Below are 72,089 nucleotides of genomic sequence, written 5' to 3'. Positions count from 1 at the left end.
CTCTTTCCTAGCTTATTGGTGATCCATAGGGTATCTGCTGAATGGTGTTATACAGGTTAGAGGCCTAACCAAATTTGAATCTGCTAAGCACTTCGTTCTGCCATACCTTGATTAGGGAGGGGTGGGGGAGAACTCCCTGAGTTGTGAGGGACCGTTCAATAAACCGTGACAAGGTGGAGGCTCGTTGCTGACTTTAGTGCCTTTAGAATGCCACTTGGAAGATGTGGAGACGTCCAGTGAAGAAGGAGGTGTGACCCAAAGGTCTATGGAGGTTTAAGTGACTATGGATCCTAATGCATACACTTTTCACCAATACAAGTGCAATTGTGCATGGTATTATCAGTGGGGCAAATAATGTCTCAATGAAAACAATGATTCTTTCATTGCATTTTTGCACCCTGCCATTGTTTGCCCGAGTGCATGAAATACTACAGCATTGCTTGTCCTGCTGGTTAATGTATTATCCCAAACAGTTTGAACCGGGGAAACATTACCCTGGTGCAAAAATGCAAATATAAAATATTCTTGACACTAGGGAAATTGTTGCACTAGTGATAAAAGCATGCACAACTAAACTTGTACCAGTGCATTTTTTCTGCAATGAGACCCCTAAAATGGTTGTTACTGGTTCACATTGTAATGGACAGAGTTAAGCACATGCTTACTTTGCAGACATGGATCCTATGTAACACTTACTTGATTGATACAGAGCTGATCCCTGGTGATGCTGGACCTGCTTAGTTGTGAACCATGTAATGCTGGTGATTACTGTTTTGGAGCTCCTGATAGGGGAAAACTTGCTGCATGGCAAGTTTGACCATGACACCTCATGTGCCAGCCGGCTGCAAATCCACCACATTTGATATCAACAAAGGCAGTTTAAGGCTACTTACTAACTGGCACCACTACAAGGTGACTTGGGGAGTTCTTCAGGCAAAGTTAGAAATACTGGCTTTTATGTTTTGCTGAGACAGTCCTGCAATCGCCTGGATCCCAACACTTTGGGACACTCTCAATCTATCCAGGGTGATCAGAATATTTGATCAGCTGGAGTATTCTGTCTAGGTTGATTCTGGGGACCTGTGAAAGGGGCAGAACAGAAATATCTTTAGGCAAAGCACATAAAAATATAAAAGCATTCTGGGGAGTCTCTGGCCAACTTATCAGGCCAAGGGGTGATTTTCCCCCACTGATAGATTTCATGGAAAGAAAAAAAACAATATTTTCTATATTGTTTTTCTGTGTTTAGCTACACATAGTGTATCCTAATCATCGAAGAGGTTTGAGAGTTCTGATCACCAACAGTGTCAGGACAACAGATGCACTACCACATTCAAAGGAAACATTTAAAAGTTTTTCCAGTTTAGTAGCAATTCTCCATGCTACCAAGGTCCAGGCTTTTTGACTGTTCATATATTTCAAATGTTTGAGCCCTGGTGGTCATGTTTTATCTGGGTCATCTGCTTCTTTTCCAAAGTCAAATGCTTGTGATTCGTGAAACAATCAAAAGGTGGTCACAGCAGTGCTACAATCCACTTTGTGTAGACCTTTGTAACCTAGAATTGGACTCTTTCAAAAGACTTCATTTCCAAGTGGATTGGTATCAATTTTGTTTTTCGGGTGTCCGTTGCATGTTCCAGTTGTAGGAAATGAGATGTTGCAGTTGAAGGTCCACTTCAACAATATCTTGAGGCAGGTTAGAATATTTACTGCCAGCAGGACCATGCAGAGCCAGATCGTTGCTTTTTTGACAGAGGTTGATCAAAATATGGGTCCAGTAATGGGGATGATTCCAGAAACTCAGGGTGTGATTTTGGCTGAATGGGGGTGGTACCCAATCCAGATACAACCCAGCACAATGGTACTCCTCTTCCATGATGCCAAAATGGTTAACAGCCTTTTCTGTGCTAGCGTTTTGGACCTCTGAAAAAAAACAAAGGTCATTCCTTGTTGGCAATTGCTCGAGTTACTTGGCAGGAAGAGGAGGTGATCCATATAACCTCCAGCAGTACGCAGAGAGGAGCAGAGCTGTGTGGAAGTGCTGTCTGGGCAGTCTGGGCTGCTGGGTAATCTGGTTAGTCCACCCGTAACACTGCTTGTCAGTGTGACCTCCCGTAACTTGACTGCAATTTATGCATGTTCTACTGAAAGAAAAAATAAATACCGGGGCTGAATACCATGAACAAAATACACCAATCAGGGGCTGAAAAGATACAAGTATCTTTTATTACTGTACAGTTTACAAAGCAAAACAGATAGCTGTCTGCCTCCCAACACCTCGCAGTGTGTACCAGCCGACACAGTGAGGAGAGAGAGTGCTGGACATATTTGTACAATTTCTACAATATTGTCCAGTCTCTCTTCAGGTTAATATTTCATGGGCTAGAGTTTGTGCCTAGTTCACATGACAGAGTTTATAATATTATGCAAAGGATTATACAGGTATACATTTCCATGAAAATACAATGGGGGTTGTAGGTTCTCAGATCCGCGGTAAGCCCTAATTCAAGAGTCACTTCAATACAGTTCAGCTTAGGCATACAATCGACGTTTACTCTTCATTTCATTTCGTGTTTATACAAGGATGAGGCTTGTGAGCGCAGACAACACTTGAATGGCAGTTCGTATGAAGCACAAGGTTTCTTTGCATAGCTTAAACAGTCAGCTCTCTGACAACTTAAACATTAACAGAACTCAAAGGTTGTTCAGCTCAACTGTAAGACGAAAACACAGTCTACCATTTTATAACATGGAACAAGAGTTAAAATCAAAATGGCGGATGAGTCTCAAAATGGCGGCAAAGTTAACCCAAAAATCTGAACCTTGCAAAGTGGTTTTCCATACCACGTGAATGGGTTTAGGCCAATATTCATAATAAGGAGGCACTATATGATTGCAGTTTAACACTACCAAGTGCTGCTACCCAGATTCCTCCTCACTTAGACTATGAACATATTACAGATGAACAAATGATTGCAGCTGTGAATCTACCTCTGCCTCCCTCACCCAATGCAAGTTCTCTTATCTTCTTGGGATCAGATGCACCTCGAGTGGACCGAGCGCTCTGTAGGGAAGGCATGCTATTGAGTCTGAATGTCACTGAAAACCGAACATGAAGGGTCTCAGCACAGAAAATGTCTACATATTTCCCTGTTACAGGACAGGTGGTGTCCCGTGTGCCGATGAGAGATGGCGTCTGCTCTGTAAATCACAAAACAACATAGAATGTGGTTGATTTGGATGGGATTACCATTTCACAGAATGAGGAATTGGATGGATTTCGCTTTGATGACACTCCTCTGGGATTTGATTCCCGTTATGTGCCAGAATTTGACTCCTTCATGTCGCCGGTCGTCCTTCCATCCCCAAGTGTACCTTTTAGACTACATACTGTGGATCCTTTACTCTCTAACAATGATCTGGAAATGACTGCCGTACATTCTCTCATAGAGATAAACCAAGTATTGTGCATATTGATGTCCCTCTATGAGGGTTTGAAAGCTGAAACTAAGGCTAAATCGGTACTTCTTGAATCCCTACTGTTCAAATTCGAAAACATCAAGCTGCATACGTCAGTCAAGGAGTTCCTGTTCAATTGCAGACTAACAAAGCATCGGAGACCTCGAGAGGCGCATAGCATCGCTAATCATGAATCAAGTACTAGTCGTTGTGATACAGGAATTTTATCGAGATCGGAGGACGTGTTGCCACAACATGCTGCCCAGGTGACAGAAGAACCCCCTATTTTGAACGTTGCTTTGGAGGTGATCAAGGCTCGGATTCCTGAAGTTTTGATTGCTTTAACCGCATTTTGTGTGGGAAATCTACCTGGCTCTGCTACTGTGGGGGAAGGGAGTCAGTTATTGTGCAGAATTTTCCGGCTAAAGAAGGTGGCTCGATTCAATCCTTCAAGCAGGGTTGTAGGAAGAAACGTCAGATGAAGAATGGGGGAAAAAAGCCAAGGAATTGTTTAGGGCTAAAATGGAATAACTGTTAATCTTTTCAGTTTCTGAAAACTTTGTTTAATCAGCCTACTGTTAAAACTGCTTTGCTGAAATCCGATGAAAAAGATTTGAACACTGTGCCTCTCAGGGCCAGCAATAAGAATATCTTGGAAACTGTGAGTGGAACTGGACTGTCGTTATCATCTGTATCCCATATTATTAACATACATCAGGGGGCCGGCATTAAGGGAGTTGATGATCCCATACTTGTGGGTCAGATGACGGTTCATCTCCCACAGGGAGCCATTGTGAAGAATGTACCGCAGCCCTCTTCAATAGTGATGGGCAGCCAGTTAAGATCGGCTCTCGCCCTGGTTGGGGGACATGGTTGGATTGACCCCGTAAGAAATCTTTCTTCTGTACTGGTGACTGGTGTTTTGTCAACCTCTTGTTTACCGGGTACCGGGTGCCAGCACACGGTATCCTCAAGTCATGTTCAGGGCCTGGTGTCCCTTGGCTGGAACAATGGTGGGGGGTGTGACTGTAACTGTGCCCAGGGTGGTGCTGCGAGTAGTGTTAAGATGGATTTCTGAACTCTGTCCTGGAGGGGCAGAAGTTCAGAAGGCCAGCCTAGTTTCTTGGAACAGGGTAGCCTCTGGATAAGCCAGACCAATCAAAGTAGCGATCGCGGCGGTCAAGACTAGGTCTCAAGAGGGGTGAGGGTGACTGAAAGCCTGCAATGAGCACACAAAGCAAGGACACTTACAAATTACTCCACGTAGGTGTTATATTAAAAATATTGACACATTTATTGCAATGCCTTTGTAACATTGACCGTAGCGAGAAATCACAATAAAACTCAAGTAAACCAACACATCACAATCAAATACAATATATACAATTACCAACGAGTCTAACAAGTTAGACGCACGAAATCTGTAGGCCACCTAGATGGGGAGGAAAATAGGCAGTGCGAATAATAGTTAGACCCAGTCCGCCTTCAGAGGCACCTAACTAGAAGGAAGTCTGAGCCGCACGAAGAGTGTAGCCTTGTGCTCAAAAGTACCTTCACACGCGGGTGCCAACGGTCAAAGGGGGGTCTCCTCGAGGGAATCAGGCAGTTCAGTTTGGTGCACAAATGAAGATGAACAGAGCTCCGCGACTCAAGCGCAGCCTCCACTGTGGGCAGAAGCAGAGCGCGAGTACGGAAAGGCATGCTGTTTGACACAGCAGGGAAAAGCTATGGGCTACTGCAGGAGGGCCACCAGTTCCTAGCGATGCTACTCACCGGTCCAAGATGCAGGCAGACCCAGGCTTCTCCGCGTCAGTTTCAGTGCTGGCAGGTTCAGATAGGAGCAGGGGACGTATTGGCGTCGTGTAGATTCCGCAGCAGCAGAAGTTAGAGTTGAGGATGTCCCAAACGTAGTGAACCCGCACAGTTTGTTACCACAGCAGGGCAACAGAGCGGCCGTGTGTATTTCAGCCCAATGTACACTGCTCACTTCAGACCTTGGAATGCCAAGTGTATGAATCGTGTGAGAGTAGCAAGGACTCGTAATACAACACAACCTGACGGCGGTTACAGAGCAAGACTCCTGGGTAGGCTGGTCAGTCTGCTGGATGGCCCAGAGACACTTCCAAAGGCTTACATGCAGGAGATGGTGAAGATGCCGAGAATAGTTGTTCCCACTATTCCAAGGAGTCGAAGTACCAGTACAGGCCTTCTCGTTTGATCAGAGGTAGAAAGGATTTCACAAAGCGACAGCAGTGCAGAGGAGCAGTCCTTCAGCGGGTCACCAGAGATTCCTCGGTTCAGCCTCGTGGTTGCAGGATACTTGGCTCCTTTATTCCTTCGTTCGTGAGAACTCAGGAGATCGACATGGTAGTGGTGTTTCCAGCCTCCTCTTATCCACAGTTCCCTTCGCGCCAAAACAGAGGGGACCCAATAAGAGATCTGCTCACAAAACACTCACATCATACGTGGACCTATCATGGACCATGGTGGTCACAGGCATTCACGACACACTAGACTCTCTGGCAACCAGGATGTGTATTGGGACCAGACATCCCAACCCACATCCTGGAGGCACACACAAGGCCTGTAGAAGCCCGCGAAAGCATCTGTGTTTCGCGGGAAAGTACATGCCCAAATAAGGAAGGCCCCGGGTCGGCTCGACCTGGGGAAGTTGAAGGGGGCAAGACGGTCAGCAGACATGACAAAGAGCCTCGTGGTGTGGCCATTTTGGAAGCCAGGCCACCATTTTGGGCTAAGCGCGAGAAACACACTTAAACGCCAAAAGGAGCTCAAAAACACAAAGAAACGATCGCTGTCACCAGTCCCGTCCGTGATTCACTTGCACCGTTCATTAACAATCCAAAGAGAGTGTCTAGGGCCTGTAGAAGACTAGAGACCCAAGAGAGCAGTAACTTAGCTTACAGTGCCCTCTTGTGTCATGTTGCGCGAAAGCTGCAACATGATAAAAGAACTACGGAAAACAATGTTTCCCGGTTCTGAATGTCTTAAGGGCATGGCAGTTTCCCCTGTAAGAATGGAGCGAAAGCCCAGAGGAGTGCGGCAGAAGGCTGCACTTTGCTGGCAAAGTCTAGATCACGGTGAAAACAACAGCAAAAAGTTTAGGGGTTGCCACATGGAAGGAAAATTACCCACAATTAAGAAATCTTTCCTAACACTCGCCCCTCCCAGACTATGGACAGGGGGAACTAATCCACCCCTGGATGAGTCTTTGTTCAGCTCGGTTAAACATTCTGGACAACCCATCAGCATTGCTATGTTGGACACCTGGCCTATGCTCAATAGTGAAGTCGAAGCCTTATAGACTTATGGACCACCTAAGCAACTTTGGATTCTCTCCCTTCATGTTCATTAGCCACTTTAAGGGCTTATGGTCAGTTTGCACAGTGAAGTGGGTCCCATAGAGGTAGGGCCTCAGCTTCTGTAGGTCCCACACAACAGAGAAACATTCTTTCTCCACTGTGGACCATCTGAGCTCTCTGTCCTTAAGCTGGCGACTAATAAAACCAATAGGATTTTCCTTACCCTTCTCATCTACTTGTGATAGTACAGCTCCTAGCCCAGTGTTAGAGGCGTCCGTCTGCACAATAAAAGGTCTTTGATAATCAGGGGCCCTGATCACAGGGGCCTGGTACAAGCAGTCTTTTAAGCTGTTGAAGGCCTTCTCACACTTGTCGGTCCAAGTAACCTTCTTGGGTTTCTTCGGAGTGGTGAGGGCAGTCAGAGGGGCAGCTATTGTGCCATAGTCTGCCATGAAGTTGCGGTAATACCCTGTGAGTCCTAAGAAGGCTCTCACTTGGGTCTGTGTAGTGGGGGTAGGCCAGATTTGTACTGCTTGTACTTTACTGGGAAGAGGCTGTATCCTCCCTCCACCTACTTCATGTCCAAGGTAAACCACTGAGCCTTGTCCAATCTGGCATTTGCTACCCTTTATGGTCAAGTGTGCTTTCTGAAGAGCCTGGAGCACAATCCCGAGGTGTTTCACATGGTCTTCCCAGGTGGCACTGAAAACTGCTATATCATCCAGATATGCAAAACACAATTCGTCCAACCCATTCAACACATGATTCACAAGCCTCTGGAAAGTGGCAGGTGCATTCTTCAACCCGAACGGCATTATCCTGAATTGGTAAAGACCGTCTGGAGTAGAAAACGCTGTCTTCTCCTTGGCATGTTCTGCTAAAGCTATTTGCCAATAGCCAGCAGTGAGGTCAAATGTGCTGAGGTACTTGGAGGCACCCGCAGTATCCACCAGCTCATCTGTTCAAGGAAAGAGGTGTGCATCTGTCTTGCTGACAGCATTCAGAGCCCTGTAATCCATGCAGAACCTCAATTCAGAAGTGCCTGCCTTTGGAACCAAAACCACAGGGCTGGACCAAGGACTACTAGAGGGTTCAATCACCCCAAGGTCTAACATCTTGTTGACCTCGGTCTTAATGTAAGACCATATTTGGTCTGACATCCTGTATCCCCTACTTTTGATAGGTACACTGTCTCCTGTGTCTATGTTATGTTTGCACCAAGGTGTCAAACCAGGCGACTGTGAAAACAGGGCGGAAAACTGCCGAAGCAAACGTTTCACCTCAGCTTGCTGATTAGAAGTCAGGTGAGGGGCCACTCCGACACCCTCAAAGGAGCTATCTGAAGGACCGCTTTGGAACAGGTCGGGGAGAGGTTCAGACTCCTCTTCCTCAACATCTGAAGCCAGTAGCAGTGCTGCGCCTTCAGCATATTTACGTGTAACACTTTTGGAGCCTATCCAGGCCTTCCAAGCTCCACTAAATAGTTAACCTCACCCAGGGGCTCCACCACTGTGTAAGGGCCTGACCATTTGTCCTGTACAGCTCGAGGCTTTATGGGATTCATGATCAGGACTTGCTGACCAGGTGTAAAGTTGATGAGGGAAGCTTTCTGGTCGTACCAATGTTTCACCAGCGCTTGTCCTGCCTTCAATTTATCACTAGCCAAGCCCATCAGAAGTACCATCCGTTTTCTGAGGGCCCAGCACATAATCTACTATGTTGGTAGCAACAGGGGGAGTGGGCATCTCCCATCCCTCTTTGACTATGGCTAAGGGTCCCCGTACAGGATGACCAAACAGAAGTTCGAAGGGGCTGAAGCCAACACCCTCCTGTGGTACCTCTCGGTAGGCAAACAGTAAGCATGGTAAAAGAAGAACCCATTTTCTTCTCTGAGGTTCTTCCAGAGCCCCAATCATGCTCTTTAACGTTCTGTTGAATCGTTCCACCAGACTGTTGGTCTGGGGGTGGTATGCAGAAGAGAACTTGTAGGTGACCCCACATTCTTTCCACATAGCCTGCATATACTTTGACATAAAGTTGCTGCCTCTGTCAGATACAACTTCTTTAGGGAAGCCAACCCTAGTGAAGATGCCAAGTAACGCTTTTGCAACCGACTTGGCAGTTACAGTTTTCAATGGGATGGCCTCAGGATATCTGGTAGCATAGTCGACTAGCACTAAGATAAACCTATTGCCTGAGGATGTCTGCGGGTCAAGGGGACCAACGATGTCGATCCCTACCCTTTCGAATGGTATTCCCACAACTGGGAGTGGTACCAATGGAGCTTGGATTGTTGAGCCACTCTTACCAGATAACTGGCAGGAGGCACAACTCCTGCAGTGACTTTCTACTTGCACCCCCATCTCGGGGCAGTAGAAGTGCATGGATAACCTTTGCTTGGTCCTCTTAATACCAAGGTGACCAGCAAGGGGCACTTCATGCGCCAGCTGCAGGAGGAAGGGTCTTACAGCAAGGGGAACCACCAACCTCCTAGGGTCTACTTCGGTAGACTCTGTGGGCTCACTATACAGGAGTCTACCTTCCCAATAAATCCGATGCGTCCCAGGAGGTTCACCCTCAAGCTGGGAGCAGGCCTGTCTCCTTAGGCCTTCCAGAGATGGGCACTCACGTTGGTCTTTTAGTTCAGGAAGATCATTGGGGTCAAATACTTCAGGCACCGCCACCTCCTCGTCAGGCCCAGGCGATTGACCAACTTCCTCCACCGCAGTGGTAGGCGAGTTCAGGGGAATGTTCTCTTTCCCTCGTCTTGACTTTCTTACTCCTTTCGCCTTGGGTTTCCCCTTCGGCTGGGGCGGCGTATTGGTCTTGGCCAATGCTGCCTGTGTTTGAGACCGTGTGCAGGGTCTGTCGGCAGTGTCTCCTACGAGCCCTAAAGCTCTTAGATCATTGCCTAACAAGACCTTTCCTGGGACGTTTCCATGAATTCTCACTGGAATCCTGACTGCTGTACCATTTAAAATAAGATTTACAGGTATTACTGGAAACATGCGAGGTGGGCTGTCAGCCAACTTAGTGGGCATCAGAGTAGCTCTGGCAACTTCCTCTGAGTCTACCAAGGTAGAATCCACTTCAGTTCGACTGCACCCACTTTCCCTAAGAGCTGGAGTATCTACTCCATTGATCAGCACACTGTCTTCAAAGTAGTGCTTGGTATTATTTGGAATCCTAGCATAAGCCTCTGCGGCTTTAGGCTCCCAGGAACCCAGGGAAACTAAAACTACCTCACCTTCTATCCCGCTGGGGAAGGAGTCTGAGGAGAAGGATGCTCCTGTAATCTCTTCTTCCTCGTAGGAGGAGAAGGCCAGATTAGCGGAGTGGACCCCCAAAGGTTTAACCTTACACCGGGGATCCACCTTCACGTGGTCAGTTGCTCCACAAGCAAAACAAGATCCATTGGGTCTGTTTAGATAGGGAGGCTTATTGTAACCAGAGTTCTGTTTCGGAGGTTGACCTCCACTGCCCTGTGAGTTCTCGTGTGTCTTATCCTTATTTTACTTTTTGTGGCCCTTTTGAGAAGAAGGTTTATCAGATTCTCCACCCTCCTTATCTTTGGACTTTTTCCCTTCCTCCTGCTTACCAGGATGAGTTTTGTCCTTATGGGACACTCAATGTGACACCCATAAATCTGCGGCAATGGCAAGCTTCTTAGGATCTATCTCCTTCGAATCGGCCAAATGCTGCTTAAGCTCCGGGGAAGAAGATGCAAAAATATGTTCCAGCATGACAAGACTTATCATGCCTTCAAAGGTAGAAACCTTATAACCTTCGACCCAGCCAGTCAAGTTTTTTAAGGATTCGGTTACATAAGATACCCAAGTACCACCTTCTTTTTTCTTATACTCTCGGAATCGTTTTAAATAGTGGGCAGGAGTCTTTCCAAACTTTAAAATGAGAGTTTGCTTTAACATTGCGAAATCCGCTCGCTCAGCATTCAACATTTCCATAATGACACTGCAGCCAGAATGGGGCAGTCTGCTCAGTAACCAGGCAATCTTATCAGCGTTGTCAACTTGTTGAACTTCACATGCATACTCAAACGTATTCAGCCAGTCCATAATGTCATTCTTTTCCTCATACACACTGAGCAGATCTTTCGGAAATCGTGGATGACAGGAGGCCCCAGACCCATGTCCAGGACCCTTGGATCCATTTGCAACTTGAAGCTTGGCCAGTTCCAACTGGTGATCCCTGTCTTTCTGTTTGTCTGCCTGTTCGATTTTTAGTTTGGCCATACTGAAATCAAGCTCCTTCTGCCTAAACAGCAGCTCTTGCTTCTTAAATTCAAGCATGGCCTCCCCATCAACACTGGCAGAGGAAACATTAGACATCTCATCCTCCCTGTCCTCGTGGTTGCGGGGGACCAGTGCAGCGGCAGAACCGTCGGTTCTACCAGTGAGAGCAGCCCCACCTCCTTCCGCACTGTCCTCAGAAGTTATAGCGTCAAGCTGCGTTCTTGCCACGCCACGATTCTTTGGATCAATTCCAATTTGGTGCCTTGCAAGGAGACACCTCTCTCCGCACACATCTTTTTCAATGATTCGGATTTAGAAGCATTTAAAGTTAACAAGGTATTTGTTTCCATACTGTTAGATAGGACTATGGCCTTTTAAAAGTTATACTACGACAATTCACTACGTGTCCTGGTAGGAAACACTTGAAATGCCTTCGCTCGTGCGCAACACTGGATACCTTCAGTCGTATCCCACCGCTGTACACCAATTTGTTAAGATGGATTTCTGAACTCTGTCCTGGAGGGGCAGAGGTTCAGAAGGCCAGCCTAGTTTCTTGGAACAGGGTAACCTCTGGACAAGCCAGACCAATCAAGGTAGCGATTGCGGCGGTCAAGACTAGGTCTCAAGAGGGGTGAGGGTGACTGAAAGCCTGCAATGAGCACTCAAAGCAAGGACACTTACAAATTACTCCAAGCAGGTGTTATATTAAAAATATAGACACATTTATTACAAGGCCTTTGTAACATTGACCATAGCGAGAAATCACAATAAAACTCAAGTAAACTAACACATCACAATCGAATACAATATATATACAATTACCAACGAGTCTAACGAGTTAGACGCACGAAATGTGTAGACCACCTAGATGGGTAGGAAAACAGGCAGTGTGAATAATAGTTAGACCCAGTCCGCCTTCAGAGGCACCTAACTAGAAGGAAGTCCGAGCCCTACGAAGAGTGAAGCCTTGTGCTCAAAAGTACCTGCACACGCGGGTGCCAACGGGCAAAGGGGGGGTCTCCTCGAGAGAATCAGGAAGTTCAGTTCGGTGCACAAATGAAGAACAGAGCTCCGCGACTCAAGCGCAGACTCCACTGTGGGCAGAAGCAGAGTGCGAGTACGGAAAGGCGTGCTGTTTGACACAGTGGGGAAAAGCTATGGGCTACTGCAGGAGGGCGACCAGTTCCTAGCGATGCTACTCACCGGTCCCCGATGCAGGCAGACCCAGGCTTCTCCGCGTCAGTTTCAGTGCTGGCAGGTTCAGATACGAGCAGGGGACGTCTCAGCGTCATGTAGATTCCGCAGCAGCAGAAGTTAGAGTTGAGGATGTCCCAAACGTAGTGAACCCGCACAGTTTGTTACCACAGCAGGGCAACGGAGCGGCCGTGTGTATTTCAGCCCAATGTACACTGCTCACTTCAGACCTGGGAATGCCAAGTGTACGAATTGTGTGAGAGTGGCAAGGACTCGTAATACAACACAACCTGACGGCGGTTACAGAGCAAGACTCCTGGGTAGGCTGGTCAGTCTGCTGGATGGCCCAGAGACACTTCCGAAGGCTTACGTGCAGGAGATGGTGAAGATGCCGAGAATAGTTGTTCCCACTATTCCAAGGGGTCGAAGTACCAGTACAGGTCTTCTCGTTCGATCAGAGGTAGAAAGGGTTTCACAAAGCGACAGCAGTGCAGAAGAGCAGTCCTTCAGCGGTTCACCAGCGATTCCTCGGTTCAGCCTCGTGGTTGCAGGATACTTGGCTCCTGTATTCCTTCATTCATGAGAACTCAGGAGATCGACATGATAGTGGTGTTTCCAGCCTCCTCTTATCCACGGTTTCCTTCGGCCAAAACAGAGGGGACCCAATAAGAGATCTGCTCACAAAACACCCACACCATACGTGGACCTATCACGGACCACGGTGGTCCCAGGCATTCACGACACACTAGACTCTCTGGCACCCAGGATGTGTATTGGGACCAGACATCCCAGCCCACATCCTGGAGGCACACACAAGGCCTGTAGAAGCCTGCAAAAGCATCTGTGTTTCGCGGGAAAGTACATGCCCAAATAAGGAATGCCCCGGGTCAGCTCGACCTGGGGAAGTTGAAGGGGGCAAGACGGTCAGCGGGCAGGACAAAGAGCCTCGTGGTCTGGCCATTTTGGAAGTCAGACCACCATTTTGGGCTAAGCGCGAGAAACGTGCTTAAACGCAAAATAAAGCGCAAAAACACAAAGAAACGATCACTGCCACCAGTCCCATCCGTGATTCACTTGCACCGTTCATTAACAATCCAAAGAGAGTGTCTAAGGCCTGTAGAAGACTAGAGACCCAAGAGAGCAGTAACTTATCTTACAGTGCCCTCTTGTTCCATGTGGCGCGAAATCTGCATCATGATAAAAGAACTACGGAAAACAACGTTTCCCGGTACTGACTGTCTTAAGGGCATGTCAGTTTCCCCGTAAGAATGGAGCGAAAGCCCAGAGGAGTGCGGCAGAAGGCTGCACTTTGCTGGCAAAGTCTAGATCACGGTGAAAACAACAGCAACAAGTTTAGGGGTTGCCACATGGAAGGAAAATTACCCACAATTAAGAAATATTTCCTAACAAGTAGTAATGCTGGTCCATCCATAAGTGTGAATACTATGAATGGCTCTGGGGATCAATAACCCATGGGCCCTCAATTACCTGTTTGGGCTGTGAGCTCCAATAATAAGTCAGTTTGAGGGAAAAATAGTAAGGATGCTTATAACATATCCTTTTAGAAATCATACTCACTGAGAATAGTGCAGTGATCTTGAAGCACTCTAATTTTCTCTGCCTACTCTGGAGAGTACAGGGGTTGGCAGGGATTACGACAGAGGATTTTCAGAGAGTTGATTCTGTTGATTTACATCGAAAAGATAGGCTGTTGGTCTACTTTAGCTCTAAATTTGTGTATGAGTCTGTGTTAAAGGTATGACAGGCACTGCCTGCTCATAGCTTTGATTTGAGCTCGCTCTCTGATGGGAAGGAAGTTACATGTGTTGCGAAAACAAGGGAGAGGGCACATGTACTAGGTGAGGACATTGCTGCACTTAAGAGTAATATGACGGCCTCAGAAGCAACGAGTGACAGGTCCTGGTTATTTGGGGCGATACACCACAAATAGCGGGGACATTGTTCTCAGGTCCCTAGGTGGGATGTCCAGGACCACTAGGGAGCACTTACATCATTTTACTAATCCTGTGGTAGGTTATGAACTAAAATACTTTCTGATAGTGAGCCTGCAGGAAACATGGCGCAAATCTACCCCATCTTTTGATGGTTATGGGGTATTCTGTCAGGAGACCAGGAGAGGCAATATGGGACACCTCCTTTGGGTGTCTTATTACTTTGATTAAGTCTGGATCAGCAATCTCTGTGGTGAAACACTGGCATCTACAGTTTGGTGCTCTGATTGTACATGTATGTCTCAATGAGAGTGTCCCCTGTCATCTTCCTATTTGTAACATATACTGGCATAATGGCATGAGTGATTTGGGGGATCTGGTGGAGAAGCTCACCACTTGCATTAACGATTTGCGAGGAGAGCACAAAAATAGTAAGATTATAGTCATGGGAGATTTGAACTGGGAGTGCTTGGATCTTACCACATTACAGGATTGTGATCTTATGGAATGGATCCTGTGTGTTCTCTTAAAGTGCGGAATGGACGTATATGTTTGGGTCATTTGGGGGGATTTGGTTTGTACTCTATTAATGTCAGTGCTCGAGGGGACATTGCTATCTCTCCCACATGGTCAAATGGGAGAGTCAAATCGACCATAGATTATGGGGGTCATTACGACTTGGGTGATAAGGGATACCGGGCACCGGTCAGGAGACCGGTGGCAGTAATCCCTTACCACCCTATTCCCTATACCACACGTCCCTTACGGGTCCCGCTAAGGGACCAGGGCGCTAATAATGGGCTTGCAAGTCCCAAGCCCGTTATTAGCGCCCTCCCCATTCTCATTGAGCCCTATGGGGGCTCAAATGGAAATGGGGAATTGTTTATTCAATGGGGACTTACCGATCCCACCAGGGTCGGACTGCACCCGTAAGTCCCCATTGAACAAGACCGGTGCCGTTGCCGGTCCTGGTATTGGAGGCAGCCATGGCGCAAATAGCGCCATGGCCTTTTCCAATCTCGGAATGAGGCCCTATATCTTTGTAGATACAAAGATGCATGAACATTGTTCTAGTTTGGAGGTCGTTTACTCCGCTTTCAGTGATCACCGAATGTTGCAGACATATTTTCAAATAGAATATGAGCCTGCTAGTTGAATGAAAATGGGCCTAGGGACCTATTGGTCAATCCTAAGGGTAATAAAATCTCATGGCATGTGGTATTTGCAGCCAGTGTAAATCCAACTCTGTGATTAATATAAAGATTCCTCCTCCCTGAATCGGAAAACCAACACTTTTTCCGGTGTACATTTTGAGGATTTTGCCCAAAAATTGGTTTCTTTTTGTCTATGGGACAGGAGTCGAATGTCAAAAAATCTTAGTTGTATGCATGTTTACCGTTTGAAGGTTGCTCACACAAAACAGGAAAAAAAGAAGAATGGTTTGCCAGATCAGGAAGAGTTCTGACCTTTCCATTGCGAGGAAGAGTTTTTTGATCAAAAAGTCTGTTTGGTAAATAGGAATTGGTCCCGACGGGATCAGGCCCAAACTCATAGACATTTGAATGTTTTTATGGAAGATGAATGGGTGTTACATTTTAGCTCTCTGTATTCCAGCTAGTTAGGAGCTCCTAATCATGTGTGTTTTATCAGTGATCTTGATGATAAGTTGAGTTCCTCTAGCTTTGAGGAAGATATTCTCTGGGATGTAATTTCTCATATCAGCCTGTCTGGTGCCCTGGATCCAAATTCTCTCTCAAACTTTCTGTTCAAACAATATCCTCATTTATGGGCGCAAACCTTGTCCATCTTGTTTAAATCCATTGTGAGAACAGGTCATTTCCTGACTCCTGGTCAAAATCAAAGGGCATTTTCTCCAAATTAATCCTATGAAATCTAAAATTCTGCATTTCACAAAAAGCAGGGTAAAGTGTTCATATAAGTCGCATATTGGTAAGGCTCCAGAGGCAAAAGCGACATTGCTTATCTATTTGGGGTTATTGCTCCTATACCAACGATATTAAAATAGATTGAAGAAATGGCTGAAGAATCGTCCGATTGCACTTGCGAGTCAACTTGGGAGAATTGATTCTCGTTTCTGTAGGTTTTCACTTGTGTGCCGCTATTAGGTATTATGAGGGTAACATTATACCAAAGATCTTATATGGTATTGACACCTATCCTTTACAAATTCTGGATTATGTACAATATCTGGAAGCACTAATCTGGAGAAGGGTGTTACACCTTCCGAACTCTGTCCCCATATATGCCCTTAGGTACGAGCTTCGCATTGTCTCTTTAAAAGCAAGAGGACAGTGGAAGAGCTTATCTATTGTACAAAAGAGTCTTTGTCCCCTAAGGGCTTTTTGTATGATGATTTTAGGCTAATCTTGAATTCTAAGATGTGCCCTGTATTAATGGCATATGTTCATATTTCCAAGGTCTCTTGGTAGAACTGTGAAACTCCTTTCAAGAACTGATGGAAAATCCTGTGTGAATGAAGCAACTGTTATACGAATATGATTGGATCAAGACAACTGAAATGATGCATGCCTGTCCATCTCTGACAATCTTGCAAAATGATCATAAGAGGCTGGGCACTCTGGACCCCTACTTGGCTATTTGTCCGGCTAAGTGTGTTAGTTATATTTCTTCACGTTTTAGATGGAATATGTTGGCAACCAAAACAATTTTGGTTAGATACGGGTTGCTGAATTTTTAACAAGCAAACTGTAGATCTTGTAATACTGAATTTGTGATTGAAAGTCTTAAACATATTATGTTGGAGTGTGCAGCTGTTAATGGCAAAGGTGTAAATATATGGGGACCTTTTTTCAACAACTGTCCTTGGGCGATAGTACTCAGATACGGTGGATTTGTCTGGCTGGCCAAATGACTTCTATTGTTCTTGCAGTCGTGAAGTTGTTTTAAAATCTTTGAAATTGGATGTTTTTAATGGCTTTTGAATTTTTGCTATGTATTTATTTTGATTTAATTCTTTTTTTATTATAATTCTTTTTTATTAATAATTTAGATTTAACAATATATGCAATCTTTTGCTTCTTTTGTTAAAGGTTAATGCTTCTTAGCCATATAATAATTTAAAAAAAATAACAAAACATTTAAAATCATCGTAGCTCAAGGTGGCTTCGATTGTTTGAACACTACCTTCTCTATAGTTTTGCCAATTAAGTGGTATTGGTGAAAATGCAATAGAGGGATAATTTGGATAATTACACGTTTCTCCAGAAAAGGACATAGAACCAATTTCTTCTGGGCTTTGGGGATGACCCCTGATTCCAGGGAGCTATTGACAAGGGATATTGAGGATCCAAATGCACAATAAATAAAATAAATACATAAATACAGTACTGGGTTAGATGAACAGTACTTATAGGTAGGTTGACGAAGTGGTCAGAGCACCAATCTTATTTATGCATTTATTTTAATGTAATGGTCTTCATCACTCCATCCAAGTGCATCCAATTCAAACATCACAAGCAACCGCCTGACCCGATGATTTTTTAAAAAAAAACAGGTGTGAGCGTTTCACCATGGAAGCCATAACAAGAAAAGTAACATCTGATTTGGTCAAAGCCAACTTCTAGTATAATGGCCAGTCATTGTTTCCAGTCACTCATACATTCTTTATGGGAGAAGGTGGTCAGGCTGTTGGGAGGACAAGGATTTTGAATCTGTTGAGTAGCACATATCACTGGAGCTAATGCTCCAAACACTAATAGCTGCCAGCAACCAGATAACTTCTAATCAAGCAGTCCTGTGAGGGCACACAACTGTGGAAAAGGGAGGTGGGCAGCCCCATCCAGCAGAAGATGATGACTTCTGGCGTCCCCAAAGAACCACAATCTTGTCTTGTGCCTGAGCATCAGGGTTCAAAGGATAAGCAAGTGTCTGGGTAAATCTTCAAGCAAATTTGACAAAAATTACAGGGGACTGCAAGATCTCCAAATTACAGGAATGGCGCTCTCACACAATGTATACCTCTATTTCTCTTTCTTGCTTCAAATGAAGGTAGGCAAGATATGTCCAACTTTCCCTGTTCTCACCTAATGGCTTCTGTGTCTTGATGTTCATACACATTCACAATGAGGCTTGTATGCAATATCAGTCACGGTGAAACATGAACTGTCACATTTTTCCCTCTTAAAGAGTATTGCCATCGTTGCGACACACATGTGACTTTATAATCGATGATAAATCTAATCACTTTGTGACATCTAACTGTCATTGAAATTCAGTACAAAGATGGACAGTCTCTACCTTTTGTTAACTTTTGTTAATTGAGAATGAAGGTAATGCTTATTATTATTATTATTATTATTATTATTATTATTATTATTATTATTATTATTATTATTATTATTATTATTTTATTATTATAAGAGTTTTTATACTGCACCAGCTCACCACCGTAGTTGATTCAAATTGCATAAACCTTGTCCGAGTTAAGGTGCAGTGAGTCTTACCTGCGACAACAAGACTTTAGTATGCTTAGGATGAAACCGTAGGTGTATCCAGGGAGTGGCCTGCAGTGGCACGTGCTACCCCTGGAATCTGATTGGCCACCCCAAATGCCACCCCATTTTCCTAAACTATGGAATTTAAGAAGACACTGTAATGTTAGTAATGAAACAGTAAACAAAGTAATAAGACACTAATGTTAGTAATTAAAGCAGATATGAGTAGAGGAGACAAATAGTGTATTAAGTGTGTATGTGTGTGCGTGCTCATAGTTCATGCCACTGAGCATATGGCCCTTTGTGTATTGTGCATACAATGGATGGGGATGCAGAATAACTCAGACACCAAATAATCAAACCAACTCAGGAAGATGGCAAAGGTGCTATTCTATTAACAATTATCTAAAACAGGGAGTTACAACGGACATCAACGGTTGTTCGCACGAGCTCTCATTGCATTTCTCATGAAAAACATCCTTATAAGCAAAAAATACATCAGATGTGATATCATACAACGTGGCAAATAAGAAAAACCTACAAGGGATTGTGATAGGTTCAAGGGGAACATCTACGTACACTTTTTATAAGGACGGGGATTGTGATTGGCTGTCTACTGTCAGCTGGACAATGTATGCCTACCTCTAAGAACATGTAATCTTTAACACTATTAAATAGACAATGTATCATTGGTCCTCAAACTATAAGGACCTTCATTATATGGCCGTCTATAATTGGTTGATATGCTTGTGTCATTTCTGGAACATTCAGTTCACTTAGTAGCACGTGAGCTCAGACATAAGGTGCCAGGAGGTGGACTTGACTTTACCGCCCACACAATTAGCCCAACATGTCTCATCACCCATGCCTTCTGCGATAAAGATTGTCTTTGAACTCGGCCTTGAAAAGTATTCCTGTCTCTGGGAACATATGGGAGTGTGAGCACTCACTATCGTTGTTCTAGGACTCCACGCTCAACTCTATTTCCATCCTTGGCTCACGTGACAGGAGACTACGATTTGATCCATTTTGCAGCATTTAAATGTCTTAAATGAATAAAACTTGGCACGCTTGGTGTTCTTTCTTTGCACGTTAACAAGGTATGATTCAGCTTTGCACGTTTACTGCCTTAAAGAATAGAAAACTGACGACCTTGGCTGCTACAGCTTTGATACTAGGCCAGGCAGCCTCGCCATTCGTTTCCACAATCTCAGTTTATTCTTGCTTCAACACAGTTCTTGCTTTTACTCTCCATGGGTCTTGGCTTACTAATTTCACGACACTGATGTCCAGTTTCTATGCAATGGTGGTTTTGCCTGCAGTCTATTCACTACATCTCACCAGCTTTCAAGATTACTTAATCTACTTGCGTTACAGCATCTATACAGTTATTGAATGTCTTCCATTTTCTGCAGTGCTTCGCACACGTGCAATCTTCTTTTCGCATATAAAAGTTACCTCAATTCTTAACTTCATCATCAGTCTGTAGGATCCATGCATGCTCTTCAGCCAGTATCCTTTGGGTGTCATGCTTGTCTTTCATGACATCACCAGATTCTCTTTTTGCTCCTTTCCATATTCCTTCAGAGAGTTCCTGCCTCAGATTATCGTCTCTTCAGGGATACATTCGATAGGGCTGTCTCAGTGGGTACCTTCTTTCGAATACTCGCTGTGGTATGGTCACAACTGCTGGTGTTAAGCATGGCACAATCTCAGGCTTCCAACATATAGGAGGTGCGGATTTCCTGCAGAGGCATATAACTGCTCCTCTACATTCCCCTCACTGGTCGAGTCCTCGACTACCTCCTCAATTTTCTCCACATTTTGATATTATCTCTTGAAAAAGTGCTTTCTTGAAGTCCAGATCTTCATCACCCCCCTCAGGATGCAGGCTGATTTGACATGCTCATCTACACTCCAGGTCATGTAGTTGCACTTTCCATTCAAATTACAATACACCCACCATCCCACATACTACTTATGATTATTTGGATATAAGAACTGTGTTCCTTCAGGTGCTACGATGCTGACCTCTCTGTATTTTCTAAAATCTTCATTAAACTATTCCTTGGGTCCAAACCCAGATTCAAAGTCGATCATGATCTTCATTCCTACTGCTTTCTATGGCATCTTCTTGCATTGGGAAATCACTATCCTGTTTACATAGAATCCAAACATCACCATCACCAATATCGCTCAAGGAAAATTGAAGATATTTGCCATCCACTGCAGAATCCATGAGAATATGGAAGCAAACAACCTGTCATCTGTACTGTCCCCCGTCTCGTCTTGCATCTTGTTATGTAGGTTTGTTAGCAAGGTTATGGCCTCTGTCAAGGTCCCATTCTCGTCATCATGAGAACGCATGAATGTGAAACATGGTGGCCTGATTTTGGCAGAAACTCCTCCTTCCATCGCTGTGATCATATCAAGGACATATCTGTTCTACAGGGTCATTAGTCATATGACCCTCAGCTCTACCTTGATAACATTGAATCCCTTTATGGTGGTATTCATTAACTGCAGAAGCTCCCATCTTGTAATCTGTAACCACTTGGCATTGGCCATCATCTGGATCACAGACATGAATATAGACGTAAACATTGAAGCAGTCTTGCAACCTGTATTCAAAAGGAATGGAGTCATAAGCTTCTATCGACTTGGCTGAGAAGTTATTCTCACTTCTGGTTCTATTGAGAAATTCAAGCGATCTTATTTTTCTCAAATGGGTATCTACTTTTCGAAATCCAATGTTCAGGTCACTCTGAGGAATCACTAATGCTGGAACATGGATGAGCACCAAAAAGCATACTCAACACCAATTCTTGTGCAACTTCATGTATGCCCTAGCCCCACAAGCCCAATATAGGTCCATGAGGACAGCTTTCCCTTATCTCTTCCTGGAAACGTCAACTGTAGTTTTGCAGTCTTTGTTATCTCCCACACGATTTGTTTCATGTCTTGTTCCGTGTCTTCGGAAGCACAATATCACATTTGTTAATGGTATCCCAACCATTGGACCTGATTAATCTTCGACCCATGTCAGTAGTTTGGCATGTTTAGCCCATGACTTCAAACATCCATTGTTCACTCTCTGTACCTCTTGCACATATTCTGACTTCAGAAGATGAGCTGCACAGGACATCGGTACTCCTGCCCATCCCTTCTTGGACTTCACTCGTCCATAGTCTAAGACTTGAGTTTGTTCCCAACATCCAGGTGATACAGCTATTTCTGTTACATCAGGGCATTCCATTCTCTTCTTGCCTTCAATGACTACCTCTTCCTGTCCTGCTTCAGGATACACAAGCATCTTGCTCTCCCATCCAGGTTCCCTTTCCATCTGTGTAGTCTTGATATAATCATCCTGAATTGGAAATGACCATTTCGATCTCCATCATAAAGTGGCCCAACTTCCCTGTAATTGTACTCTGGTCATACATGCTGCAAGATAAATGAGGCACCTGGCATTGTGTTCTTGGACTTCTCTGTAGATGTATTCATGACATAGGGGATGAGAGCGCAGATGTGGCAACTCTCCTTAGATGTTTTTTCCCTACTTCCCTCATGTGCTGGTACCACATGTTATTATCGAAGTGTGCTGCATTAGATAGGTATTTAACCCTTCATTATCTTCCTGTGCATCTCTCCTGTGTCTTTTAGAAGCCGTGTACCATTCATGAAATATATCAAAGGAAGTTGCCATAGTTGGAAGAACCATATGGACCTCTACCTCAGTGGAAGTATTAAAATGATAGAGACTGTGAAAAATGAGGACAGAAAGTCAAAGAGAGTAATAACACAGGCATATACAGTGCACAAAAAAACGAAGGCATCCATTTCTCTCGTCATCCTGGTACTTGTTGCACTTGTTCATTCTCTAGAACCCTGTCGACTTCTACATTTCTCATCTTTAATACAATCATCAAAATTCTTTACACTTGCAACTGTAAAATCTGCTTGATTATTGCGATGAAAAGCTTTCTTATCACTGGGCCATTTTTAGAATCCTTTAAAAAAGTTTGAATATCAACCTCTCTTCTGACAAGAGCAGGATAAGTTTGAAGTATAAACACAAAGACAGCAAGCAACAGCCGATGAACATCACTGTCAGTAAGTACCATATGTTTAACTGCTTAGAACAGTTATTCACCATTAAATGAATCTGGATACTGATCTTGTTTCCAATTTCTGATCAAGAACTGACATTTAGGCATAACTTTGATGCTTCAATGTGTTTCTAAATGTTCATTTTCAAAATTCCTGAAATTCTCTGCAAGTATTTGCACTCCTGCTATAAGGAGTGTCCACTGAACTTCAGTTCAGTACAAAATCTGTATTATCAGCTGGTTGCTTCATCGTCCTTCTTCTTCATCATCAATCGAGTCTGCACACGCTGAAATTCTTATTCTTGCTTTGCTTCGGGATCAGCAATAGTGGGAGGGCGGGTCTCACCTTTATAGGCTTTTATGTCACAGAGGTGAATCCAAGCTTGTCTGCCATGAACCTTTACAGCTGAAGGGATTATATTCTAAAGGGACCATTGAATCGTGGCTCATGTCACTTTCTAGTAATGTTTTTAATGAGAACTAGGTCTCCAATATATAACTTAGGTGCCAATAGTAGTTGAATTGGGTTGGTTGTTGAATTGTCTTCTTCTGTATTCGAAGACCAACCCCCCTTGAGCTTGACTTGATCTGAAATGAGAGATATGCTAAAGGTCATGCATCACAAATAGTAAAGGATCTCATCACGAGGTTTTAGCTACACTCTAGGCATCACTTTTACTTCTAGATGGAGGAGTGAGGGGCGTTCTCATTCAACGCCCTATCACTAGTTCATGCGGGCTGAGGTGGTGGTCTCATTCGCGCTCTGAAACACTTGTGTACAAGCGCGATGAAAATAAAATATCAATATCAATATCCTGGCCGATCCCGAAGGGCATATAAAGCTAGAGGAAGGCATTATAGCCATCTCTTCTTCAAAGTCAATTTAATCTTGGCAATCCTTTCTTTAAGGAGGCCATTGAGACTCTCATATATCCTATTCGCTTACGGGTGATAAGCAGAAGAAAACTTGTGTTTTATATTCAATAGAAGCCCTATTTGTTCAAATAGCTTCTTAACAAAATGTGGGCCATTATCGGATCTCAGCATTTCACACACACCTCATCTTGAAAAAACTTTGCACGCTAAAAACATTGCTGAGCAAGTGGTATCATGGTGTGTACATGGACCTGCCTCAATCCACCTAGAAAAGGGACACACCACCACTAATAGATACCTATATCCATTACATACTTACAGCAAATCGACATAGTCAATATGCAAATCCTGAAAATGACCATTCAGTCGAGGTATTATGCCTCTAATTGTTCTCAGTGTATACCCAGCAGTAATCATTTGACACACAATGCAGTTTACCATAAATAGGGCAACGTGCTCCAACAAATTCGGAATGAACCAGTCTTCCGCAATTGTAGCAGCACGGCTCTCCCTAGTTACACCCGCGCAGTAATGCAGCTGTTCAAGTGCGACCTTCAATAATGCTTCTTGAATCACCAGATTTCCAGTGCTGTCTTGTCACCATAATGTTTCTGTGGGGGATAAACAACGCCCCCTTTGTTTCCACAATTCCTGCTCTTACTGTGGTGTACTCCCTTGCATCTACATTAGTTGGGTTATCGACAATTTATCAAACCCTTCTTGCACTATCATGGTTGTAACTACTTTTTCTTTAATACTATTATTAACAAAACTCGAAATAACTGGGGAATATGCAACTCTGTGGCTTCTTCGTCTGTGGCTTCATTCCCTCAAGAAATAAAATCTGTTTGCTTGAATACCATAAGGGCGCAAGCAGATGCAGGGAGGCTCTGCATGATCCTTGTGTGCCAAAGTCCCTAAAAGTGGTCTCAGCCCCCACTTTTAACCCCCCACCTCCCAGCAGACCAGGAAGTGAGGTGTGTCAACCTCTGCAGCAGCTGCAGCTCCAAAGAAGAAGAAAATCATCCCCGATTTCGCTGAGAAAAACCTTCGGCCACGGCAGTGAAAGCAAAAATGAAAGTTCCCGCTTTCTGAGGCACTGCGAAGGACAGTGGGAATAAAGCTGGAATCACCTGCTGGAGCGACGGGATATAGAGACACTGCAAGTGTTGCAGATCAGTCTGGTGCTCTTTAGAGCATTCTTATGATACCGAAAACCTGCAGATGCTTGGACGCACTGATAGGGCCGGGTGCGTCCCTGGGAGGGATAACTAACTCTGCATTTGCAGACCCCAAGGAGTGGAAGGGGCCGAAGCACATGGCGGCAGGTCAGTTGAAGAAGCGCCACCATCCCCGGATATGTCTGAGCAGGAATTTACAGACCGTATAACACACCGACAGTCGATCAGAACAGAAGGTGAGGTGCACTGGCTGACCAGTCTAAGATTGCTACGGCTCACGCTCCAACACAAGCCGGTCCATGGACGACCTACTACCAGTTAGCACAACCTACGACCCTGCGAGCATGAATTAACTTTAAGTTCCTAGCGACAGTGCAGCATTGAGCGCAGGCCTCCACACTGTGTAGGTGGAATATCATTCCTGCAAGCATCGCTGCCCTGGGGTAATCTGATCCAGGGCCCCCAAAGCGCTGGGACGCCCTGTACCATGGTGCGCACTACAGCTGCAGCCCAACCCACTACCCCAACTGGAGGGATAGATGTCTTGACTCTGTCACTGCCAGGCCCATGGTAGAGCAGAGGCCACTAAGTGAACAAACTTGTGCCACACCTCGCAACCAAGGGCAATATATGAGCACATATAGCCATAGAGGAAGTGAATCTCTTACACTGGCTACATACCAGGGTGGATGCTTATCTGGGGAGACACCCTACTGATATAAATAAAAGAAACACCAGACTGAGGGTAATATCATATCACTTTGACATCAAGAGCTAATAATTGCAAGTATCAAGTACCTTCAGAATATACGGATTGAATGCTCCCCTACTCACCATCGGCGGACAGCCCCTGGCTGGGGTTGGGGGGGTGCAACCACACTCAGTTGCCCACTTGAAGGGTTCACTTCGCCACCCACAAGACACTTTCACCGTCCCAGGTGAAAGAATCCCCTCCTACCATCCCAGATAAATGGCCGGGGTCGGTGCATGAATCGGATCACCTGGGGGAAGAAGCGCCCAGGAGAAAGACCACAGCGAGGATCCTGGGAGAGTGCCCACAACATGGCAGGAGGGCACAGTGAGAAGGCGAGCTCTGCACAGTATCGGGAGAACCGGGTTCAGATATGTGGAGGAGTCAGGCCGGAACCCTGTGAAAGTCACAAAAGACAGGAAAGTACTTCCAATGTGCAGAGAGCCTGCAAGGATATGAGGGGCACTTGTGTCACTAGGGGGGCCTGGACTTAAGCTGAGGGGAGGGAGGACTGGAGCCCCGATTAGACTGTGCAGGAACTTAGTAGAGCGCCTACTCTTTGCAGATAGTTTGTAAATTGCCAGAGGGCCCCCGCAGCTCCAGGGGCACCTGCCTCGAGGGGGGAAGAAGGTGTGGAGAAGTCCAAAAAGTACAGGAAGGAGTCATCGCCACAGCACCATGAGGGGTAGAATACATGGATGATTAGAAGGAGAACTTTGGTAGAGAACTACGTCCGCCACTGGAGGGGGCCAGCACATGGAGGAGGGGAAACCCATCAAACCCCAAAGAAGACTGAGAAGAGTTATTAAGCTCGCAGTGGGAGGTGAAGGCCTCCTATTTAGGGGTGTGTGCTTGCCTCCCAGGCTCTTGACGAAGAATGCACCCTTTCCACTGGAGCACCTATACGGGGAAAGATGGCGAAAGAGCACTGGCCACCTGAGTCCTCGGTGTACTGGTGAAGATAATTAAAAGAGGCCAGAGCTTGCAATAGGTAGAGGTGCATGTAAGCAAGATTGAAACTGGCCACATATACATATACACCCCATGGCACTGAAGTTGGTGGCAAAGTGCATCCCAACATGACCACTGCCCCAGAAAAATCCACAGCCACTAAAAAAGATGGGGCCACATTAATGGAAGAAATAAGGAACATGAGGGCGGACATTGGGAGCAGAGTGGACAGGATCACCCAAAGAATAGATAAAATGGAGTGGAGACTTGAGGAAGTCGAGCATAACCAGTCCTCTCTTGACACCCTAGAGACACAAATGGATATGCAGCTGTTCAATATGGAGAGGCACGAAGAAGATTTGGAAAACTGAGAAAGGCAGAACAATGTTAGGCTTTTTGGTATCCTGGATCGAGAGGGGGAGACAGAACAGGACTTGAAGAGGGTACTACATGAGGTTAAGAAACTGGTGTTTGATTATGATACCATCGACAAAGCCAATATTGAAAGAATTCACTCTGCCGGTTAGGCTGCAGGAGGCCAAAGGCAGTCCTCGCCAGGTTTCATAATTACGCTGACAAGATCAACATTCTGGGAAATGCGAGGCAGAGGGGCCCAGTCATGTACGGTACATCCAGAGTATCAATTTTTCAGGACCTGTCCTCCCTGACCTTAACAAAGAGGAGGTTATGCTCGCCCCTGACTAAATGGCTAAATGAGAAAGGAGTGAGGTACAGATGGGGGTTCCCGTTTTCCATTTCTTTCAAGATAGATGGCCATAAGTATAAACTGATGACAGAGGAAGACATCCGAAAGGTCGCCCGGGAGATGCATGGTGAAGCTAACACATCGGAAGACAGCGGAAGTAAAGTGGATGGTGACAGACAGTAGCTAATTAAGGGTCCCAGGAGAAAACGGATGCTGAGATCCAGGAAATACAAGAAGCTGAACGCATCTCCAATGGCGGACACATAATGTAAAAAGAGAAGCAGCTAAGGTTTTGTGACAATGGGTTGGGAAGGCTTCCAGAGCGGAGAGCGGCGGTTGTGTAAAACCATGTGTGCCCCATAATGTGATTTGTTAGAATAGTTGGGGTGTTATGGGCACTGGTCAGTTGTTGAAGGAGGCCACGGCCCGAGTGGAAGGCATTTGGGTTTGCGGGATGAGGTGGATGGACTCAAATATAATAAGAAGTTTTGGGCGAGGGACCAGCCGGGATCTAGTTCCAACTGGTGGTCCGGTCTTTTTCTGTTGATGTTAACCAGGAAGAGTCGGGCACCCTTTTGGGTAACTAGGGGGAAGAGGGTACACTTGGGTTCCTTATAGATTGTTGCTTTGCGGTCGTCTTGGGACAGAGTTACGCTGCCAGGCCACTTGGAGCAGCAAGGGGATTCCTGTAGGGGGGAATAGCAGTATGGCTGTAGTTAAGGATGACACGGGTGGGGGCACTTGAGGGTGGGGACACTGCATGGGAAGGGGATGAACTCTCCCACAAAAAGGTCCTTAGTGTCCAGGGAATTCCACAGGTCCGGTCTAGATGTTATGTTTATCCAGGAAACTAAATATGCTAGAGGGGAGGAACGGAGGATCCCAGGCAGGACACTGGGTCAGGAATAGTGGAGCTCTGGCCCTCTAAGGAAAGCGGGGGTGGGAATTCTATTTGGTTAAGGGCTAAGAATGGAGTTCAGGAAGGTTAGGGTAGGGCCATCTTGGTCTCCGGATTCATTAAAAAGGTGGGATTCACATTTACTACGATTTATTGCCAAAGCAGGGTCAACTGCGGTTTCTGTAGAAACTCTACCTAAAATAATGCTTGAGGCCTCTAGTCATATAATACTGGGGGGGTGTTCAATGCTTGGGCGGATATCAAGCTTGACAGACAGCCCTCGGATGGGGGAGCGGAAGCTGTGCCGAGACTGGCCTATGCTGAGATTCTGGAAATGTTAGAAGTCTACGTGCTGCGGGATATATGGCGGCACATGCACCAGTGGGAGAGAGGCCACACCTTTTACTCGGCTCCACATGGCACCTTCACCAGAATGGACTACATATATATATCAAGGTGTCTATGGAGTGAAACGCTGAGCTCAGAGATTTTCCCTGATAACCTGGTCAAACCATAACATAGTATCAGTGGATTTGAACTAGCAGAGGATGGTGCCCAGGGGGTCCAAATGGAGATGCAATGAATCCCTGTGGAAAGATCCGATGTTCCATGTGGAAATGACCAAAGAGATATTTTACAATAAATAACATGGGGAGGTCTCAAAGAGAAAGGTCTGGGAAGCAGGGAAGGTGACATGGAGGGGGATCTTGATCAGGGAGGGGGTCCAGAGGAAACATGAGCAGACTCTAATTGAAAACAGGCTGAGGGCCGAGATTGTGCATCTGGAGAGAAGGTCAAGGGATGCCACTGAGGGAAGGGAGGAGATGGTTGTGGAAACAAGGGGGAAAAGGGAGGAGCTGAGATTATTGGAGGAAGGTCAAATAATCAGGAAATTACAGTTCTTGAAACACATTTTTTATGAAAAAGGAGATAAAGTGGACACACTCATAGCAGCTATACTTCGAGGACAATGGGCTGATTGGTGGGTGAATGCTATAGAAGGGGTTGACACACAACAGGACCAAGGGGAGAAGGGGATTCAGGATGCGTTTGCATCCTATTATGAAGAGCTCTGGAAAACAGACACCAATCTGGAGGTCGGGGAAATATCAAGGTACTTGGAGGGAATTCAGATGCCTAGGCTCTCACCAGAGGAGGCCGACACAATGCAGGCTCCTATAAAGGCTGAGGAAATCAAGAGGGCAGTGGCAAGGGTACCTATAGGAAAGGCCCCGAGGGTGGACATCTTCTCAACAGGGTTTTACACAGCCTTTATAACCCCTCTCATCCCGTTCATGGTAGTGCTGTTAAATGATATCCTGGAGTCAGGGTTACCCCTGAATCCTTCTACCAAGCGTTGATTACAGTGATTCCCAAGGAGGGCCGGGACCTGCGCCTGTGTGGATCTTACTGCCCGATTTCTCTTTTAAATATCGATGTGAAAATGTAAACACAAGTCCTAGTGGCAAGACTAGAAATATACATGCCCCAGTTGATTCACTCTGATCAGGTGGGCTTTATAAAGGGACGTCAGGGGGCAGAGACATTTAGGAAGACCCTACATCTGATACACAAGGCACAAGGGATGGGGAGAACCTGCTCTCGTCTCGGTGCATGCAGAAAAGGCCTTTGACTGGGTCAAGTGGGGCTTTCTTGGGGAAGTGCTAGTCAAAGTAGGACTGGGCTCTAGAATCAGATGTGGTATAATGACAGTATAACCATCCCCAAAGGCTTGTTTGTTTGCAGTTAATGGTGACTTTTCATGTTGGTTTGCCCTGATTAGGGGGAGGAGATAGGGGCACCCACTTTCCCCTGATCCTCTCCGCACTCTCCTTGGAACCGCTGGCTCCAAGCATCAGAGAAGACCCCCTTGTGGAAGGATTCCTGGTGGGAGGGGTGGAGCATAAGGTTGCATTGTACGGAGACAATATGCTCTTGCATGTAAGGTACCCCCTGGCCACCATACCATCAGTGATCCAGCTTATTGAGCAATATGGTGGCCTCGCTGGATTCAATATTAAGAGGACTAAGTCAGTCCTGTTTCCCTTGGACAGGGATGGGGACGTGGAGATACATAGGTTCGAACTACTCAGTCTAATGGCCAACCTGGGAATGCTGAAGTACTTAGGGATCCACATCACTAGGGATGTGGGTGACCTATTTGAGGCTAACTTACCCGTGCTACTTTCAGTGTTTCGGACAGATTTGGAAAAATGGGAAAAACTGATCATATCCTGGCTAGGGCACCTTAATGCCTTGAAGATGGTCTGCTTGCCAAGGTTCCTTTAGGCTTTCCAAATGCTCCCAATCTGGGTCCCATAGACCTATTTTTAAGAGAGAAAAGGGGCGATGGCGAAGTTCTTATGACAAGGGAAAAATCTGAGAATATCATTCAAGGTCCTCACCTTGCCTAAGGATGGGGAGGGGGGTGAGCCTCCCAAATGTGCAATTGTATCAGCCAAGGGTCCTCATACGGCATCTTAGGATACAGAAGGAATATCAATGGGTCTCCCTGGATAATCTCCACCTCTCCACAGCCACTGAGGGGGAATGGTTATGGGTCCCCAGCGGTAGGTTCCGCCGAGATCCCCCGATTTTGGGTACAATATGGGAGATATAGAGACAGGGGGTTGACATGCAAGGGTTCACGACGTGGCCCTCCTTCTGAGTCACCTATGGACACCGGTTATACGTGACGTGATTCCGAATATGGAGAGATTTCAGGCATGGTTGGAGGCAGGCCTCGAGTGGGTTGGCCAGTTGTGGAAGGACGAGTCCCTTATTACTGTAAAACCACTCGGTTTTCTCTTACCTCCAATTAAAAGGGGTCCCCACGGGGGAAAATGGAACGAGGTGCTACCGAGAGATCTCACCCCTTTGAGAAACTTCTAAACAAAAAAAAACAAAAAAATGAAGGCCCAATTGCAGCTATGTACAGAAAACTTGTGATTGCATGGTAAGATTCCACTGAAAAGTTGATACAGAGATGGGAAATGGTCATGGGGACAGAGATAGATCCAGAGCTGTTGCAGCATCTTTGTAAGGGGGCGTCACAAACTTCGATCTCCAGTCAATATAAAATTCATGCCATCAAGCGCTTTCATAGGTGGCTATATGATCCCGTTAGGCTCTCCAAAATGTTTCAGATTGTGGGCCTCATCACTAGTTGGGCGGTAACGCCAGTGCTAATAGCGCTGGCGCTATCTGCCCTACTGCCAAACCCACCGCCGCTATTAGCGCCGGATCACTGGTTTGGCGGATTTGGAATTCCTCATTCCCCATTGAGCCAATTCGGGAATGCCCCATTCCCCATTGGGTTCAATGGGGAAATTTTGCGCTCATACCGCCGGCGGATTTCCCACCGGCGGTATGAACGTGAATTTTCACCGGATTTCCCCCCAACTTAGAGCTGGGGAGAAATCTGCCGAAGCCCTGATTTGGCGGACCAATAAATCCTGCGGTAACAGCACTACTGCCGGATTTAAGGGTTACAGCCAAACTCGTGATGAGGCCCTCTGAATCCCATTTGCTGGCGCCTATGTGGCAGCTGAGCCGACTACTGGCATATATGGTGGTGATGCACGCAAGTGAAAGTGTTCTGAAACAAGGTGCTGGGATGGATGAAGGATCTGGAGGGGGTGCACCGGGACAGTACACCCTTCTTAATCCTGTTTGGGTGGGAGGAATTCGAGGATGAATGGAGTAGTTTGAGGGGGCTGGCAGCGTGGGCCTGTCTAGATTTGCCAATGCTTGTTTTCTAGATGTAGTCAACAAATATATAGTGAGGCAAACCCACATCTGTTGATGCTGTTTCCAAAACCCGAGAAGCAATTGTCGTTATTGCTTCTCCAAAATTCAGCATGTTTAGAAAATAGTGTGCACAAAAGATGTGCGTTAACATATCTGCCGTACCACCTACCTGCACTTAAAAATTTCTAATGTTGATAGTCCTCAATCTATTTAAGTCCACCCATGTATTGTCCCCTGTGACTGTTCACTTTATTCTCCACCGCAAGCTTGTCAGAATGCCCTCAAACTCGCCCCACTGGCAGAAGTTCACTGCTTCTTGTCAAGTCTGACATTGTATCTATTGTACACAGTGGTCGAACTGGGCTGGAGCGGTTGGGAATGGTGCTCCTCTACTTTTTTAATTAAGTTTTACTTTTCCTACACTTTTATTTTAAAAATATCCATTCCATAATGTTTTTTTTTTTTTTTTAAGTGCAGGAAGCAGTTGAAAATTGCACTGCACTGCACTGAACGTTCCCTTAAACAGCAGGCGCATGTGTTTTTGGGTTTGTATTGTGCGTGGGAGGAGGCGTGGCAATGTGGTTTGTGGGGAGCTGGCCAGGCCAGCAGGGAACATAGTTCCACTACTGCTTTTCATACACTTCGACCCCTGATTGTACGTTCTTTTGCGATCAAAAGAGCATTGTTCTTCCCTGTATAAAAATAAACACGAACCATGACCCGGTAGTCACCGACTAAATAACATTGTGTGCCTGCATAGGGCTTTGCACCTTGTCTAATCGTATTAATTAAGCATCGAGCTTAGAGATTGTTTGGATCTCAGGAGTTTACACAGTAATTTGGCATAACCAGTTTATTGCCCTGCTCGCAACCCGTGGAGGGTTTCAGAAATCGTGTCTGAGGCTCTCAATATCAACCTGACAGAACGAAAACAACTCCGACTGCAGTTTAGAAAAACTGCTGTGCCTTTAAGCCTGCTAGATATTAACTAAATAATATATCAGATGCTTATGTCAAACATGCCAGTGGTACTGAAAGTGTGCAAAGTTTCCACTAAAGGTTTTTGTAACTTAATTTTCCCCTGGAGATTAGAGGAAGCCAGATATTCTGTTTCTTGCTGGAACTTGGCTGGTAGCCACTTTCTCTCTCTCTCCCCGTCTCTCTCCCTCGCTCATACACACACTGATCCCACCAACCCCCCCATTATTCTTGGCTGTTAACCACGTGGACCAGTGCTGGGTTATTTCTCATTTCGTGTTGACTGTGTGCGTGTGTGAGAGAGAGAGGGGAATGGGGGTGAGGAGGGATGAGGGACGCTGCAAAGATATAAAACAGAGTAGCTTGTTTCCAGTGGCCACAGGACCCGCTTGCCCGGGTTAAAGTGTCGCTGTGTTCTGTTTTTCATCAAGACTGCCAAAAGGGAGTGCATGTTAAGACTTAGGCGCAGTGAGCCAAAAACAGCAGGCACACGCAGCATATCACAACATTTGCATGGATAGAGACGGACTGATCAATAGGCTGATGGGTTGACATGTCAATCACCCGAGCCCTAACGCAGCTTCCCAGCAACAGAACTGGCCTGACCAATCACCGCTTTTTGTTAGGGAATAGTTTCTTTGAGGAGAGAGAGTAGTATCGATGAATGTCTTAATTTAATGTTATATAAAAGAACTCAAATCAATACCTCTATGGCCCCCTTCCTTGTTCCAGTACTTACTTTTGAGAGTAACACATACTGCCTTGTTGCACATCCTCCAACGAAAACATGACAAGCACGTGACGCTAATACAAATAATTGGGTTTATTAATGAAAACCAGAACTTGCACTTGGTCACAGCCACAAGCACACCTTTAACAAAAGAGATTGTAGTGCCAGTGTCTAAAAAGTCAGTATACCTGAAGAAGGTGGACGAGAAAGGGTGGCAAACAGTTGCAGGGATCCTTCTCCTCTGTTGAGGTCCTGGGTAGAGGTGCACTTGACAGAGAGGCAAGTCTAGCTCTAGCAGGTGGTCACCCATAATGTGCCCTGGGGATGGTTAGGGAGCAGAGCTTGCCTCTGCCTTGGAACACCTGCTTTCACCTCACAATTAAAGTACTCTGGAGAGGACTGCTTTCCCAGTAGGGTCCAAACAAGTTTTTCTTGAAGCATTGATGCCCAATGATGCATCAAAGAAAGGGTGGCAGGCCCTAATTTTTAAAGAGAAAAACCCACATCTGATGATAAAAAAGCAGGCCTGCTTTAAGGGGTCCAATCCCTTGAGTTTAGGGCACTTTAGGACCGTGCATATGTAATGGGAGGGATCATACAGAATAATCCTGAATCCAAATAACCAAACCAACTCAGGAAGATGGCAAAGTATTGTTTTGTTTGTTTGTTTCATTACTTATAATGCACACCAGACCCAAGGGTATCAGGGCGCAGAAAGCAACAAGAAAGTATTCAGCTTTGGTTAAGGTGATGTACAGTTATATACAGGTATATACAGATTGTGTACATAGGGATAAGGAAGGCAGGTTCACAGTGCTGTACAGTGATATGCGGACATAAACAGAATATGTACATGGGGGATGGGAATCACAAATTCAAAGATGCAAATGGTCAGAAAGTACCAAACAATATGAGAATAAAAGCAGGCAAAGAGGATGCAGATGTGTAGGTGTGGTGGTGTCAGTGTAGGGTGAACTAAATGTTAGCGGTCATTTTCCTTAATCCAGTGGATGAGATTGTGCCTGAAGTGAGGGGATGTTTAATTTACTCTTAGGGCGGGAGGAAGGGAGTTCCACTCAACTGGGCAACTTTCACCAGGAAACTGCAGTCTCCAGTTTTGGATAGTTTGAACCTAGGCACTGTGAGGAGATTGGAGTTGGCGGTTCTTGTGGGGCGGTTGGAGAGATGTCTATTGAATCTTTCTATAAGGTAGCGTGGTGCTGCGTCATTGAGGCACTTGTGTGTGAGTGAGGCTACTTTTAGTGACATTTTATCCTTTGTGGTGAGCCAGTTGTTAGATCTCCTTATGTTAGAGATGTGTTCTTTTTTGGAGATGCTCAAAGCTGATCTAAGAGCATTGTGTTGTATAATCTGGATTTGGTAAGTTATGTATTTGTTGGCCCCCAACTATAGGGTGTTACAATAATTGAGTTTTGATAAAATAAGGGCTCTTGCCAGGGAGGTGCAACTGTTGGTGGAGAGGAAGCTCTTGGCTGCTCTGATTAGCTTACAAGTGCAAGCGGTGGAAGAGGCCATCGATTTGTCCTGTCTATTGAAGGAGAGGGTGGCATTGTGGGATGGATTGACCCACTAGGCTCTGCCCTGCGACATCACTGTGTGCTGGTGGCACCGGAATTAGCAAAATGGCAGCAAAAGTCCCATGCATGCAAAAACCTATGAAAATTGCGCTTTGAAACGGGAAAAGATGGCTGCCAATCTACTTTGCCTGTGTCAGTAGTGGAAGGAGACCACACTGCTGAAACCTGCCACTGGGCTGCCCACCGAGTGAAAATGGAAACTGCATGAAAGGCAGTGCTTTATTGCAAGGAAACCCAGAAATTGCTCTGAAATCCCTTTTTTCTTGGTTGCTGAAAATACAAAATAATGGTTCAAAACATCAGAAAACATCCAACATCCTTGCTGGGTGTTACCCGTCACTTCATTTAAGGAATCAATATGAGCACACAATGTCAGGAAAAGCAGAATCTATCATCAGAATATCCACAGTGAAAAGTGTGCTTGCCTGTGAAATCTGTCAAAATATGGGCGCAGTACCACCAGCCGCGTGTATGACAGCTGTCAGTAATTGCATTAGAAGCTTAAACTTGTGCAGTTGAAATCAAATGGTTGGAATTAAGTGACCTGCTATAAAAAGAAATATAGGTTGCAACTATTTAATCTCCTTGTTTTAGAGAATGGAATTGGAGTTCTGTTTGCCTGTTTTAAAATTATAAGTTTGTTTCATCAAAGAACAAGTTAACAAAGTGAGTTTAAAGTAACCTGATGCAAGCCAAACAACTACAAAGCAAATTCCCCAGCTTGCCCCAACCAAAGGCACCTTTCCTGCTTCCCACCAAAAGCCAGGAAATCACATTCAGGTGTTGATGAAGAGGGGAGGAGATTTGGGCTGCTGCTCCTGGGAGAGACAAAGGACTTCCTTGTCTGAAAGGATATGCAGATTGCAAGTGTCAACAGTAGCCCCTGCTAGAGGAAGAAGGTGGGGATTGCTCTTGAGCCACCAGAAACTTTGGAGGCGGGAACAGACATTTTTGTTGATTCTTAAAGCACAGAAAGTATGTTTTTGAAAAAGACTGACACAGGACTACGAATTTGTAAAAATTGTAAAATGACAGTATTGTTAATGGGAATTTTTTGGTGCACAGTTTAAAAGGACTCAGAACTCTGTTCAATGTTCTGAGAAGGCGTAGTGAACATTCTGGTTTTGTAGCAATTGTATTGATGTCAGAAGCATGAAACTTCATATGATTATGCCCAGTTAGCATGAGCACATATGGACAAATCAGACACTGCGTCCCGGACCAAAAGTGTGAAAAGTTGCCAAATCCAGACCCAAGCTCTCACAGCAACGGGGCTTGAATGAATACTTGCTCCACAAAATATGTGATATAGATATGCTATTGATATCAAGTTTGTAAAATTGTAAATATGTATTATATGAAAAGTAGATTTCATGTGCAAAAACAAAGGGGAAGTTTTCCCTGGATCCTAAACCACATCGTCATGATGACAATCTGTTTCTTCTCCAATCAAGGGAGAGGAAAGACCCTAGCCAATAGAATATCCAGGGGGTGTGCCTAGGATAACTCAACATACCCACCCCTTTAGTAAACACATAAATAGAGACAACTTAGGACCTGGAAACACACACACATTCACCCATCAACCGTTTGCTGGCGGAGCACTTTGCAAGAGAAATCCATATTCCAGACTCCAGAACTTTGAAAGCAGAAAGGCCCATTTCCAAAGCTGAACCATTCTCAGCTTGGCCTTTAAAAATCCATAAACCAGATTTTACCCCAGACCTCTAAGGGGAAACCAAAGAACAGCTTGGCTGTGCTGTAGCTTCTTTCCTGCTAAGAAGTATTACCAGAATCCAAAGATCCAACCCAGTAGAACCGTGCTGTGACCAGGTAGCTGTGAACCAGAACCAGAGCCTGAGAGATCCAGTCCAGTCCCACCGTGTGGTGTCCAGAGTGCCTTACTAAGTGAAGACGAGAGGGCCTCGAGTCCAATCCGGTGTACCTAGTAGAATTCCTGTCCAGAAATCTTGACTGACCTGAATCCCTGACGGTTCTGTCCAAACATTGGTAGTGAGTATCCATAGCACAGGATTGTCACTAGCATATGTATTATCCAGAAGTCATCCCTATCCAAACCCATATTCTCTTTCATCCAGAACTGCATTGTTAGAAATTCTTTTTGTCTTGCCCGAACTCTTTCTCTTATCCTATAGTCCTTTTGTAATAGTAGTGTTAAAATCATCCTTGCGCTGATATATATTTTCTGAAGAAATGCGAGCGTCTCGGCAGGCAAAACCATCCAGTGATATCCTGGGCTGGTGGCTGTGCTGTCGTGTAGTTTGCATCTTCATAGTCTACCCCTAGTGTAAAGAAACCTTGTTTGTAATTTTAAAAGTGCATTCTTGTTTTGCAATTTTGCATCTTTCTGAAAAAAATGACCTCCACAAAAACCTCCATAACTTCTTCACCGTTTATGCTAGCATCCTAAGCTTTACAATGAACACAAAACCACATCTCAACTCTGTATAGATTTTCCACAATCGCGCTTACCGTGCGCGGAAAAGTTTGCCGCAAATATTTCTTTTGGCTCAAATCTATAACGTGTGAAATAGCTTTTCATTGCACCCAACCTCAAAATGAAGTTTACAACTTGCTAGTTACTCAATAATCAATGCTAGTGTTTGTCTGAACCCATACAAAGCGGCTCCCACTAGTATTGAAACAATTTCAGTGAATTAAATCCATTTTCAGTGTTTTTACCATTCATGCAAAGCCAACTTTAAACCATTTTTGACAAGTTTGCCAATCATTCCTGTTTCTCTCTCTGTGTCTGCTGGGGGGAAATTGGGATTGATACTATTTTGTTGAATTCTGTATTCCTGAAACCTGTTTTCTCTCCTTCATCTCTTCATATTGCCTATTGGGGGGATTAAGTAGTGTGCATGGGGAAAGAGTAATCACATTGTATTTTGATTGAACCCACACAAAAGGATTATCTCTGTGCGGCATTATTTTTTCTATCATTACTCCTTGAGATTAAAGAGATTGTTAGTGTGACATCACCCCATTGGTGATCATTGTATAAACATTAAAATAGTGTGATATATATTGTGAAATACATAAAATAAATATTTTTAACTTTGCAAACCAGCCTGCTTCCTAGTTCAGTGTGACCGGGGGGGATTCGAAGAGAGGGGCGTGATATAAGTGGTACATCATTCAGAAATAAAATAACTTATAGACATAAATAATTAATTAAGGGTTTCAGCTGTGCATCACATGCTAGGCATTGACATAGAGGAAGTGCCGGGTTGAAATCACAGAATCCTAAAGTTTTTACTTCTTTGGCCACTTTGATGGCATTACCATCTATGATAAAGCTTGTGTAATTGTGGCCATTTTTGTGGATGTTGGGGGTGGTGACGAGGATTATGAGCACAGTCTTATCATCATTCCTGCATAGTTCATGGGTGGCCATCCATGCCTGGATGATGAGGTACACTCTATTCACCAAGGCCAAATCCTTGTCATAATCTCCCGTCAACGGTATGAGGACCTGGGTATCATCAGCATAGTTAGTGTAGGTGATGCCGAGATCGTAGAGATCATCAAAGAGGGGCTTCGTGAATATATTGTACATAGTGGGAGAGACACATGATCCCTGGGGAACCCCACAGGTAATGGCGATGGGGTCAGCAGATGCTGAGGGTGAGAAGACACGCATGGCCCTATTATTTAAAATGTATTGAATCCAGCCTATCTGAGAGAAGTGTGCGGCTGAGTCCAGGTGGTTGCAAAGGATTTTGTGGTCTACTTAGTCAAACGGCGCTGATAGATCAAGAAGTAATAGCAGGATGGTTTTAGCATTGTCTCTTAGTGTGTCAATTTGTGCATTGGGGTCTATGAGAGATGTTTCAGTCCCGTGTTGGGGTCTGAAGCCAGATTGACGGACTCCTAGGAGATGGTTTTTTTCTAAGTATTGCTGAATTTGGAGGTATACTACCTTGTCTAGGATTTGAGCAGGAAGGGAATTGTGGTGATGGGTCTATAGTTGGTGGCTATGGAGGGTTCCAATTATTGTTTTTTGAGTAGTGGGAGAACCCAAGACTCCTTGAGATTGCTGGGGATATTGCCAGTGGAGAATGAGGCATTAATGAGCTTTGAGATGAAGGTTGATAGGTCTCTAGCCGCATCTTTAATGATTTGGGATGGGAATGGGCCACCTTGGAAGTTTGACGGTTTGAGGAAGAGTATGACTTTTTCGACCTCTAGGATCGAAACTTTGGAGAAGCTAAATGGTGTGTAGGTCTTTGTGTGGGTTTTTGTGTGGGCATAGACATGCTGATTAGCAGGGTTGAGTGGTGGAGGGTTTCTTTTTTATTGGTGGGCTTGACCTGAAGGAACGCTACTTTGTTGGAAAGGGCATTTTCGATACACCAGCACCAGCTTTTATCCTTCACGCAAGTGTGTGGGACTGGGATTGGAGATTCTAATTCTTTAAGTATTGTGAACAGTTCTTTTATGCTTGGGTTGGCTTGAGAGATTCTCTGGTTGTAGGAGTTTTGTTTGGCTATTGGGATTTATTTCTTGTAGTGGGATGTTATATTACTGAGAATTATTTTATTGTCATCTGAGGGTGATTGCCTCCATATCTGTTCACTTTTTCTTTTTTGAAGTCTGAGTGATTTGAGGTATGGGGAGAACCAGGTGTTTAGATGTGTTTTCTGTTTGCTCTTTCTTAGTTTAAGTGGGGCCATAGCATTTAGGGCTGCAGTCATTATTTCATTGTATCATTTGACATGGGTAGAGGGATCAGTGGATTCTGTTAGTGAGTTCAGTGTCAGTAGAATAAGGGGGGACACGTTTTTCAGCCGTGATGTTTCTTATGTTCCTGGTAGGAATGGCAGGGGCCAGCGGGTTCCTATGGGGGGTTGGAGTTAAGGCCTCAAGTGAGAAGGAAAGGAGGTGGTGGTCAGACCATAACTGTGGATAGATGGAGTTAATGGTGGCCTGGCCGTTATAGTCGGCCACCCAATCAAGGGTTCTGCCTTTGTTGTGGGTGGGAAGAGTCACTTTTTGGATGAAACCATAATTGTTTTATTAACAATTATCTAAAATAGGGAGTTAACAGTGAACATCAACGGATGTACGCTCAGTCTCTCAGTGATCTTTACACAAAACATGGTTTTTATATCAAATATATGTCAGAAGAGACAACATACTATGTGGCAATAATGAAAAACCTATCAAGGGATGGGATTGGCTAAGAGAACATCTAAGTATACTTTCTATAGGAGCTTGGATTTTGATTGGCTGCACACTATCAGGTGGACAACACATGCCTACCTCTAAAACATGGCATCTTCAGAAAAATTAGATGCACAGTTTCTGATTGGTCTTCAAACTATAAGGTCCTTCATTATATGGACTGATATAATTGGTTGGCACGCTTGTGGCATGTCTGAAACATTCAGTTTATTTAGCAGCACATAAGCCCAGATCCAGGTACAAGGAGACTTCCTCCCCACCCAATTAGCCCAGCGCCTCTCATCGCCCATGCCTTCTGCCATGAAGGTTGTCTTTGTACTTGGCCTTGCAAAGTATCCTTGTCTTTGAGAATATACAGGTGTGAGGGCAATCACTATCGTGTATAGGACTCCAAGTTCAAACTCAATTTTCATCCTTGGCTCACGTGAAAGGAGACTACGATTTAGTCCATTTTGCAGGTTTTAAATGCTCTAAATGTATTAGACTTAGCACTCTTGGTGTTCTTTCTTTGCAACTTAATAAAGGAATGATTAATCCTCTGCATGTTCACTCATTTCCAGAATAGATAGCTGATCTTAGCTGCTTCAGTCTTGACTCCAGGCCAGACAACATTGTCTTGCAGCTCCACGATTCTGCATATTCTTGCTGCGATACAGTTTTCGGTTCCCGCTTCATGGGTCCTGGCTTACTACATTCATGATACTGATGTTCAGCTTCTACACAATGGTTACTTCGCCTGCATTGTACTCACTACGTATAGCCAGCTTCTATGATAACTTAGTCTACCTTGCATTTCAGCATCTGTACATTTATTGAACCGTTAATTTTCTGAAGCACTTTGTGCATGAGTAATCTTCTTTGTATTTAAAAGTTCACATGATTCTTTACTTCATCATTAGTTTTTTTAGGATCTTTACATCCTCTTCAGTCAGTATCTCGGGACGTCCTACATACTTTATATGACGTCACTAACTTTGTTTCTTTTCATATTCCTTCAGGGAGTTCTTCCCTTAGGTTGTCATTACTTCGGGGATAGATTTGGTATGGTTGTATCAACGGGTATCTTCTTTCGAGCACACTCTGTGGTATTGGCACAAAGGCTAGTGTCAAACACAGCACATTCTCATATCGCCAACATATAGGACAACGGGGTGGAGGTGTACAGCTGCTCCTTCTATATGCTGCTCTTGTGACAAGTGGTATTTGCCTTCTGGCATCATACCCAAATCGCTTACTGCAAAAAAAGTCAAGGAGACAGGAAAGAGAGGTACAGAGAGAAACACAATATTGATACCTTTCCCCAACTGTGCTGAGCACCCTCTATTGACACTAACCCAGCCCCCTTGCCTTGCCCACAGCACCAACGGCCCTTGGGTATGCAACACCCTGTGTGTGAGGATAGTTCTTTTAAGCAGGATGTGCCCTTTTTTCCCTCTTCTCCAGGACAGCTCCAGTTTAGGGATGCTCCTGCTGGAGAGAGATGCTGCCCAAGCTCACAAAAGATCAATTAAAGGCAGCCCCCAAGGATACAGTCCTGCTGGTTGCAGCAAAGACAGCCTGTCTGGATGGAATACACATAGACTGTCCACAGCTGGCCTGGGCTCATAGTGCTGGCACATGTCCGATGCTTATCAGATGTGGCTTTAATAATTATGATAAATACTAGCCCAAACACCATGTACTCAGGGATGTATTGTATTTAAAGTTAACAACAACCACCAGGAAAGTACATCTCATAATTATATGGTTTTGGGACAGAGGTACAGATTCAAATGAAGCCTCTGCACTACAATGACTTGGCTGTCACAGCTGCTGTCAAAATGGGAACCTATGGCCTCTTAACCTGCTCTGAAATAATATGCTTCCCGATGAGGATGAGGGAGAAGGAATAAGGAGGAGGTTTGGGACATTATTTCGAAGCAAAAGGGATGGTGGGGCTACCTTTAAGACAGCGAGGAGCACAGCTGGGCCACCACAAACGGAGGAGTCTGGGTTGTTAGACAGGGCTGTGAAGGAGTGAAGGACGAGAAGTATATTAAAACAACTAAATTTTAAAAGTTACGAGGATGAGAGGAATGTTGACAGTTGTGGAACAATGGGATCAGATGAGGAAAGAGAGGCATTGAAAATGAGGGAGAGGGAAGAAACATACCAGGCCCCTCAGAAGGGGAAGACTTAGAACGGGAGGCAGAAAGGTCTGATGGGGAAGAGGCCAAAGGAGAAAGGACCATGCATAAGACACACACTAAGCACCTAAAGGGCAGCTAGTGTAGCCTATATGAAATAACCCCATATGTCCAGATGTTGAAGGCATTACCATGGTGGAAGAAGGCGGGCATGGCTGAAGCATTTACAGTGATAAAAGGTACAGATGCACCCAAGAGTTATGCAGAGATAACCCAGTACCCGCTGTTATAGAACTGGATGGACTGCCACAATATATACAGTGGCCCCAAATGGACAAGGAAAATTTGAGATGTAAATGACCATTGCTAACCTCAGCGGCAGGGAAATGGATGTATGAGATAGTGAAACTGACAGCAGGGATGACTCTAGCAGTGGGTGGCATTAAAAGCTTGCTATCTGCCATTCTTGTGGAGAGAGCAGAATACATTTGGAAATGAGCGGGATATCATGGGGTGACAGCACAGAACACATCACATGATGGGGCACCATTAAATAACTGCAGGGCAGCTGTATAATTAGCACTAAGAGTACAGTATCTTGACACGTCAGACATAAGTACGATTATGGCATACAAAATGTGTGATGACGAAGACCCCATTGCGTACATACATGAGATTCACGTGTGTTGGCGTCTCAAGACTTGTGAGCCCTGGCATGAGACAGTGGGTTTATTTGATCACATATAATGTCATATAATGTCAGGGATTACCCAAATATGTAGAAAAACTATTGAAGAAATGAGTGGTGTTGGTAGCAAGACCATGGCCAGGGATACAGTTTACTATAGTACGCTATTGTCGGTTAATGCAAGAGAATGCTAGGAAGAATTGCAAAGAGAGAAAGCAGCATGAAGCAAACTTAGTTCAGAAACAATTGTCCAAATATTCTATATAAGTGAAGGTCCTGACGAGTGGATGAACGAGTGATTATGCAGGCTCCAAAACACAGGCAGCAGATGGCAGGGGGGAGTTTTTCAGGAAGGAGAGAGAACAATCTTTGGCCCACAGAGAAGAGGGAGTGGGTTCAAAGGGAGAGGGGGTGGATTTCAAGCACCTCAAGTGGGAGGAGGATTTACCAGGGGACAGCCAGGTGCATGGGGCCCTTACAATGTTGCACATGCAGGAAGATTGGTCATATATCCTGACAGTGTAGAAGCAGGGGAGAGATGCAACAACATTGGGAAGACCCAAGGGGGATGACGTATTCACCTGTATACACAATAGAGCAACCTGACTATTACACCCAAGATCACACACAGCATCAGACACATTTGTTGCAAATGCAACAAGCTCCTCAGACACTTGCACAAGTTCAGCATGCACACATAGAGACACCACCACAGCAGGAACACATGCAGACACAACCACAGCAAGCGCACATACTTATGCAACAAAAGAAAGAACCACCCCAAGCACTGACACAGCAGAATAAAATGACTACATGGACTACACCACAGTACACACTCCCACACCCCAAATATTGAATGTGACAGTAGAGGGAGTGCACCCGTTCACCAGGACAGGGATGAATCTATACCCACAATAGGACATCCCACAGACTGACTTGATGTGCCCTATCCTATCCATCACACCTGACCCACAAGAGGAGCCATGAATGGAGGTGATTATAGGTGACAAGACATTCTCTTTCCTTGTAGATACGGGGGCCACTAGCTCGTGTGTTAGGGAAGTGAGACTCCCAATATCAGGTGCTGCCATAAATACACACGACTTTTCTGGGTCTACACATTTGGTTCCATTCTCTGACAAATTACCCCTCATATTTGGGTAACACAACCTCACCATGCCACTATTATATTCCTTCCAGACTATAGTCAACATAATGGGAAGGGATGGGATGAGCAAGCTCAACATGACCATCTCATTTACTAAACAGGGGATAGTGTGTTCTACTCCAAGGATTCACTAAATGAATGCACAAGAGTTTATTCTAGCAATATGTGGGCAGGCAGTACAGAGAGGGCTGCCCCTAGATCCCGAGGTGTTCCAGTATACTAGCATGGCTTCCTGGGATACAAGTTAAAACAATGAGGCTACCCGCAGATATTTTATTCAGAACAGAAATCCCCATGAATGAGGAAGAGGGACACATGTTTGCATTAGAACTATAAACAGTCATAATAAGGGACGAGCAAGTAGTTCTCTGTAGGACAGATGACGAGGGGACAGCATCGCGAGCAGTACTTCCGCTGGTTGATGGACACAGACTGACTGACGTGACTGACAAAAAGTTGTTTAGAGACGAATATTCAGGCAATGAAGTGGTGTAGAGGAGCAGTTGTGTACGTCACTAATAGACTCCGCCCGCTCACCGCCGTAATACTGGAACAATATTGCATTGAGTGTATGAGAGACAATGTGCACTCTGACAACCGTATTGAAGGTATCCTCGCAATGAAAGGGTGAAGAGATGTCTGCACACATCATTGTACATTGAGGAGCTATAATATGAATGTATATACGCAGAAACGCAAGGTAGGTGAGACATCTAGAGACTTGCTATAGATGAAAATGTAACGAGACTGAAGAGCCATGAGTAAAAGATGAATGCTGGACTTGTGTAGAAACCAATCAAGCTACCTCATTGACAGACCAGGGCATCAGAGTCAGGAGACGCTGGACCATGTTCAGTACTGTCAGAAAGAAGTTCCATAAATTGTGGCATTTATTATGCAGGAGGGTAACCCCAGAAAGAGAATAAGTGATCACAAAAATACCACAGCCCAAGTCAGTAAGGGAGATGCAACATTTTTTGGGTTTATCAAATTATTTCAGGGCGTGGGTATTTGATTACAGCACATAAATTAGGACCCTCCTAGCAGGACTTAAAGAGGCTCAGAGAGACAACAGCAAGATATCCTGGACTAATGAGAGGGCAGAAGCCTTTAATAAACTGAAAAGAGCAATATGCATGGGAGCAGTCTTAGGGATCCCTGACTTCAGTGAATAATGCTATTTATTCTCACACTCCATTGGGGTTGCGATGGCAGCAGTGCTCACACAGAAGACTACCCTGGGACACAAACCATCACCCTACTATAGTAGGCTTCTTGATCCAGTATTGAAGGGCCATTACCCTTGTGACCAATCGTTGGCTAATTGTGCAGTTCAAGTCATTTTGCATAAACTCCAAGGCAGGCTTAGACACTGGGCTACCTGTGGCTTTGTCAGTGTTAATGTAGAAAGTGCGGGAAGTATTGATATGAGTGGTGGTGCTGCTGGTTTATGCTGCTCACTTGGCAACGGCACCTCGTTAACCTCAAGCTTGAACAGTGTACCTCAGTGTACCTCACTCATAGCATCTGCCCTCTCATCACCATTGTATTGCTGTTGAGAGAGACATTATTCTTTGAGACAACCTTACAGACCCTACCCAGATGGCATCACCAAAGCAATACTTCTGCAGGCAATGGAACCCCTGGATGGGCTAAAACCATGAAAGAGACAAATGACATCATTGCGGATGCCAATACACGTAAGTGCATTCGACACAAAGCACATATGCATCCAAACACGAAGATACACAAATGTTAAGTAAGACTGCACTTAGATACAAATAATAGGCTTGCATCCACTAGGTTATAAGACATACACTCTCGTTTCTATGCTGAAATGCAAGTCACACCAGAATACTTATAAATGCTTGCTTAATGCAGAACACAACTAAAATGAGTGGAAATGTAAGCCAAGATGGAGGACACAATCACATTAGGTGACTAGGAGATATTGAGAAACCATAGACAGCAGAGGGACCCTGTCTAGCTGAGCCAGTGGAAGAGCTAAGCCTGAACAGTGCATATAGAAATGTCCACAGTTTGCCAAGGTTAGCGAAGAACGACATGTTTGAACCAGCATTGGAAAAGTAAAGAAAATAAGCAGATCCCAGACGATGAACATAAGAAGCCAAGAAACAAATGTTGCTGGAAGGTCATGTCCCCACCCGCTCACACCTTACATTGAGAGGAAAGTAGCTTGAAGACGTCTCTAGAGGCCAAGAAGGCGATGACACCCAGAGTAAAAAGTGCTAAAATCTTCATTAATTACTGAGAAAAAGTATTCAAAATGTTGTCCAACATACATGACTTGCAGCTGACAGAGAATGCCTTTTCATTTGAGCCAGACATAGGCAGACGGAGACCTTCATTCCCATCCATGTCTTTGGGCCAAAAGATAAAATACAGTGTAAAGTTGGAAGCTAACTGTCCTGTCTCGAGGCCTATGTAATCAGGGAATGGTTACTTTAGGAAGACACGCAGCACTTTGGGGCCATTCTTATCAACTTCAATCGTTGCTCATGTGCTGGTAACAGCGCAAGATGCCAATGATGAGAAAGCCATCCCTGACCAATCACCATCCACCTTTAACGCTCACCTTAACAGTGTTGCATCTACCACTCACAGAATGCCCCGATGACCTGTTTCCTCATCTTTTTGAAGGTGGTTCTAGGCCGAGTTACCTGATATCGCCAGACCAATTAGACTAATAACCCCATATAGAATGTCTACTTCAACATACCATTCACCCAATCCAATCCCACCTAGGATTGTGCAATGTATCATTTGTTTGTGATGTCATATTGGATTAAAACACAGTGGCAAGCCTGTAACAAGAAAAGAGAGGATTGGATATCACCCAATGACTGTCGCTGTCCCTGTTTTATGTGGATGTTGTTGATAAAAAAGTACTTTTGCCACATTACTGGACTCTTCTGTTTTTGGGGCGTGAGATACCTGTCTGACGCTGCACACCCAAGAGGAGTCGTCCTCCCCAATCTCGACAAACTACTTATGGTAGAATGTTTAATTTTTGCACTGCTGAAGTTTATGAAATGTGAACAAGAAGCTGCATGTTATTACTTATTGTAAAGCACACAATGAAAAACTAATTTTTACAATGCATTTTATTAAAATGTTTAAACTATTTTTCTGCAACACATTCAAATCCGCATAGGAACTTTTTAAAATGCAAACAGATTGTACATTGATCAGCAAGTGGAAGATCTATTGAGTAGATTTAGCAAGAGGCAAGATGTTAAAGGGGATGAGTTGTGGCCATGTATTATAAGTACTAAAATGCACCCTGCCATATGTAAAAAGAATATTGCAAGTCACCTCTGCGTCCCTTGACCTTATAAAGTGAAGTGAATATCTAAAAAAAAATTAAAAATGCCAGACACGCTCACCTCCAAACTTGAAATTTGGGAATTTCTAGGGAAAATTCCTTAAATGATTAAAATGTTATTAAGAAAACAAAGCAAACTATGTTTTTGGCTTACTGCCATTCATTTTCTCATAAGAAAACGTGCTTCAATTGAACACCCATAGTGAAAACGGCTGGACGGATTAGCACCAATTAAGAAACAAGTTGAGTACAAAGCAATGCACATATTCCTTTTTTTAGGTTTGTTGTAAATCTGTTAAGTAGTTTAAAAAAAACTTGATGGGGAAATGGAGAATGGGATGACTCTGCACCCAAAAACCATTATATGTCTAACATGGATGGACATGCGAACAAAGATGTCAGCCAAAATACAATGGAGTGAATGGGAAAAGTAGGACGAACTTCAACACACAGAGAAGGTGGATAGGCTGATTCAATTGAAGCATGCAGATCAGTCAGGTCTCCAGCACAGACACTTTGCGCAGCCTTGCCAAGGACACAGAGAGAGAAAGGTTTCACGTTAACAGAAGAGATAGGAAACCTACAAAGAACAAAAACATGAAAACGTCTATAATTCAAAGCTGGGAGAAACCCATTTTGTGGCCTGTACACACTGATCTGCAGTCACTAGACAGAGCATATTCATTCGAGTAAGATGAAGGTGTCTGTTCCCATCAAACACAAGGCAGAAGGATACAAATGAAACACAGGTTTGAAGCCAAAAGTTCTGTCTTAATGCCTAGAAGATCAGAGATGGTAACTTGTGATGAAGTAAAACATGGCACCAGAAGGGCAATATTTCCAAATATGTGTCACAACACATGACCACTTATTTACATGATGTCTACAAAGGGAAGAAACTCAGTAACAGATCAGCCATACTGGATCTATGGAAAATGTTTGAGGACGCAGAAGGGGACCCACCAAAAAAGGAGTGGATGCTGAACCAGCATGATATGGAGGGCTAAGCACGCACAGGTCCTCCCCCTTCCTAAAACTGAAGACCTTACAACAGAAAGCAAGGGATTCTACTCTTTGAAAGAACTAAAAGCAGTTTCATGCTATAGCAACCTACCTACATATAGCAGCAAGGACACTCTTAGTGACAAAGGGATATGAAACTCTGTGTGGATAACAAAGTGACAGTCCCACCAAACGAGTGGTTAGGGAGGGAAGATACTGCTTAAATTGGATGGGAGGGATGTTGCTGAGCATAGAAGTATAGAATAGGAAGTTATGCAACTAAAAAGGAACCGAAGCGGAAGACAGGGAATGGGCAGAGATAATGGAAAAAGTGGAGAGAAGAGAGAGGGAAGAGAGAGGAACAAGAGAGTCTGAAAAGGTAGAAAAGGAAAACTAGAATAAGAGGAAAGAGAGGAAACAGAGAGGAAAAGACAGAAGGAGATAGAAGAAAGAGTGAGGAGAAAAGCAGAGGAAGAAAATGAAAGCAACTGCAGTTGAAGAGAGAAAGAGTTGGAAATGGAAAGACTCGTTAAAGAGCGGTGATGCAGAGAGGAAGAAGAAAGGAATAGAAGACAGGAATGGGAAAGAGACAGAAGTAGAGAGAGACTACTCAGGGAGATAGAAGACATCAAGATAAGACCAACACATTCAAATGACAATGAGGAAGAGGAGATACCAAGGAGAATAGGGCCACTGTATATGATCAGGAGCGATAGCGCCTCTTCCCTGAAGACCAGCAGAAGCATAGCAGGGGTCTACATTGATGGGGGCAGCAACTCACCAGACCGAGTAACAGGGAAGAGGCAAGGGAGACGCATGTTAAGGAGACTTCATTTTGATGATGAAGGAGAGGGGGGACAGCAACAACAGTAGAGGGACCATGGGGTAAGATGAAGAGCAAGGGGAAAGTGATGATGATGAAGGGGGGAGACCTAGTCACCCATCTAGGGAAGTACGCCCAAAAAGGGAGACACTGTGGGGTAAAGAGGAAGAAACTGGGAAAGGCAAGCTAAAACCTAAATGACACCTTAAGTTTTCCAAAGACAGAATGCATAGTGCAGACAAATTTATTCGATATTCACAGAGGCTAAGAGCATTATGAGAGCATTCACAGCTATCAATGACCTAGCAATATACGACAGGGGAGTGCACTTGACACAATTCCTGTTGCTAGAAAAGGGTGGTGGATGACCACAATATATACCCAGGCAACAGATGGACAAGGATAATCTGAAGTAAAAGTTGCCCTCATTGACCGCAGGAGCAGGGAATGGATATATGAGTCAGAACGATTGATGGCAGGGGCGACACTGGCAGTGGGGACATGAAGTCCTTACTCTCAGCAATTCTTGGGGAGGTAGCGGATGATATTTCAAAATGGGCAGGGTATTCCAGAGTGACAGCACAGAACACGGCGCACGATGGTGTACCATTTAACAACTGCAGAGCAGCCGTATGGTAGGCTCTGAGAGTACAGTACCCAGACACATCTGACATAGTGCGATTATGGCATGCAAAATGTGTGAGGATGAAGACCCACTTCAATATATACAGGAGATACAAGAATGCTGGTGTCTCGAGATGAGAGAGCTATGGGATGAAACATTAGGATTATTCTATCATATATTAAGCGAAGGGCTAAAAGAGCAGGTGCATAAGCAACTGAAGAAATTAGTGGGGAAGGAAGCAAAGCTATGGTCAGAAATTCAGTTGACTAACGTACATTATTGTAGAGTAATGCCGGAGAATGTGATACAGAAATGTGAGGAGAGGAAGCAAGAAGAATCAAATTAGTGCAGAAGAATTTATTGACATATTCAATGGAATGGGCAATGTTGATGAGGGGAGAAGGAATATCTACTCAGAGCGCACAAAATCCACAACACACGGTAGCAGGAAGTTTTGCAGGAACAGGAGATGCCAATTATCCACCACGCGGAAGCGGAGGAAGGCCCCAGCGAAGAGGGTTCGAACACCCAATACAGCAAGGTGGAGAAGGGTTTAACGGAAGACAGCAAAGATTTATGAGGTATCCACCACAATGCTGATGTGAATGTGCAGGAGCAGAAGTGGAATGCAGCAGAATGGAAGGGCGACATATCAGACGACATATCCAGCAACATACCAAGCATAACAGCCCAAATACTATGTCCAAGATCACACAGAGACACAGACACATGTGCCACAACCAGTACCAACACAAGATGAACTGGTAAATTCCCAACAGCCGATAATGTACACACTAGAAACACATGAATACACATGGTCACCACAACTAGTACAGCAAAAACCAGCACAGCAGAACGTTATAGCCGCAAGACACGTAGAGTCTGTAATGCAGACTCTGATATGGAAACCAGGGGGAGCGACCATGGTGGGGACAGCCCTTAACAGGGAAAGGGATGACTCGATAGCCACAGTAGGACAGCCCACAGATGGACCTGATGTGATCAGTACCCAAGCGAGAAACCATGTGTAGGGAGGAAGATAGGTAACAAGACATTTTCCTTTCTTGTAGATACTGGGGCAACCAGATTGAATTGAAAGGGACAATATGTGCGGCCCCAGTGTTAGGGATTCCAGATTATAGTGAAGAATTCTATCTGTTCTCCCACTCCAATGGAGTAGTAATGATGGCAGTGCTCACACAGAAGATGACCTTATGACAGAAACCAATGGCTTATTATAGTGGACATTTAGACCCAGCAATGAGTGCACACTAAACTTGCAAATGAGCATTGGCTGCTGTTCTATCTGTAGTGGGGAAATCTGTGAGTATCACAATGGAGAGTTGTGTCACACTTTATGTGGAGCATGCCGTTTTCGTTATCCTCAAAAAGCCTAGGAGCATATTGACAACAAAGCGAGCATCTGGATACGAGGTAATCGTCTCAAATCCAGCACTACAAATACAAATTGTGAAATGCATATTTGTTAACCCAGCCATGTTTATAGCAGAGCCAGTATGTCAGATCTCTCTGCCATCTCGATACTCTAATAGGGAAAAGAAGTAAGGCATCACCAGTCAAGTACCGGCTCATCCGCAATCACAACATGTGGATTCAGAAAAAAGATGCGGGCCGTAACAAAAGAAAACTCTGCCTACCCAGAATGCAGCCTGGGGATTGGAAGGTAGCCTGGCAACGTTGGTGAACCTTGCATTGCAGAGTCTTTCGCCATGCTTGACGGTATCACGCAAAGGAAATCACATGACCCGTTCTTCTTAAGCTCCTCCCTGTGATTCCGCCGGCGCTTCTGAACCTTCTTCAGTGGTGTTACGTTTTGCTGTCCTGCTCTCTTCTCCTTGATTCCCGTATCCTGACTCCGCCTTGCCCCCCCCCCCTCGATATTGTCTTCCTTGTTATGACCTCGGATCGTCCCTGGTCTGCATTTTGAACTACGAGTAAAGCAATTGCTGCCCTCCTCCCTGACCACGGACCGCTACTGTTTTGCCTTGGATATTGATTCTACCTGCATTGCCCGCCCCTGCCTGACCGCGGACTGCATTCGGATTTCTCTTGGATTACGTTACGAACATTATTGCCTTCATCTTTTAAGACTTTGGATCGCTCCTGGATTGCACTGTGTTTTGTTTCTTCATGCTCCGACGGAACTTTGAACTGTTTACTTTATGAAACTCACGAGTACACGGACTAGAGACTTCAGGTGTACTGTGTGGGTTGTTTCCGTTTTCTTCTGCAATTCACTGAGGGATCTTTCCACGAACTACTTCAGCTCCCGTACTCTGTTACCGTTGGACAGGAGTCCACAAACGGTAAGATTGCTAAACCAGTGTGCGGGATCTCCTAGTAGTAACTGAAATTAGGTGTCCTTAGTATTAATCCTGCTGTGCTCTCTTTGCTTAGACATCAGGTGCCTGCATTTACCAACCGTATTAACACTGCCTTACCTGAACTAGCAGGTTAGTGGTATTCTGTGTATGGTGTTTTGTTTTGGTTTAATTATCAATGCAGTTCTGACACTTGCCTTGTTTTCAGCTGGTGGTGTATTTTCCGGTCCATCGTGTCTCCACTTCCACGGCTCCTGGGTCAACAGTCTCCTGTCTTTCCATTAATAGACCATTCTCGTTGTCGATTCTAACAGCCACACAGGTACATTATTAGGAAGACTTCGTCTTCTACATGACGAGGCAACTCGCTCCATTTCAAGTGCTTCAGAGTTCTGACACAGTAGATGAGGAAGATTAAGTACACAACTGTACTACGGACACAGGACACTATGACAACATCCCCAGAGCAGGCAAGAATGCCCTGGAACGAGGGGAGCTGTTCTTTATTGATGGTTCTTCAACTATAGGCCAGACAAAAGGAGAGAGACATACTGGGAACGGAAGTGGTAAAAATAAAACTGGATGGTGCAGTTGAAGAAGTGGTGAGCATGAGGTTTCAATCACATTTTTCAGTGCAGGCGGCAGAATTTGTAGCTCTTATAATGGCATCAGAATTGCATGAGGATGAGGCTATCACTGTGTATTTTGACTCTGCCTACATGCCACAGTACACGCCAGACTGTCACGGTAGAAAAGGATGGGCTATCGACTTGTTGATGGCACACCAGTGCAGCACCTGCCCCAATTGACCAGACTCATAGATGCACACAACTCCCATCAGCCATACCAGTCAAGAAGTGTCAGGCACACATGAAGAGGAGGACATGATCTCCCATGGCAATGAAGCCACAGACAAAAAAGCAAATCAAGCAGCATATTTTACAGAAATAAATGAGTTTGATACCACCACTAACACACGCAGATGCATGCATACCATGATATTAAGGAAAGGGTATACTTCATTGCACGTTACCCAAATAGTGGAATTTCAGGGCTGAGCACGAATAGAGGAGAAGCAATTGTGGGTGAAGAGAGGATGTTCAGTATCCCCTAGAGATGCATTAGTGGTGGTGACAGGACAATTCATGCGACTCCTGCTTGCTTCTCCCACTAGAGCGTTGACAGATGCCCAAGGTACAGCCCCTGTCTTTGGTGAAGGAAAACATGATTGTCTGACTTGAATGAAGGCCAGTGCTTCTTTTATCTCTGAACAGCTTCAACCATCCTGGCAGGGGAGGTCGAAGAAGGATGCCAATGTAATGCACCAGTAACCGACTCTGAACTGCTTAAGCATAAGCAACCACTTCTCTATCCAGGGGACCAAGTGTATCTGCATAATTTTGGTTCATGCCTGGTACAAGCCAAGGTTCGAGAGCCCCTATGTTGTAGAACAAGCAATGCACAAGGCAGTAAAACGTTTGGGAAACAAGGCGTGGAAATACCTTGCAGACATCAAGCCCTGCAGAGGTTAGACCTTCCTGGCCCAACGCAGATAAAATTTGATCCAAGAAGAACAACAACAAGATGAAGAAACACTTCAGTGTGTACAGATCAAGTCGAGGACTAGAGCTAGACAGGAACAGAATGAAAAGTGACATTACGCACACTATCGTTTCCTTACACTAGGCAATCATCGTGAAAGTATGGTCTGTTTTGTGGCTAATGATTCTACACCTGCACAACATTTAAGCAGCACTTTTCCCAAATCATAACCATACCTGGACAGATGATTCTGCACATGGTGTTCTTTTATGCTTTCCTTCTTTATTTAGCACAAACGTATCCAATATTCGCCCAAAGCGATATACCTCTTATTGCATTACTTAAAAGTCCCAAAGTGCAACTTGTCTAGGAGTGATTGCTTTTTGCTGCACTGACTCAGTACTACCACAGGAGAGAGAGTAACCAGAACAACAAAAAAGTAATGCTGCCATTCAAAGACTTTTTTAAGTGGTCTCATGAACTTTACGGACAATATAAAAATAATCCACCATTACAGAAGATGGAAACTGTGTTCTATTGTTTTGATATTTTTGATTTCTGTTATCTCTATCTCTTTACCCTCTCTGCTCTACAAAAGGTTGTATTATCGCATGCACGTACTTTGGTACCTGTTTACACAACCCCAATTCCTGCCCTCACTGAAGCCATATCTGGGCGGATAACCAGCGCTGCCTGACAAGTAAAGAGTGTCAGGTGAAGCACAGATATATATTTTGAACACATAAATTCATACCTAGCTGATTCCACCCACGTGTCTAACAATGTGTGATAGAAGCACATGACCAAGGTGGGGAGAGAGACAATGACGGAGAGCTGCTATGTGTGTTCTCTCATCTCCTATGCCATGAGTACTTCCGGAACATTCATAGCAAAAGAAATACCAAAAGCCAGGGCACAATGCCGTATGCACCTGTCACTCTGCACAACAAGAAGCTAATTGCATGGGAAGTGAGCTACACAGAAGACGGTTCCATATGAGGATAGATACATCACGACTAAGGAGATGATAGATGACTATTGAAGTTCTGACAAGACAATAGAACATGTTCCCAATAGCCCAAACAAAAGGAGAGTCCAGATTAGTGAAACAGAAGGAATTACAATACCCAAAGACAGGACAAAGAGAGATAGGAGGAATGTCAGGATGCTGGGAAAGGCCACAGCTATTAGTATACAGACAAATATTTACAGTAGAAGGATGGAAGGCAGGAATTCTAGGGTTCAAAGCACACATGCTCCTGACAATTCCAGTAGAAGTGGTACAGAAGGAACATGACGATTGCCTGAAGGAGTGGGCAGCAAGTGCAAACCTGCTCACCTGGGTGGCGAACGCAGCAGGTCCCATGCCAATCAAACCACTCAAGAATGTTTCCTTGTGTTTCCATAATGATGGTCTAGTGAAGGTTGGAGAGAATTAAGGATGTAAGGGAATATGGAAAATACCAGGCATGAGGGTCCATGCCACAGTGTTAATAGATCACTACTGGGTCTGAGTATCCAAGGCATACATGTAATTAATGACAAATTGGGGAGGAATATGCTATCTAGTGCAACTGAACAGAGCAGGTTTAGTAGTGCCTCAAAAGGACATATACGTAGATGTATTCCCCAAGGTGAATACATACCAGAGGAAGAAAAGGTCTGAAGAGCTAGTGAGAATAAAGAGATGAAACTATGTCTCGACAAAGATGGATTATGCACTAGACGCGATACTACCAGAACACAGACTATTCAGCAGGACGGAGATGTTCCATGTTTCAGTGGTTTCAGGAGTACTGGCCAATGTCAATGACAAGTGGCTCTAGATCACAAGATGGGAACTGTTGCAGCCGATAAACTTGATCGTCAATGGGTTTAATGCCATCAAAGAGGAGTCGAGAGCTGTTTTATTGATGACCTTACAGAACAGATATGTTCTGGATCTCCTCACGTCTATGGAAGGAGGAGTTTGTACCATGATGTGGCCTTCTTGCTGTATGTACATGCCTCCCCATGATGGAGACAATGGGACACTAACAGAAGCAATAATTCATACAACTTTTCTTGGGTACCATCATGGATGGCTAGTGGACTGAAAGTGCTGATGGCAGCCTTAGTGTTAATATTATTTACTTTCTGCGTTATAAAAGTAGCTATAGCAGAGTGCAAGTAGGCTACCGAAAAGACCATAGGGATGTTAATATTAGTGGATGTAGAAACAAAATCTGATGGAAAAACACAAACTCTCTGAGTGTTGCTATCACACCTGAAGCAGTTACCTCTGTTCCCCCCAGGTACAAGATTCTCCTTTCCCCAGATTCACACAACTACTGAGGAAGATGGGTGTGGTGTAAACCCAAAGGAGATTGATGCTACAAGACCTGGAGCTTAGATTAGCACGCGAGGTACCATGGACATTTTGGAAGAGTGGCAAAAATATGTATACCAAGACTGCACATCAATTGAGAAAATTGTCAAGGCAGTGTGGTTGATTTGTCGACCCGGGGGGATTGGGGGGATTGTGAGAGAGGCTCAAACATGACCCTTGTTACACCCATCCCACCCATGGCCCATGCATAGAGAAACAAGATATGTACATCGATTCTGGGCCCTTCATCCCTATCACTGATGTATCATTTGTGTGAAAAGTGCTACTCACTCTGACAAGGATTCAGACCAAACTCGGATGACAGTATTGAAGAGATACAGATGTCATCATTTGAACAAGTTGACTGATTGAAACCTCGAAGAATGCCGGAGACATCATGACTGACATCATGACACAGATACATTAAACATGAATCACATAGACACAAAGTTACGCAGCTTTATTGCTGATAGACACAAAGATATGCTTCTGACTCACATAATTAGACGACTGACACACGCATACCCTTTTTGCTGCTTAGAAACAACAAGGCGCATGAGAATACATATGAACTGCTTGCTGATGCTTAACCACAACTAACATGGATGGCCATGTGACCAAAGATGGAAGCCATAAGGACATTTGGAGCGAATGGGAAAGACAGGACAAACTTCAGCACACAGAGAAGGTGGACAGGCTCATTCTGCTGAAGCATGCAGGCCAGGTGTCCAGCACACATACTTTGCACAGACTCGCCAAGGACGCTGAGAGAGAAAGGTTTCAAGTTATTAGAAGAGATAGGACACCTGCATAGTACACAAACTGAAACCCTCTATAGTTGTAAGCAGGGAGGAAGCCATATTGTGGTCTTTACACATGTGATCTGAACTTGCTAGACAGAGCCTATTCATTCGAGCCAGACTGAGGTGTCTGTTCCCATCAAACCCAAGTCAGAAGGATACAAATTCAATACAGGTTCAAAGCCCAATGTTCTGCCTCAAGGCCTAGGAGATCGGAGATGGTAAGCTTTTGGGAGCATACAGCACCTTCAGAGTCATTCCCATTGCCTTGAAGATGTACAGTTGTCATGGAAACTGTCCAAACTTCCAAGGCTCAGAAGACCCTTTCTGCACAATCCCTAATCACCTTCCAAGCTAAGCTCACATTATGTTGCAAAGGTCAATCACCTTAAGCTAACCTGAAACTTTGTATTTGTGACACATAGAGGTGGTCCCAGGAGGAGCCACCTGATATGGCTTACCCAATGGCCGCACTAACACAATTTAGAAAATATATGTTGTTTACCTTGCTAACCAATACTACCCCCTCTATGGTTTTAGGGATGTAACTTCATTCTTGTGATGTCAGACCTTAACAAAACTGGACGACAGGCATCTGGAGACTGAGAGCGCTTGGAGAATGTTGCATTGTTCATGCTGCAATCCCTGTCATTGATATGTTATTAAAGACAGTCAACGTCTTGTGGCATGGGAATTCAAGGGCCCAGTACCTCTTGCATGTAAAGGTGGACGTTGATAATAGTTCCCTTGCCACCATTACAGCCCGCTCTCAGGCATACAGAGGACAGGCATTGAGCATCCTAAGACCAACAATTGAAGAATCCAGTAATGTGGCAAAAGTACTGTTTTATTAACAACATCTAAATAAAACAGGAACATCAATGGACATCGGGTGATCTCCAATTCGCTCTAGTCTTGGTACTGGTACATCACTGGTGAGGCCCAACAAGGCTGAAACACGTGTAGGGGGTTGCTGTTGATACTCTTGTTCAGAAGGAAATTGCCATAGCATTTCGGTGCTGGACTGCCCATGTGGGTGGGCCAAAGACTGATATGCAAATGAATATTTCCCATCTGTGAAAGGTACAGTGAGCTAAAGTGTGGCTGCAGATTCTCGAGTGGGTACCTTCCCAAAGAGCAGGTCAAAGGGCTGTGTTCATTCTCAAAGACGGGTGCCTATGGACTATTTTCTGATTGTTTTAGGGACTTAGGTTTAGTCATCCTAAGTTTCCTAGGGTCATCCAGACGTGAACCCCTTGCTCACTGTTCTCAGAGAGGCACATCTCCACCTAAGTGATGAGGCCCAACAAGGCTGAAACACGTGTATAGAGTTGCTGTTGGTACTCTTGTTCAGAAGGGAATTGCCATAGCATTTCTGTGATGGACTACCCATGTGGATGTGACAAAGACTAATAAGGAAATGGATATTTCCCATCTGTGAAAGGCAGAGTGGGCTAAAGTGTGGCTGTGGACTCTCGAGTGGGTACCTTCCTAAAGAGCAGGTCAATGGGCTATGTTCGTTCTCACAGAGGGGCGCCTATGGACTATTTTTTTATTACATTTTATATGGGGTTAGTAGTCTAATTGGTCCAGCGATATCAGGTAACTATGCCTAGGACCACCTAAGAAAAAGATACATGGGGAAACATATCAGGGCATTCTGTGAGCGGCGGATGCAACATTGTTAAGTAAAGAGTTAAAGGTGGATGGTGATTGGTCAGGGATGGGTTTCTCAGCTTTCTCATCTTGGACTGTTACCAGCGCAAGAGCAACAAATGCCGGTGATGAGAACATCCCCAAGGAGCTGCGTGTCTCGCTGAAGTTACCATTTCCTCATTCGCTTGTCCTCGATCCAGGATATTTAGCTTTCAACTTTAAACTATAGTGTATCTTTCGTCCCAAAGAGATGGATGGGAACAAAGGTCTCCATCTGCTTAAGTCTGGCTCGAAAGAATAGGTATTCTCTGCCAGCTGCAAGTCATGTGTGTGGCGACAACATTTCAAATTATTCTGCTCTGTAACATATGGGGATTTTAGCCCTTTTTTTTACCTTGGCCTCTAGAGACTTGTTTGAGCTACTTTCCTTTCGGTGTCAGGTGTGACCTGTTGGGAAACTGACATTCCAGCAACATCCATTACTTTGCTTCTTCAGATAGAGTTATGTTCGTCGTCTGGGATCTGCTTATTGTCTGTACTTTTCCATTGCTGGTTCAAATCTGTCTTTCCCCACTAACCTTGGAAAACTGTGCACATTGCTATCTATGCTGGGGCTAACAAACAGATGTCCACACACTTGTGGAACACTCCATTCCCCTGCACACTTATGATCAATGTATTACAATCAATACTTAGTTTGTGGTACATAATAATCAAACCATTCACTCAGGAGTTTTTTGTTTTTTTTACAAAGAAACAATCTTCATTGTTTATGAATGTCAATGTTGCCCAAAACGTGCTTTACACAAAATGCTTCTTTTAAATTATATAGATAAGGTAATGTTCAATTTTGATACTTCAATAAATAATACATTGTTGTGTCTATGCATTTCAGGAAATGTTTCCCTTCTTCGGGACCTATTGCTCATAATTTTCATGTGCCAAAGTGCGCATAGATCTGCAGAATAAAAAATAGGGAACACACCCTTTTTTTTAGAGAGGGATAAGGTATATACAAACATTGTTTGTATTTACATTTATTGGCAATTTCTCATGATCTTTTTCATTAATATTCACCTGGTGTCAGTCTGATTGATACAGTCCAAACGGTAATCGTAGTATTCTTGATTGAAGGGGTATAAGGATATTTCAGGAATACTTATGAAGCCTAATTAATTAAATTAAAACATGTCTTATTCCTGAACCTGTCTGCTACATCCTCTATATTGCAATCCATTTCCATAAACCATCTCACCTTTAGTGGAAGATGTCCAGTCCTATGTGATGGTGTTTCTCTGGGTGCATTCCATGGTTCTCTTGATGTCGCCCGTGTTGGAGCCAATGTCTACTTCCTTTTTCTGAGGTCACTAGTCAGAGAAACCTTATGTTAGAACTTGTAAGGGGATTCTCATATTTTACTGAAGTTCATCTAGTGGGACTTTAAAAAAAAATAATAATAATCTTACCCAATGGGAGAAGGTTCCTGTCCAGTCTCCCTTCATGGCAGTATCCCCTCAAAAAGGTAAATCTATGGAGAAAATGTGAATAGCACTTTCAGCAAAACGCTTACAGAGCAAAAAGTGTACACCATGTTTTGTTTGGTCTCGGAGGATAGTTCATGGGCAACGTGCTTGTTTTGGAAGCAAGACTACGCGTAGCATCACAGGTGCAGTCCACGGGTCTGCTCTTAGAAGCCTCTGGGTTTTAAGTGCGTTAGAATTAACCAATTATAATTATAATAATTATAAAGACAAATAAATAGTAATTTTTGTATCCATTTTCTTAATAATGGAGCGATGGATTACTCATATCAAGATTAGTTGATATCATGTGCCGATTTTTGATAATCAACTCCAACTAAGAAAAGCTTTTTCTCCTGAGTCATTTACCTGCTGAAATGTACATCCATGCCCGTGAATACCTTTCTGCCGACTATCTTGCAGCAAATTCAAAATGGGTGCTATTTATAACATGACGTTATCAAGTAAAAATGTGATGATGTTATGTTTGTTTACCCGTGGATGATGCAGAGTGCAGATTGTTCCTATAGTATTTTTTTCTGGTTTAATTAAGTTTGAAGTGTACAATTGAGAAAAAAATGATAAACATTATGCTCTACACCCATGGGTGATGCGGGGTGTAGCATGTTCCTTTAGCATTTTTTTGCCAGTTTAAAAAAAAAACTTCCAGTGAAGGGCTGTAAATAATTATGTTAAGCATTATGCTACTCACCCCAGGCCATTTTTATATCCCAATATGGTTTTGCATTCTCCCAGATAAGCTGTCCAACATCTTACTATTATACCCAGAACATTGTAATGTCCCAATATGTTCTAGCATTCTCCCACATAAACACATCTTCAAGAATTTGTTCCAACCATGAAATCTATGCCCATTTACTCCCACACGGTGAGTCTAGTCTCCTGTTGCAGTAGAGGTGTGTACAACAATCAGGTCGATATATACCCACTGTTGGCGCTGTGACAGCACCTTCTACCTAATTCATTAGTCAAAGTGGGTGCTATTGAGGATTCAAAAACTTCTCCAGGTGAAAATTAATCAGTTGGTACATATTTATCAGTTGGTCTGGTTAGTAGCATTCTGTGCAATTATCCATATTCTGGTCCAAATTCAATTTCAAGGCTAACTTCATCCCCATTCAGGTGTGTCAATTAGCCAGACATAAAGGTTTATTTGCAACAGTCTCGTGGATAACTAGATCTTTATATTTTTCACAAAAAATCACATAGGTAAAAGTCTTTGTTCATCCCTGTTAGTGTCATGCCATCCAGTTTGTCTATCCAATACAGCTCCCTTTATTCTAGTTTTCTTCCTAGATTCCCTCCCCTTTGTGATTTCCATACTATCTCTAATACAATCACCTTCAGCTGTGCCACCATGTGTCTATGTTCTGTGAAGTGCCTTGTTACGTGGAAACACATACTTTTCGTTCTGATGTTGCTTTTGTGTTCATTCCAAAGCTCCTTTGCCTTTCTTTTTGTCTGGCCTATGTAAGGAATCCCACAAGGACAACTAGGTGCATAGATCACTGATTGCGAATCACAGATAGCATGATCCCTGAGTTTAATTTTTGCCCCAGTACAGGGATTTCTTACTCGATTGCCTCTCATGATATTATTACAATTATTGCAGTGTAGGCAGGGGAAAGTGCCACTCTTTTTCTTCTAAAGTGTCTGTTGTTATCTGATCTGGGCTTCTCTGTCCTTATTAGCTGGTCTCTAAAGTTTCTGCTTCTCCTATATGCAATAATTGGAAGTTTTGGAAAGAGTCTCTCTAACTGGGGATCTAGCCCTATAAATCTTCAATTTTTCGGAATGAATCTAGTGACATGGTGACTCTGCCTTGAATATTTTAGGGCATACCAAAATGGGATTTGTTTTGTTTTTTGTTTAGGAATGAGGGGGTCCTTGCATTTTTTTTGGCCAACTTTGGGCTTTGCTGTCTCCACAACTGTACTTGGGTAACCACTCATTTTCCGTTTTCAAGGTTTCTTCTTCTGATACAATGCTTTTTAATCTTATAAATTGACTGTAACGTAGATTGATTTGGAGGTGCATAGGGTGGTGGCTGAGATAATATAATGAATTGTTTCACATCAGTGGGCTTGGGAAATATATTGCTGTTAAGCATGCCATCATTCAATTCTAGCTCTGTATCCAGAAAATGTAGTCTCTGAGTGCCTACTTCCATGGTGAATTTAATGTGTACATGTATACTGCTAAGATAATCCAGAAACTCATCAGTTTGTTCTTCTTTCCAAGGCTCTCCAGGCTTAGCTCTTATGCTGGCTCAGCAAGACAGGGGTTCTCTGCTCTCTTATGGCTTCTCAATGTCACCTATTCACCTAAGGAATTTGTGTCCTTCATCTTGGTTTACATGGCCACTCATTTTAGTTGTATTCTGCATTAAGTAAGCATTTATATGTATTCTCGTGCAATATGTTTCTGCATAGAAATGAGAGTGTATGTCTTCTAAGCCAGTGGATGCAAGAATATTCTTTGTTTCTAAGTGCAATTTGACGTAACATTTGTGTATCTTCATGTTTGGATGCATATGTCTTTTGTGTCCACGTGCATTGGCTTGCTCCATGAAATTATTTGTCTCTTTCATGGTTATAGCTAATCCATGGGTGCCTTAGCCTTCAGATGAACTGCTTTGGTGACGTCATCCAGGTAGGGTCTGTAAGGTTGTCTCAGGGAGTACCATCTCTTGCATCGGAAATACAATGGTGGTGAGGGGGTAGATGCTATGAGGAGGTGTCTAAACCGCTGAAACAGGGGGAGGGGTGACACAATGAAGGACACGTTCATTTGCGTCTCTTCAAGTTCCTTTGCAATTCATTGCTGTAAAGTGTCACAGAAAACTATTTAACCAGCAAGGAATTTGAAAAGCTTGTAGCGCCTTTAATTAACTGCAGCAGTGACAGCAGGAATTCTTTGCTGACTCAAGCAGCATGAATTGTGACTTCACAACTGGTGTAATACCTGATTATGTCATTTTCTTATTAATGGCCAGTTGTGATGTCACGTCTAGCCGTAATAAGAACATCATTTCATGGCTTTTATTGGATATTGCAAGCTGCAATGTATTATATTACATTATATTATATTACATTATATTATAGTATGTATTATGACAATACTTATAACTTTTGACCCTTGGATGCATTACCATGAAATCTGTCAAAAGAAATGTTTGGGCAAGGGGCATAGCAACTGAAATGATTGGCGCCAATCTGTCCATCCATTCAAACATTATAAAGAGGGAAACATTTGTGTTTTTTACTTTTTGCATCAGTTTTCCGTAATCGAACATACACATACAGTTTTTAAACAGCTGCCCAGCCTAAACCGCTGGATGGATTGAATGTCAGAAATAAGGGACATGTATTACTTTGTTGCTTTGATAGAAATATGTTAATATCATTTTTTTGGAAATTAGATGGAGAAGGGGTGACCGTGGGCCTCATTACACAGAATGCGGTAAGGGTTTACCGGTACCGGTAAGGGCACCCGTACCGGTAAACCCTTACCACCTTACTATGAGGTCCCTTTGTGGGAGTCGACCTTAATGGCTGGTTTTACCAGCCGTTAAGGAACAGGCCTGCAAAGGGACCTTGGTGCTAATTACGGTACTGCAATTTGCGGTACCGTAATTAGCTCTTTCACCATTCCCATTGAGCCCGATGGGGGCAAAAATGGGAATGGGGAAGTGCCTCGGTGAATGGGGAATTACCGCCCCCGCTCACCTTGGAGTAGGGCGGTAATTCCACCATCCACCAAGGCGGACACAGTAAAATACCGGCGGCAACCATGGCCCTAATAGCGCCATAGTTATCCTATACCGTGTAATGAGGCCCCCTGAAAGTTCTTTTTTTTTTACATCTTCCATGAAATATTGTTTGTGGCTAAGAGACATTTATTTTTGAAATAAAACGCCTCCATTTAGTATCACAGTGTTTTGATTTGAAAAATAACAATTCAGATTAATATTGGGGGAGTGGCAGCAGGCAACAGTCACTTTAAAGGGAGTTGCTCAACCCACCTTGCCACAATTATAGTTATGATATGTTATGATTGGTTATTTGTAATGTGCTTGATACCCAGAAGTTTCTAAGCGCGGATCCTGTGATCAAAACTGTGTTGCTCCATGTCATTCTTCTTCCAAGGCGAGCACGTTGCCCCTGAGCTATCCTCCCGAGACTTTCTATGTGAAAATGTCCTTAGGGAAATGTAGCCATGTGAAAAAGTAGTTAGCAAAAAGTAGTTTTCAGAAATCTAGTCATTCAATACAAGCAATGCAAAGTGTGAAAATTATGCCAGTAATAAGCTTGCCAAAAAGCTATTTTTAAATAAACAAAAGTACAAGGTTGTTTCCTGAAAATGACCCAAACCTCTAATAGAACCCCCACAATCATCCTATCTCCATTCCTAACCCTTACTGTAACTCTATTTGCAACCCACATTCTTCCGTGAACCGTTACCTAACACTAACCCTTTAGCATGCAAAGCATATTATTTGCATGTGACTCAACACTAAACATCAAATAATTAAAAAATGAACAGTGACCCGAACTCCAATCCCATCAGCAGCTCGCCACAAATTCCACACCCCTTCACTTAACCGAAACATTTGAGCTAATCCCGGTTCTATGTTATTCGCCAAATGTATTTGGTCGAATACAAATTGGTCGAATTTGTTTTACTGAATGTTCTTCCCAAAAAGTCCAGAGCAGATCCCATGCACTTTCCTTTGCCTAAACTCCACCCCCTTTTTATATACCCAACCTCAACCCACCATTTACCTAGTTGCAATAATAAAATAAAAAATGCAGCTAAGAATTCAGTAAATGCAATTTGACCAATTTATTTTCAACCAAAGTGGGGATTACTTTATTCCTAATCTTAGCCTTACCATAAATGGAACTCCAACCCTTGACCTAATGCTTCCTCTACCCTAACCAATAGGTTTATCCTACCCCTACCCTACAACAACCTAACCAGACCTAGTGCAACCACATACACCCTAATCCTTATTATAATTCTAACACAAATCTTAATTCTAACCATAAAACATATCCAAATCCTAATCCAGGCAATCACAAACTCATTAAACCCTGTGTAACCCTAACAGTTACCCTAGGAGAAGTGCATTTTTGGCTACTTTTCGGCTGCATTTGCAAATACTTTTCGCTTGAGGACTTTTTCACTGCAGAGGTATTTTCAACATGATTTTTTCACTGTCTACATTTTTGTTGGCAACGTTTTCACTGGATATCATTAGCTGCTGGGTCAGGAGGGAGAACCTGTGGTGGTTATGGTGGGATGTCAGTAAGGATGAGGGAGGGCCTTGTAAGGAACTCATGGTTGCAACAGTAAAGACAGACACAAGTGATCACAGTTCAATGGTGTTTATTAACTGTATGCAGGTTGGAAAAATGCCTAATCCAAACCTAAATATAAAATGGGAGAAAGCGTCAACCATGAAATAAAAATAAGGCAGTCCTTATGCCGTTGTGTCAAAAGGGCCTATACTAAAAAAAAAACTATTACTGATTCCTTACACTAATAAAAAAAGTGTGTGGGATAGTTTTCAAGAAAAGAAAGAAGTAGTCAGGGTTTTCCTTCCCCACGATTTGAGCATGGGATAGGTGGATCCACTGAGCACAGCACACTTGTCGGGCTTTCCCAGCATGAGATGACAGTGCAATTCCTAGCATATCAGGAGCCTCGATGGCCAAGTCCCTTTTTACTTAATGTCTCTTGCCTTTGAGGGTCAGAAAATAACAAACCAAAAATGTCATTTTATACAATATTTGGGTGATAGTAGCTCACCCCTGGGTCCCCCTCTTCTGGGCGCTGACCCTTCTCGATTCTCAGCCTTCTTCTGCCAGGTTAATTATGGCTTTTGATAAGGATGTTAATGGTTCACTCCAGGGTCCCCCTCTTCTGGGCACTGACCCTTTGTTGCTTGTGATGTTGGGTGATAGTTTTTCACCCCCTGGTTTTCCCTCTTCCCGGCTTGGAACGCAAAACAATTCTTTTCGATATCAGGTCCTTCAGTGGTTGCTTCTCCTGGTTCCGAGGGTCTGATATGTTTTTAAAAAGAACATCAAACAAAAGTTCCTTTTGGATTGAGCTTTAGGTGATGGTTACACTCCTGCATTCCCCTCTTATGGGTGCAGACCTAAGCAAGTCGTATTCAACAATTTCACAATACAGTTCTTTTCTTTATGAACTTTGGGTGGTGAATGTCCCCCCTGGATCTCCCTCGGCTGGGCTCAGATCCCAAATAACAAGGTGGGGCACTTTCCCTTCCCCTTGTCATGAAATGCTTTCCCAAATCTTCACCAACAGTTTCTCTTGGGCTTTTGAGACTTTTCCCCTTTCCATTAGCATCCCTTGGTTAAGTTCACTCTTGCTATTCTTCCAGAAACACAGTTCCTGTGCTAATTTTTCACCATGTAGGATTCACTTCTCTTAACTTTCACAATCATCTGTTGGTCAAAGACTTTCAATGGTGCAGAGGATTTTACAGGACCCCTGTATGACCACTTTGACCTGTCTTGATGGCTCTCCTATGACCTTCTGGTATCAGCAGTTTTACTGAACATGGGATTGACTAGAGTCTTTCCAGTTAACACCCATGTGGTGCTTGTTCCCTCTGCAGCTGGATTTCTCTTTTAAAATTCACAGTTCTTTGAAATTCCTTCAAATGGCCACTTTGCATCTTTCATGCAACACAGTTTGGTTAGTATCAGCTTTCCCTTCGACTCACCGGCTGTGATTAACCGCTTAGCGCTCCTTGTATCCAGAGTCAAGGCTGGCACCATGGTAGCAGGAGTTTCCCTCGCTCCTGCTTATCAGGATAGGCACACTCTGTACTGTCGGCATTTGCTGCAACACACTTGGGCTATTTTCCTCGGTCTTACTATTCCTTCTGTGGAGGTTTTGCGGGTCTGTGTTGAAAAAGACAAGATCATGTCTCTCGTTGATAAGTTCTTTATATTCTCCACCTTTCTCCTCCTCTTGAATTTCCAGGCCTGGATAGCTGCCTCGTTGTGCGGTTTGCCGTGCTCATACTGTGCTCTTTTGTTCCACCTTTTATCCCTGTGGCGAAAGGAAAGGACTGTCAGGTGGGTGTGATTTTGGTCAATTGCCTGTCTTTGCCTGACCCTCATATTGGGACATGTCAGGTAAATGGCTCAGTGTTCGTCTGTTGTCTTTCGTGTTGTGCAAAGTGTTCATGTATGAAAAGGTGGGAGCTGTGTTTTTGAATGTCCTACGGAAGAGGATGGGCAAACGGTGTGCAAAGAAGGGAGATACCGTGTCTCACCCATCAGTGCCCCACCTCCACTCACTCAGGACCAACCATCCAGGTGATCCTCCCTCACTGGTCCACCCCAGGAACTGGATGCAATAACAATGGCCATGTCCTAGCCACCTGGATGACAGATCCCGGGGTTTAGCCATGGAGACACCTTCAGCTTTCTCACAGCCTGCTTCACATTTGGTGTGGCTCCCTGGCCCACCCAGGAGGTGTTTATTACTTTATTGTTCACATTTCCAGGTGGGAAAGGTAGATCCAGGTTTCATTCCCTGCAGCTCCCCTGACTGCCGGAGCCAGTTTTTGATGTGTTTCTTCACTGTATGATCTAATAGGGTTTGTAGGAAATGGAGCCAGTGTGTCAATGCATGTTGCTCACACTGCCCGCACAACCAATTACTGACAAAGGCTCAGGACCAAGGGAACACTTGCAGGATGTATCATTAGCAACTACGCTCGCCCCAGATGAGATGAGAAGCAGCGTAAGTGAAGTCTTTGTGTTGTGTTGTATGAGTGTGTGTATATGTCTAAGCTGAGAGATGTAAGTCTGTGGGAGTAAGAGTTTGTGCTGAGCGAGTGGCTGCAGGTGCCTGGACGATGAATGAAAGTTAGTGACTGTGCATGAACGTGCATAGATGGTGAATCGGAGTGACTGTGTGTGAATGTATATTTGTGTTGAAGGAAAGAGCGTGTCTGTCTGCATTAATGTTTATGCATGAAGAAAGGGTACAGGCGTCTACGTAGCCAGCAAGGCGACCACCTCTGATGGCAGTGCTCCACAACTGGCCAAGATCTGGTCAGATTAGAAATGCAAAAATGCAAAATAGAAAAAAAAGGAAACACGTAACAGGCATTCTTAACCTAACATCATACCCATCAACGTAACACTCACACCCAGCCTCAATTCAGAAATGCGCTCAAGACCTTTCAATCAAGTAGATTACTTCAAGGATCAACTTTTAATGACTTACTGACACGACAAATCCCACCTGCCAGCCGACACGCCGCACAACCCTAATCACTGCTACTGTTGCTCGATGTGTAATGTATCAATGTCCTCCTGTAACTTGTGAATTTCTGGTATCTCATTAAGTGCTTGCTGATTCTCGAAGTTAGGTCCACACTCAATAAATACGCCCCCAAACAAAAAATAAAATTAAAGTACATCTTTGTAAAAGCTGTGAATGCCAGCAGCTGTGTATGTAAATGTGTATACATGTGAAATTAAAGTGTGTGTGTTTGTGTGTATGTGAATATTTATGGATCAACAAAGAGTGCCTGTGCATGTGTGTGGGTGGGGCGGTGGGGCCACGGCAGGCCAATAAAGCCGAATTTGTTTTGAAGTTATGACTGTAAATAAAAGTAAGCAAAGCCAGTAATAAAGACCTGCAACAATGTCATGTACTTCTGGTTGTAGACCCTCCCGAGTGGGAGCCTACACAGAGAACAGGTTATTTGGCTTTGTTCATTCTCGGTAGAGGGGCTCCCAGACCTTTTGCATATATGCTTAGGGACTTGGGATTTCACCCTAAATTACCCAGGGTAATCCAGACATGCACCTCTTGCTCACTGTGCATAGTGAGGCTCAGCTCCACCTCGCTGATGAGGCCCGACAAGGCTGAAACACGTGTCTGGGGTTGCTGTTGGTACTCTTGTGCAGAGAAGAGTTGCCTAACTTTTTGGTGCTGGAATGGCCAGGTGGGTGGGACCACACTCATGCTAATGAATATTTCTCCTTTGTGAAAGGTGCAATGAGCTAAACGTGGATGGAAACCCCTGCCGAGTGGGAACCTACCCATTGACGATTTGTCCATGTTCATTCTCGGTAGACGGGCTCCCAGACCTTTTGCTTCTGTTGAATAGTGTGTCAGCTCAGTTCCTCCATGATAGTGTAGAAGATGCCAAAAAACACTTCCCACCAAATGGATCCAGTAAAAAGAAGGTTCCAAGCACATCATTGTCACCCTCACTGTCTCTAAGCACTACCATGCACACTTGCCAAGTGTTCAATGCACTCTTCCTTCGAGAGGACAAATCCTCCTTCGTCACATAAGTGTCCTGTCCATTTCAGAGGCATTTTCATTTACTTTGGTTTTCCCAATTATGAGTGTGTGCTTACAGGTGCAGTTACTGGCAAGTTGAGACAATGCCATTATAATGTTGATCTTACTGGGGAAAATATTGGTAAATTCAGGAAAAAATCATTATGAGTGTGAACTTACTAGAGCACATACTGGCATGTGGGGCCAAATCCACTGTGAGTGTGATCTTTCAGGGCAGATACTGGCATATATGGGAGGGAGGAGCTACCACAGGCATGTTCTTACTGGAGCAGATACTGGTAAGTGGTGGTGAAGTTATTAGGGTACTACTACCAGGAGGAACACCTTAAATGTGTAGTTTTGTTAAAATTCACAATTGCCATAAAAAATAGTAACATAATACAACATCACATACATAACACATTAAAACACTATAAGAAGATAAGTCAAAAGGTTGCTCCTCACTCTCTGCGCAGTCTAATGGTGAGGTCAGGACACCTTAAAAGTGTGATTTGGTGATATCTGTGGTAGCAGGGGCCCATTCCTTTAATACATAAATAAATACATCAATAAATACATGAAATGAAGAGAATGAGGGTGAGGGGTTTTTTTGTTCAGAAGGGACTGGGAACCGCCCACATGAACTTCAGCTCTAAACACCCTAATTCTATATTCTTTCACCCCTATATCTTATTTTTTTCTCTTTTTAGCTGACATTTATTAGCACTACCATTTCTCTCTTGGCTGAATGTGGTGATGAACATGTGTGGTTAAACTGGACAGCTATTCACCATCTCCTCCCGGACTACTGCAGCAAAGATATGGGCTCATGTCGAACAGACCCAGGCGTTCCGAACAAGTGTAGACAATGAATTGCTGTATGACACTAGAAACCGTCATGGAGGGTGAATGAATGCTCCTCTCCTGATTTGGTAGAACTGGAAGAATGTTTGTAGAGGCGCCAAGTGACTCTACCGGAAGTCACACCCCCTTTCTGCCTATATGTTGGCAGCCGGAAATTGCGACATGTGCAACACCAGTGATGCTACCTATACCACGAAAAGTCCTTGAAGCAAGGTTTCCATTGAGAAAACGCTATATGATGTATCTACAAATAAATGACAGTCTTCTGAAGGAAGTTCTGGAGGAAGTGTGAAGATGAGTGAAAGAGAAAACTGGTGACGTCACATGAAGCAGAAATGACGCACCCAGAAGAGATGCCAATGAAGAGAGTATATAGACCTTATACAATTTTATGGCAAAGTAAAGAATCGAGTAACATTTTGGGAGCAAAATCAAGATTGCACGTACAGGAGAAGCACTGAAGAAAATGCAAAGCCATTTTACAAATGTACAGTTGCAGTAACTCAAGCAGACCAAGTAATCGTAAGGCTGGCTATAAGTGAACAAACTGCAAGCGGTGCCAGTGCCACCAATATATATATATAAGTTTGTATAGAATCTGGATGTTCCACGAGGCATTTTAGCAAACTTGGACCCCGTGAATAGAAGGGCTGAAAGAGTGGCCAGTAGAATAAAACAGCTAACAGCAAAGGAAGATTTGAGAAGGCTTGCCTGGCCCAGTTTTGAGAGCTGGGGCTGCCAAGAACCTGGTTATCTACTGGAGAAGATACAATGAACGTCAGAAGCAAGCCGAGCTCCTGTTTGTGGTATAATGGAAAAACAATAGAAGTGCCAGGTTTTATTCATTTAATGGTACTAAATACAATGAAGGAGCTCAAAACGTGGTGAAGAGAAGGGGCCAAGTACCCCCACCTCAAGCATCTTGCCCATATTGCCTACATGTTGGGAACTAGAGTGTGAAGTACGTGCAGTACCAGTGAAAATATCAATACTAGGGAGAATCCTGAAAGCAAGGTTCCCATTGAGAAAACCATACCTGCATACACGACAATATGATGGCCATCTGAATGAAATAACAGAAAAGTGTGAAAAACGAGCAAAAGACCAGATTGTGATGTCACACGAAGCAAGGCTGATGCACCCAGAAGTGATGCAGAGACAAGAGAACGGAGACATTCTATAAGTATAAAGAAAGTATCAAAGATAAGTAACATCTCGGGCTCAAGATGAAGAGGCTTATGCTACACTACAGAGACGATGAAGATATCATGTTATTTTACACATGTACAGATGCAAAGAAATGCACGCAGATTAAGTATTCTTGAGGCTAGCTATGTAGTGAATAGATATTGCGGAATGCGCATATATATATATATATATATGCATATATATATATATATATATATATATATATATATATATACATTTATATAGGAGCGAGTGAACTATGGACGATTC

Source organism: Ambystoma mexicanum, chromosome 3p (genome assembly GCF_040938575.1).
Source record: "Ambystoma mexicanum isolate Mex_15411 chromosome 3p, UKY_AmexF1_1, whole genome shotgun sequence".
Classification (NCBI taxonomy): domain Eukaryota; kingdom Metazoa; phylum Chordata; class Amphibia; order Caudata; family Ambystomatidae; genus Ambystoma; species Ambystoma mexicanum.
The sequence above is the reverse complement of the archived record's forward strand: the minus strand, read 5'-3'. Positions refer to the sequence as shown.